The following is a 72,089-nucleotide window of genomic DNA, read 5'->3' as shown; positions in this document are numbered from 1 at the left end:
GGCTTCTGGAAAAAAAAGATCCACTTATTCCCTGTAGATGGTTAACAATTTGAGATTTATGTTTTGCTTCATTAGAGTTAGGTAAACATGACCTTGACATACTGAATATTGTACCTAATATTCACTCCTATGGAGGAGGGTGGAAATCAAAGAACTGTGGTCTATGGTGTGCTTTCTCCAGAGGTTAGTTTCATTTCCCCTCTCTAGTGAGAAGCAGTTGGGAACATGCCCCATCTCACTTTTCCCATTTGGGCCATAAACGTGCTAAAGAAAGAACCCAGTTTTTATAAATAAAGGCCTAGTTCTCTGAAGGAAAGAAGAAGACCTGCTGGATTCTTTCTAGGTGAGGAAGAGACTTGAGGTGTCCAGGTTTCTAGGTTGTTGGATTGCTTGGATGGGATAACAAGAGGACAAGTGTGTTGATGGTTTACACACGCTGGAGTATTCTAGTTGAGCAAGGATTAAAAAGAAAAAGAGCAGCCCTCATTGCAGAGTTGGTTTGAAAAAGAAAGAGTGAAACATAGCTAAACATTCTAGACCTAATGAACCCCCCATTTGTTCCTGTTTTCCTAATATTCTTTGCTTTTAGCCCTATGATCATGAAAGTTTATGCCCCCAGCAGGATGTAAAGGCTATGAGGCCATTGGGTCCTGGTCGTGGTTCTCAAAATTGGCTGCACATAGAAGCACATAGGAGCTTCTCATCCCGACGTCCAAGATGCACCAAAAACAATGAGACCCATAACTCTGAGGGCAGGATTTGCTATTTTATATGCATTTTTAATGCTCTGTGTGGTGATTGCAATTGCAACCAAGGTTGAGAACTGCTGCGGTAGAAAAACTCATATGAGGGCAAAGATGTTTGTGTTGGCATTATTACCTTGTGAAGAATTCGATTATCTGTTTAATCTTACTATTGACTTCTAGTTCAAAGAGAGAAGAAGAGATTCCATTTATTTAGATTTGGTCAAAACGACAGTGAAATTCTCTAGGACAAGGGTTCTTCAGATTTTTTTTTTCGCTCAGTCTTTAACAAAATGACTGGCATCTAGGGGTTGTCTGTATAAATAAATGCTTAGCCTGCCTGTTTAAGTTTATTTGATGGAAATTATTTCTTGTCATTCAGGGACCTTGTTAACAGACATAAATATTTAGGAAGAATACCCTTCTCACTTAGCACATCACTGCCTGCGGTGAATAAATAAACTTCTTCAGTAAAAATATATAGAAATATTTTCCCCCAAAGAACTTCAGCATTAGGTAGAATAAATCTTCTTTATGGGAAGAGGTGAGTTCCATGTCCTACTACTCTGCCATCTTGATTCCTCTTTCAGGATAAATCTTCTTTAAATGACTTGAATAGAGTTAACTTTTGCATTTGGAAGCTGATTATATTAAAAACTAATCAGTAATCTAAGCTTATAGTAGGCATTGGTCACATGTTTGAATGAGTGAAAGAATCAGTGGTTGACAGATAATACTATAGATAATTAATATTGCTTCTGGACACTGTGATTTATGGTATCCAGGCTTCACAGAGACTGACCCATTTAATGAATGATGTCAGCCTATGCTTATCAGGGAAAAATAATTTCCAGGCACCTCAAATAAACCCTTATGATAGAATAAGGCTTTTTCCTCTCTCTCTCTCCCTACCTACACATCCATCCATCCCTTCACCTATTTACCTACCTATCTAGCTGCCTACTGTTACCAGAATTTTTCCTTCCTCTTTTAAATCTACATCTCTGCTTTCATTAAAAGTAGAAAAGCATTCTACTTTTATCTTATTCATTAGACTGAGATCTTGGATCATCTAGCTACAGATATCCCTGATTTCTACCACACAGATTTCTGTGAAAACCAGACACATAAGAAATAAATACTGTGCATGTTCTGATAATTTTTATGATGCCATTGTCAGTAAATATTGGGTAACATTAGTGGAAACTATTAAATATTCTACTATATATTAATAGATTAAGCCAATAATGATTTTTTTCTCTTAAAATTTAACAGAGGGATTGAAATTACATTGTACCTTAAGTTAAAATGAAAACTTTAAGGAAGAATGTTTAAATCATAATAAAATAAGTATATATCACTGAAATTAAACATATATTAACAATTTACCCCTATTTGCCCTTTCATTCACCCTCTCCCTTCCTCTCGCTCCCTCTTCATCACCATTAATAAAAAATTTGCAACCATAACTAAAGCTTCATCCATTTTCTCCTGCTCCTTTTTTACCCCCTTGGGGTCACCATACTTCTGAAGTTGATGTGTTGTGTTCCTGTGCATGTTTTCTACTGTCTACATATGCATGTACACATGAATGAAATAGACACTATTGTTTGGGTATTTATTAAAATGCATAGAAATTTGTTTGCCGTACTGTTAACATTGGTTTTTGAAATTTATTCATGATATGCAGAGAGCTAGTTATTTGTTTTAATGGCTGTGTAATATTCCATTCTCTCTAACAATTTGCAATTTATTTTATTCGTTCTCTAATGGGGGTCTCTTAGGATTAGAGATAGACATGGAAATGTTACCTGGAGTTGATATTTGCATTAAATCCTGATCAGTTCCTTTTGTGGTTCCATACAAACTTTAGGATTCCAGTTCTGTGAAAAATGCCACTGGTATTTTGATAGGGATTGCATTGAATCTGTAGATTTCTTTGGGTAGTATAGATATTTTAACAATATTAATTCTTCCAATCTATGAACATGGTATAGCTTTCCATTTATTTCTTTCTTCTTCAATTTTTTTCATCAAAGTCTTACAGTTTTCAGAGTATACATCTTTCACCTCCTTAAATCATTCCTAGGTATTTTATTCTTTTTGATGCAATTGTAAATGAACTTCTTTCTTAATTTCCCTTTCTGATAGTTTGGTATTAGTGTATAGATATGCAACAGATTTCTATATATTGATTTTGTATCCTGCAAGTTTACTAAATTCAGTATTACTTCTAATAGTTTTTTGGTGGCATCTTTAGTGTTTTTAATATACTGTACCATGTCACCTACAAACAGTAACAGTTTTACTTTTTGGTCTCCAATTTGGATGCCTCTTATCTCTTTTTCATTTCTGATTGCTGGGGCTAAGACTTCCAATACTATGTTGAATAAAAGTGGTGATAGTAGGTATCCTTTTCTTCTTCCTGATCTTGGAGGAAAGATTTCAGCTTTTCATCATTGAATATGATGTTAGGTGTGGACTAGTCATTTTTGGCCTTTATTACATTGAGATATATTGTCTGTATACCCAGTTTGTTGAGAATTTTTATCTTGAATGTATGTTGAGTTTTGTCTAATGCTTTTTCTGCATCTATTGAGATGATCAAATAATTTTTATCCTTTGTTTTGTTAATGCAGTGTATCACATTGATTGTGGATATTGAGCCATCCTTGCATCCCTGGACTAAATCCCACTTGACCATGGTGTACGATCCTTTCAATGTATTATTGAATTCAGTCTACTACTATTTTTTTGAGAATTTTTGCATCTATGTTCATCAGAAATATTGGCCTATAATTTTCTTTTTTGGTAATGTCTTTGTCTGGTTTTGGTATCAGGTTATGGTGACTTTGTAGAGTGTGTTGAGGAAGTGTTCCCATCTCTTCAATTTTTTGAAATAGTTTGAAAAGAATAGATATTAGCTCCTCTTTAAATGTTCTGTAGAATTCACCTGTGAAGCTGTCTGGTTCTGGACTTTTGTTTACTCAAAATTTTTTGATTACTGATTCAATTTCATTACTAGTGATCTGTCTGTTCATATTTTTTATTTCTTCCTGATTCAGTCTTGGGAAATTGTACATTTCTAAAAATTTATCCATTTTTGGGGTGTCCATTTTATTGACATATCATTGTTCATTGTAATCTCTTATGATCCTTTGTATATCTGTGATATTGGTTGTAACTTCTCTTTCACTTCTGAATTTACTTATATGGGTCCTCTCTTTTTCTTGATGAATCTGGCTATAAGGGTTATCAATTTTCTTAATCTTTTCAGAGAACCAGCTCTGAGATTCACTGATCTTTTCTATTGTATTTTTAGTCTCTATCTTATTTATTTCTGTTCTGATATTTATTATTTCTTTCCTTCTACTAAATGTGGGCTTTGTTTCTTTTTTTTATAGTAAGGATAGGTTTTTTATTTAAGATTTTTCTTATTTCTAAGATAGACCTGTGTCACTATAAACTTTCCTTTTAGAAGTGCTTTTGCTGCATCCCATAGATTTTGGAACATTATGTTTCCTTTTTCATTTGTCTCAAGGTATTTTTTTCTTTCTTTCTTTGATTTCTTTGTTGACCCATTTGTTGTTTAGTAGCATGTTGTTTAGCCTCCATGTGTTTGTATTTTTTCCAGTTTTATTCTTGTAATTGATTTCTAGTTTCATATCATTGTGGTCAGAAATTTGCTTGATATAATTTCAATCTTTTTAAATTTATTGAGATGATTTATGGCCTACTGTATGATCTAACATGGAGAATGTTGCATGCTGCTGTTTTGGGATGGAATAATCTGCATATATCTATTTGATCTAATGTGTCATTTAAAGCCAAAATTTCATTATTGATTTTCTGTCTGGACGATCTGTTCATTGATGTAAGTGACGTGTATAACTTGTCCCCTACTGTTATTGTATTACTGTCAATATCTCCCTTTTATATCTGTTAATGTTTGCTTTATGTATTAAGTGCTCCTATGTTGACTGCATAGATATTTACAAGTGTTATATCCTCTAGTTGGATTGATTCCTTTATCATTATAGAACATTTTTCTTTGTCTCTAGTTACAGTCTTTATTTTAAAGTCTATTTTGTCTGAAATAAGTATTGCTACCCCCACTTTCTTTTCCTCTGTTTGCATGGAATACTTTTTCCATCCTCTCACTTTCAGTCTGTGTGTGTCTCTAGATCTGAAGTGAGTCTCTTGTAGGCAGCATACATGAAGACTTATTTTTTAATCTATTCAGCCAACTTTTGTTTTTTGATTGGAGCATTTACCCACTTACATTCAAAGCAATTATTGATACATATGTGCTTATTACCATCTTGTTAATTGTTTTTTGGTTATAGCTTTGTTCCATTATTCTTCGCTTCCTCTCTTTCCTAGTGATTTGATATCTATCTTCACTATTGTATTTGGATTCCTTTCTCTCTCTCTCTCTCTCTTTTGGTAACAAAGGTTTTTGATTTGTGGTTACTCTGAGGTTCATATATAATAACATATATGTTGATGACCTTTTAAGCTCAAGCACATTTTTACAGCCATACATTTTTAGTGATTTCCCTATGTTTTATGTTTTTGACTCATATTTTACATCTTTTTATTTTTGTGTCCCTTAACTACCTATTGTAGGTATGGATGATTTTGCTACTTTTGTCTTTAACCTTCCTACTCACTATATAAGTGGTTAATCCATTACCTTTATTTTATGTTTGCCTTTCGCAGTGACATTTTTCTTTTCATAATTTTCTTATATCAAGTTGTGGCCTTTCCTGATTAGAGATGTTCTTTTTACATTTCTTATAAGGCCAGCTTAGTGGTGATGAAATATTTTAGCTTTTGCTTGTTTTGTAAAACTCTTTATCCTTCCTTCAATTCTGAATTATAACCTTGCTGGGTAGAGTACCCTTGGTTGTAGGTTTTTTTCCTTTTATCACTTCAAATAAATTGTGCACCTTGTTTCTGGCCCACAAAACCTCTGCTGAAAAGTCAGGTGAGACTCTATGGGAGTTCCCTGATATGTAACTAGTTGTTTTTTTTCTTGCTGCTCTTAATATTCTCTCTTTATCTTTAATTTTTACCATTTTAATTATAATGTATCTTGGATATGGACCTCTTTGGGTTCATCTTGTTTGGGACTCTCTGTGTTTTCTGGATGTGGATGTCTGTTTCCTTTCCCAGATTAGGGAAGTTTCAGCTATTACATCTTCAAATATGTTCTCTGTCCCTTTCTCTCTCTCTCTTCTTTTTCTGGAACCCCTTTAGTGAGAATATTAGTAGAAATGTTGCTCCAGAGTTCCCTTAAACTATCCTCACTTTTAAGAGTTCTTTTTTCTTTTTGCTATTCTGATTGCTGTTCTGATAGGGTGATTACCACTACCCTATTTTCCTTATCACTGATCCATTTCTCTGTATTTTCCAATCTATTTATTCCCTCTAGTGTATTTTTTATTTCAATTATTATATTGTTCTGTATAATTGGTTCTTTTTTATATTTTCTATCTCTTTGTTGAAGTTCTCACTTCATCCATTCTTCAAGAGTTCATCCATTCTTTCCTGATTTTGGTGAGCATTTTTATGACTATACTTTAAGACTCTTTATGTGATAAACTGCTTATCTTCATTTTATTTAGTTCATTTTCTGAGGTTTTGTCTTGTTCTTTTACTTGGAAGGTGTTCCTTTGTATCATCATTTTGCCTTTTTGTGTGTTTGTTTTTAATGTATTAGGTATATAATCTACATGTCCTGGTCTTGAAGGAGTGGCCTATGTCAAAGGTGTCCTGTAGGACCCAGTGGTACAATCCCCTCTGGTCACCAGAGTCAGGCATTCCTGGGGTATCCTCTGTGTGGGCTGCATGTTCCCTCTGGTTGTGGTTGAGCTGTGACTGCTGTGGGCATGCTGGTGTGCAAGGCTGTTTCCCAGGATGGGAAGCACTTTGAAGGGGTGTTGATGGGGGCCATCCACTGTGTGAGATGGGGCAGAAGCCAAATTTGGAAGGCAGGAATGTTGGCTGGGGCTGGTCCTCAGGGGAATGACAGGGACCAATAGTGAGAGCTATGCTGATGGAAAGTGACAGAAATGGCACCTACCAGCTAGGTGGAAGGAGAGTTAAAACAATGGTGCCCACAAGTGCTTCCTTCCCTGGAGTAAGTTCCACCAGATCCCTGTCCCTCCGGCACAAGCCCTGACATTGGTGAATGAATCTCCTTTTTATATGACTTAGGTGCTTTTCAAGCTGCTGCCTCTGTGCTGGGACTTGGAGTGAGAAAATTTGTGTGTGAGCCCTTTAAGAGTGGAGTCTTGGTTTCCCACAACCCTCTAGTTCTCCTGGTTGTAAGACCTTCTGGTTTTCAAAGCCAGACATTATGAGGGCTCATCTTCCTGGTGCAGGTCCCCAGGCTGGGGATCCTGACGTTGGTCTCATACCCCTCTCCTCCTCATAGGGGGCTTCCACATTAGTGATATCCCTCCCACTGTAGGTTCTGACTAGATCATGTCTCTGTCCCTCCTACCATATGATGTGTGGCCTTTTTAAAATATCTTTAGTTGTAGAAAGTCTGTATTACTAGTCTTCATGTTGTTCTCAGAGATATGTTTTATATGCAGTTGTGGTTTTGATGTGTCCGTGGGAAGAGGTGAGTTCAGGATGTTCCTACTCTGCCATGTTGATCTGGATTCCTAAAATGGTGGTCAGTTTTATTATATGTTAACTATGTATATAGATTATCTGATTTTTTATCATACACATATGTAACACAGATAAATTTGAATTTGCTATAGTTGTAGCAAAATTTTAATTTATATATTCTGCAAAATTATTCCTTTTTGGATTTGGAATTTTCAAGATCTTATTCATGACTTGTTGATATACAGTAACATTATTAAATTTATTATATTTAGGTCTCTTAAATCTTAGAATATGACAATAATTTTCATATGTTCTTTCATATATTACCATTTAAAGTGAAAATTCAACTCTTTTAAAAAACAATTTATACAGGACTTCCGGGAAGATGGCGGAAGAGTAACACGCGGAGATCACCTTCCTCTCCACAGATACACCAGAAATACATCTACCCGTGGAACAACTCCTACGGAGCACCTACTGAACGCTGGCAGAAGACCTCAGACCTCCCAAAAGGCAAGGAACCCCCCACGTACCTGGTTAGGGCAAAAGAAAAAACTAAACAGAGACAAAAGGATAGGGACGGGTCCTGCACCAGCGGGAGAGAGCTGTGAAGGAGGAAAAGTGTCCACACACTAGGAAGCCCCTTCGCGGGTGGAGACTTCGGGAGGCGGAGTGGGGGAGCTTGGGAGCCGCGGAGGAGAGCACAGCAACAGGGGTGCGGAGGACAAAGCGGACAGATTCCAGCGCAGAGGATCGGGCCGACCGGCACTCACCAGCCGAGAGGCTTGTCTGCTCGCCCGCCGGGGCGGGCGGGACTGGGAGCTGAGGCTCCGGCTTTTGTCGGAGCGCCGGGAGAGGACTGAGGTTGGCGGCGTGAACACAGCCTGCAGGGCGTTGGTGCGCCGCGGCTGGCCGGGAGAGAGTCCGGGGAGGGGTCTGGACCTGCCGAAGAGGCAAGAGACTTTTACGTCCCTCTTTGTTTCCTGGTGCACGAGGAGAGGGGATTAAGAACGCTGCTTGAGAGAGCTCCAGGGACGGGCGCGAGCCGCGGCTAAGAGTGCGGAGCCCAGAGACGGACATGGGACGCTAAGGCCGCTGCTGCCGCAGCCAGGAGGCCTGTGTGCGAACACAGGTCACTAGCCACACGCCCTTCCGGGGAGCCTGTGCAGCCCGCCACTGCCAGGGTCCCGGGATCCAGGGATGGCTCCCCCCGGAGAGCGCTCGGCGCGCCTCAGGGTGCAGCATCACGCCGGCCTCTGCCGCTGCAGGCCCGCCCCGCACTCCGTGACCCTCCCTACCCCCCGGCCTGGGTGAGCCAGAGCCTCCGAATCAGCGGCTCCTTTAACCCCGTCCTGTCTGAGCAAAGAACAGACGCCCTCCGGCGTTCTACACGCACAGGCTGGGCCAAATCCAAAGCTGAGCCCCTGGGAACTGTGAGAACAAAGAAGAGAAAGGGAAATCTCTCCCAGCAGCCTCAGAAGCAGCGGATTAAAGCTCCACAATCAACTTGATATACCCTGCATCTGTGGAATACCTGAATAGACAACGAACCATCCCAAATTAAGGAGCCCTGTGGATGAAAGGCTCTTGGTGCTGCAGCCAGGAGTCAGTGCTGTGCCTCTGAGGTGGGAGAGCCAACTTCAGGACACTGGTCCACAAGAGGCCTCCCAGCTGCACATAATATCAAACAGCAAAAATCTCCGAGAGATCTCCATCTCAACGCCAGCACCCAGCTTCACTCAATGACCAGCAAGCTACAGTGCTGGACATCCTATGCCAAACAACTAGCAAGACAGGAACACAACCCCACCCATTAGCAGAGAGGCTGCCCAAAATCATAATAAGTCTACAGACACCCCAAAACACACCACCAGACGTGGACCTGCCCACCACAAAGACAAGATCCAGCCTCATCCACCAGAACACAGGCACTAGTACCCTCCACCAGGAAGCCTACACAACCCACTGAACCAACCTTAGCCACTGGGGACAGACACAAAAAACAACAGGAACTACGAACCTTCAGCCTGCAAAAAAGGAGACCACAAACACAGTAAGATAAGCAAAATGAAAAGACAGAAAAACACACAGCAGATGAAGGAGCAAGATAAAAACCCACCAGACCTAACAAATGAAGAGGAAATAGGCAGTCTACCTGAAAAAGAATTCAGAATAATGATAGTAAGGTTGATCCGAAATCTTGGAGATAGAATGGACAATAGAATGGACAAATTGCAAGAATCAGTTAACAAGGACCTAGAAGAACTAAAGATGAAACAAGCAACGATGAACAACACAATAAATGAAATTAAAAGTACTCTAGATGGGATCAATAGCAGAATAACTGAGGCAGAAGAACGGATAAGTGACCTGGAAGATAAAATAGTGGAAATAACTACTGCAGAGCAGAATAAAGAAAAAAGAATGAAAAGAACTGAGGACAGTCTCAGAGACCTCTGGGACAACATTAAACGCACCAACATTCGAATTATAGGGGTTCCAGAAGAAGAAGAGAAAAAGAAAGGGACTGAGAAAATATTTGAAGAGATTATAGTTGAAAACTTCCCTAATATGGGAAAGGAAATAGTTAATCAAGTCCAGGAAGCACAGAGAGTCCCATACAGGATAAATCCAAGGAGAAATACGCCAAGACACATATTAATCAAACTGTCAAAAATTAAATACAAAGAAAACATATTAAAAGCAGCAAGGGAAAAACAACAAATAACACACAAGGGAATCCCCATAAGGTTAACAGCTGATCTTTCAGCAGAAACTCTGCAAGCCAGAAGGGAGTGGCAGGACATATTGAAAGTGTTGAAGGAGAAAAACCTGCAACCAAGATTACTCTACCCAGCAAGGATCTCATTCAGATTTGATGGAGAAATTAAAACCTTTACAGACAAGCAAAAGCTGAGAGAGTTCAGCACCACCAAACCAGCTCTACAACAACTGCTAAAGGAACTTCTCTAGGCAAGAAACACAAAAGAAGGAAAGGACCTACAATAACGAACCCAAAACAATTAAGAAAATGAGAATAGGAACACACATATCGATAATTACCTTAAATGTAAATGGACTAAATGCTCCCACCAAAAGACACAGATTGGCTGAATGGATACAAAAACAAGACCCATGTATTTGCTGTCTACAAGAGACCCACTTCAGACCTAGAGACACATACAGACTGAAAGTAAGGGGATGGAAAAAGGTATTTCATGCAAATGGAAACCAAAAGAAAGCTGGAGTAGCAATTCTCATATCAGACAAAATAGACTTTAAAACAAAGACTATTAGAAGAGACAAAGAAGGACACTACATAATGATCAAGGGATCGATCCAAGAGGAAGATATAACAATTGTAAATATTTATGCACCCAACATAGGTGCACCTCAATACATAAGGCAAATACTAACAGCCATAAAAGGGGAAATCGACAGTAACACATTCATAGTAGGGGACTTTAACACCCCACTTTCACCAATGGACAGATCATCCAAAATGAAAATAAATAAGGAAACACAAGCTTTAAATGATACATTAAACGAGATGGAGTTAATTGATATTTATAGGACATTCCATCCAAAAACAACAGAATACACATTTTTCTCAAGTGCTCATGGAACATTCTCCAGGATAGATCATATCTTGGGTCACAAATCAAGCCTTGGCAAATTTAAGAAAATTGAAATTGTATCAAGTATCTTTTCTGACCACAATGCCATGAGACTAGATATCAATTACAGGAAAAGATCTGTAAAAAATACAAACACATGGAGGCTAAACAATACACTACTTAATAATGAAGTGATCACTGAAGAAATCAAAGAGGAAATCAAAAAATACCTAGAAACAAATGACAATGGAGACACAACGACCCAAAACCTGTGGGATGCAGCAAAAGCAGTTCTAAGGGGGAAGTTTATAGCAATACAAGCCCACCTTAAGAAGCAGGAAACATCTCGAATAAACAACCTAACCTTGCACCTCAAGCAATTAGAGAAAGAAGAACAAAAAAACCCCAAAGCTAGCAGAAGGAAAGAAATCATAAAAATCAGATCAGAAATAAATGAAAAAGAAATGAAGGAAACAATAGCAAAGATCAATAAAACTAAAAGCTGGTTCTTTGAGAAGATAAACAAAATAGATAAACCACTAGCCAGACTCATCAAGAAAAAAAGGGAGAAGACTCAAATCAATAGAATTAGAAATGAAAAAGGAGAGGTAACAACTGACACTGCAGAAATAAAAGAGATCATGAGAGATTACTACAAGCAACTCTATGCCAATAAAATGGACAATCTGGAAGAAATGGACAAATTCTTAGAAATGCACAACCTGCCAAGACTGAATCAGGAAGAAATAGAAAATATGAACAGACCAATCACAAGCACTGAAATTGAGACTGTGATTAAAAATCTTCCAACAAAGAAAAGCCCAGGACCAGATGGCTTCACAGGCGAATTCTATCAAACATTTAGAGAAGAGCTAACACCTATCCTTCTCAAACTCTTCCAAAATATAGCAGAGGGAGGAACACTCCCAAACTCCTTCTACGAGGCCACCATCACCTTGATACCAAAACCAGACAAGGATGTCACAAAGAAAGAAAACTACAGGCCAATATCACTGATGAACATAGATGCAAAAATCCTCAACAAAATACTAGCAAACAGAATCCAACAGCACATTAAAAGGATCATACACCATGATCAAGTGGGGTTTATTCCAGGAATGCAAGGATTCTTCAATATACGCAAATCTATCAATGTGATAAACCATATTAACAAACTGAAGGAGAAAAACCATATGATCATCTCAATAGATGCAGAGAAAGCTTTTGACAAAATTCAACACCCATTTATGATAAAAACCCTGCAGAAAGTAGGCATAGAGGGAACTTTCCTCAACATAATAAAGGCCATATAGGACAAGCCCACAGCAAACATCGTCCTCAATGGTGAAAAACTGAAAGCATTTCCACTAAGATCAGGAACAAGACAAGGTTGCCCACTCTCACCACTCTTATTCAACATAGTTTTGGAAGTTTTAGCCACAGCAATCAGAGAAGAAAAGGAAATAAAAGGAATCCAAATCGGAAAAGAAGAAGTAAAGCTGTCACTGTTTGCAGATGACATGATCCTATACATAGAGAACCCTAAAGATGCTACCAGAAAACTACTAGAGCTAATCAATGAATTTGGTAAAGTGGCAGGATACAAAATTAATGCACAGAAATCTCTGGCATTCCTATATACTAATGATGAAAAATCTGAAAGTGAAATCAAGAGAACACTCCCATTTACCATTGCAACAAAAAGAATAAAATATCTAGGAATAAACCTACCTAAGGAGACAAAAGATCTGTATGCAGAAAATTATAAGACACTGATGAAAGAAATTAAAGATGATACAAATAGATGGAGAGATATACCATGTTCTTGGATTGGAAGAATCAACATTGTGAAAATGACTCTACTACCCAAAGCAATCTATAGATTCAATGCAATCCCTATCAAACTACCACTGGCATTTTTCACAGAACTAGAACAAAAAATTTCACAATTTGTATGGAAACACAAAAGACCCCGAATAGCCAAAGCAATCTTGAGAACGAAAGAAGGAACTGGAGGAATCAGGCTCCCAGACTTCAGACTATACTACAAAGCTACAGTTATCAAGACGGTATGGTACTGGCACAAAAACAGAAAGATAGATCAATGGAACAGGATAGAAAGCCCAGAGATAAACCCACGCACATATGGTCACCTTATCTTTGACAAAGGAGGCAGAAATGTACAGTGGAGAAAGGACAGCCTCTTCAATAAGTGGTGCTGGGAAAACTGGACAGCTACATGTAAAAGTATGAGATTAGATCACTCCCTAACACCATACACAAAAATAAGCTCAAAATGGATTAAAGACCTAAATGTAAGACCAGAAACTATCAAACTCTTAGAGGAAAACATAGGCAGAACACTCTATGACATAAATCACAGCAAGGTCCTTTTTGACCCACCTCCTAGAGAAATGGAAATAAAAACAAAAGTAAACAAATGGGACCTAATGAAACTTAAAAGCTTTTGCGCAGCAAAGGAAACCATAAAGAAGACCAAAAGACAACCCTCAGAATGGGAGAAAATATTTGCAAATGAAGCAACGGACAAAGGATTAATCTCCAAAATTTATAAGCAGCTCATGCAGCTTAATAACAAAAAAACAAACAACCCAATCCAAAAATGGGCAGAAGACCTAAATAGACATTTCTCCAAAGAAGATATACAGAGTGCCAACAAACACATGAAAGAATGCTCAACATCACTAATCATTAGAGAAATGCAAATCAAAACTACAATGAGATATCATCTCACACCAGTCAGAATGGCCATCATCAAAAAATCTAGAAACAATAAATGCTGGAGAGGGTGCGGAGAAAAGGGAACCCTCTTACACTGTTGTTGGGAATGTAAATTGATACAGCCACTGTGGAGAACAGTATGGAGGTTCCTTAAAAAGCTACAAATAGAACTACCATATGACCCAGCAATCCCACTACTGGGCATATACCCTGAGAAAACCATAATTCAAAAAGAGTCATGTACCAAAATGTTCATTGCAGCTCTATTTACAATAGCCCAGAGATGGAAACAACCTAAGTGTCCAACATCGGATGAATGGATAAAGAAGATGTGGCACATATATACAATGGAATATTACTCAGCCATAAAAAGAGACGAAATTGAGCTATTTGTAATGAGGTGGATAGACCTAGAGTCTGTCATACAGAGTGAAGTAAGTCAGAAAGAGAGAGACAAATACCGTATGCTAACACATATACATGGAATTTAAAAAAAAATGTCATGAAAAACCTAGGGGTGAAACAGGAATAAAGACACAGACTTACTAGAGAATGGACTTGAGGCTATGGGGAGGGGGAAGGGTAAACGGTGACAAAGCGATAAAGAGGCATGGACATATATACACTACCAAAAGTAAGGTGGTTAGCTAGTGGGAAGCAGCCGCATAGCACAGGGAGATCAGCTCGGTGCTTTGTGACCGCCTGGAGGGGTGGGATAGGGAGGGTGGGAGGGAGGGAGACGCAAGCGGGAAGAGATATGGGAATGTATGTGTATATATAACTGATTCATTTTGTTGTGAAGCTGAAACTAACATACCATTGTAAAGCCATTATACTCCAATAAAGATGTTAAAAAAAAAAAAACAATTTATACAAATGCACTTTTTTTTGAGAAAAAAATTAATTGTTTTTTCTTAAGCATATTGATAATTTCCTTGTAGAGAACACAATGCCAAATATGTGTTCCATAACAGAGTGCTTGTGGAGTGACAAATCAGGGAATGAAATTGACTTCATGAAGCATGTTATATGCCATTTTTTTGTCTTTATTTTTGTCTCATAATTAGTTTTAACTTTTATAAATTATCTTACTGTAAAAAATAGAACATGGGGCTTCCCTGGTGGCGCAGTGGTTGGGAGTCCGCCTGCCGATACAGGGGACGCGGGTTCGTGCCCCGGTCTGGGAAGATCCCACATGCCGTGGAGCAGCTGGGCCCGTGAGCCATGGCCGCTGAGCCTGCGCGTCCGGAGCCTGTGCTCCGCAACGGGAGAGGCCACAACAGTGAGAGGCCCGCGTACCGCAAAAAAAAAAAAAAAAAAAAATAGAACATGCCATTTAAGAATCTTTTTTTGAAGATAGTAAAGTTATTTCCCCTGCATTCAACAGGCAAGAGAACAAACATGAAATTGAACTGATAGATAATATTTGAGCTCTGTCCTTGTGTATATTATGAACATATGTAATTATGCATTTAAAAAAGCCATTGAGCTTTTAATGGACAGTCCATAATCTTGAAATATTAGTCCACGTAATCCAAAGAACTGAGCTTAATTTATTGAAACGTTATAACAAAGGTTAATGATGTACATGTTTTTATACACTCTTAAAAAGGAATGATATTGCTCAGTTTTTTGTAATAGTCATTTCCTATTTCTAATCTTTATTTTCTTCCTTTGAAAAAAATGATTGCTGAAATCTTCCACACTAGTAATTATCAATCTCATTATGGGGTGGAATAAAATAAATCATAGAATTGATGTCCAAAGGAAAAGTTTAGCTAACCTTCCTCAAGGAAGGTTATGTGGTTATGTATACATATATATGGTCTCATTAGGTAATGCAAGATTTAATAAGGGCACAACACATGCTTAATGCATTATTAGAAATTTCTAAGAGCATGTAGGAGAGGCATACATTAGACAAAGATGAATTGCTGAATTTTTGTCCTACTATACTTGATTTAGGAATTTTCAAATTCTGAAATATTGTTCTAGATATTGACTTTCAGGGATGACATTGGAAATGAATTCAATTAGATTCAGTTTTATTCTGATACCCAATGTTTCCAGCTATATTTTTATTCTGCTTTAAATTTTTTAAATATTATTTTGAATTTTCTTATATTGTGACACTGTTATGAACCCCTCATTAGGTTTACTAAGAAATATCTGCAAATTTCTTCATTCCCTAGGGCTGATTTTTCATTTTTGGTAACATCTTTATTGGAGTATAATTGCTTAACAATGTTGTGTTAGTGTCTGCTTTATAACAAAGTGAATCAGTTATAGTTATACATATACATATATTCCCATATCTCTACCCTCTTGCATCTCCCTCCCTCCCATTCTCCCTATACCACCCCTCTAGGTGGTCACAAAGCACCGAGCTGATCTCCCTGTGCTATGTGACTGTTTCCCAATAGCTATCAATTTTACATTTAGTAGTGTATATATGTCCATTCCACTCTCTCACTTTGTCCCAGCTTACCCTTCCCCCTCCCTGTGTCCTTAAGTCCATTTTCTAGTAGGTCTGGGTCTTTATTCCCATCCTGCCCCTAAGTTCTTCACAACAATTTTTTTCCATTTTTTTAGATTCCATATATATGTGTTAGCATATGGTATTTGTCTTTCTCTTTCTGACTTACTTCACTCTGTATGACAGAATCTAGTTCCATTCGCCTCACTACAAATAACTCAATTTCTTTTCTTTTTATGGCTGAGTAATATTCCATTATATATGTGTGCCACATCTTCTTTATCCATTCATCTGTCAATGGACACTTAGGTTGGTTCCATGTCCTGGCTATTATAAATAGAGCTGCAATGAACACTGTGGTACATGACTCTTTTTGAGTTATGGTTTTCTCAGGGTATATGCCCAGTAGTGGGATTGCTGGGTTGTATGGTAGTTATATTTTTAGTTTTTTAAGGAACTTCCATACTGTTCTCCATAGTGGCTGTATCAATTTACATACCCGCCAGCAGTGCAAGAGGATTTCCCTTTCTCCACACCCTCTCCAGCATTTATTGTTTGTAGATATTTTAATGATGGCCATTCTGACTGGTGTGAGGTGATACCTCATTGTAGTTTTGATTTGCATTTCTCTAATAATTAGTGATGTTGAGCATCCTTTCATGGGTTTGCTGGCAATCTGTATATCTTCTTTGGAGAAATGTCTATTTAGGTCTTCTGCCCATTTTTGGATTGGGTTGTTTGTTTTTTTGTTATTGAGCTGCATGAGCTGCTTGTAAATTTTGGAGATTAATCCTTTGTCAGTTGTCCTATTTGTCTTCCCGGTCACTTATCCATTCTTCTGCCTCAGTTATTCTGCTATTGATTCCTTCTAGTGTATTTTTCATTTCAGTTATTGTATTCTTCATCCCTGTTTGTGCTTTAATTCTTCTAGGTGTTTGTTCTTAATTCTTCTAGGTCTTTGTTAAACATTTCTTGCATCTCTTCGATCATTGCCTCCATTCGTTTTCCAAGGTCCTGGATCATCTTCACTATCATTATTCTGAATTCTTTTTCTGGAAGGTTGCCTATGTCCACTTCATTTAGTTGATTTTTCTGGGGTTTTATCTTGTTCCTTCATCTGGTACATAGTCCTCTACGTTTTCATTCTGTCTATCTTTCTGTGAATGTGGTTTTTGTTCCACAGGCTGCAGGATTGTAGTTTTTATTGCTTCTGCTGTCTGCCCTCTGGTGGATGAGGCTATCTAAGAGGTTTGTGCAAAGCTTCCTGATGGGAGGGACTGGTGGTGGGTAGAGCTGGTTGTTGTTCTGGTGGACAGAACTCAGTAAAACTTTAATCTGCTTGTCTGCTGATGGGTGGGGCTGAGTCCCGTCCCTGTTGGTTGTTTGGCCTGAGGTGACCCAACCCTGGAGCCTACAGGCTCTTTGGTGGGGCTAATGATGGACTCTGGGAGAGGGCTCACGCCAAGGAGTACTTCCCAGAACTTCTGCTGCCAGTGTCCTTGTCCCCGTGGTGAGCCACAGCTGCCCCCCGCCTCAGCAGGAGACCCTCCAACACTAGCAGCTAGGTCTGGTTCAGTCTCCTATGGGGTCACTGCTCCTTCCCCCTGGCTCCTGATGTGCACACTACTTTGTGTGTGCCCTCCAAGAATGGAGTCTCTGTTTTCCCCAGTCCTGTCAAATTCCTGCAATCAAATCCTGCTAGCCTTCAAAGTCTGATTCTCTAGGAATTCCTCCTCCCGTTGCCAGACCCCCAGGTTGAGCTCCAGGTTCTGAGCCTGATGTGGGGCTCAGAACCTTCACTCCAGTGGGTGGACTTCTGTGGTATAATTGTTCTCCAGTTTGTGAGTCACCCACCCAGCAATTATGGGGTTTGATTTTATTGTGATTGCACCCCTCCTACCATCTCATTGTGGCTTCTCCTTTGTCTTTGTATGTGGGGTATGTTTTTTGGTGAGTTCCAGTATCTTCCTGTCGATGATTGTTCAGCAATTAGTTGTGATTCCAGTGCTCTCACAAGAGGGAGTGAGCACATGTCCTTCTACTCCGCCATCTTAAACCAATCTCCCCTTATGTTGGCTCTTGATTTTTAAATATACAAGTTAATTTTTGTAAGTAAAGTCTGTCAACCTCTTTTGTTATGCTTTCTGCTTCTGTGTCTATGCTTAAAAAGTCTTCCTTATCAGGAGATCAGAATAATAGAAATTAACACTTTCTTTTAGTACTTTTTGATTTCATGGTTGTACTTTTTAATATATTGGAAATTGATTTTAGTGTGGGTGGTAGAGTATTTTCTGAGTTCACAGTAGGGGACTGAAGAATACAATTCTGTTGACATCATATGTGAATGTCAGCAGGACTAAGTACAGACTGCCTGGGTTCAATTTTTTTCACTCAAAATTCTGTAGATGCTTCTCCATTATGTCCTACTCTTTAATGAAGATAGCTTGATTTTCCTTCTTTTTTTTTTTAACATGAAATCTATTTCCTCATTGGATACATATGAATCATCATTTATTTTTAAAGTTGAAAAATTTACCAAGATATCTTCATGTGCTGGCCTATTTTCATTATTTTTGCTTTAATTATGATAAGTTCTTTTTAATATGTAGATTCATATATATTTTCTAGATTCAGGAAAGTTTTCTTGTATTATAAATTTTTGTACTATTTTGGTTCCATTTGTTCTTTTCCCCTCCAATTATATGTAATGGTGAATCACTTTCCTACATATCTACTACTTTCTCTTATAGTTTTTATCTCTTAATTATTTTTTCTGAATTATAGGTAAAATTCTAAAGCTTTTTCCAATTAGATTTTTTGCTCTGTTTATTCTGATCTTCAGTACTTCTAGGACCTTCAATTTAAATTCAATGACTATTTTTTTATGTCTTTATAATCTTGCTTTAACTTATCCAGCTACTTTACCTCTCAGCAAGATGACCTTGCAGTTTAGACTGTTTTCTTATCAGTTCATCTTTGGTCTCCTCTCTTTTTGCACGCATTTACATTAAAAAAAATTGAGGACATAAAGACAACACATACCTCTGTTTCCAGTGACATGCTTATGCTTTTATTTTATGCTACCAAATATTTTTATTTGTTCCCCTTTTTTTCCCTTTTCTTTAAGAAGGAGCAATACTATTTACAATAGCCAGGATGTGGAAGCAACCTAAGTGTCCATCAACAGATGAATGGATAAAGAAAATGTGGCACATATATACAGTGGAATATTACTCAGCCATAAAAAGAAATGAAATTGAGTTATTTGTAATGAGGTGGATGGACATAGAGTCTGTCATACAGAGTGAAGTAAGTCAGAAAGAGAAAAACAAATACCATATGCAAACACATATATGGAATCTTAAAAAAAAAAAGGTTCTGAAGAACCTAGGGGCAAGACAGGAATAAAAACATAGAGAATGGACTTGAGGACACGGGGAGGGGCAAATGTAAGCTGGGATGAAGTGAAAGAGTGGTATGGACATATATACACTACCAAATGTAAAATAGATAGCTAGTGGGAAGAAGCTGCATAGCTCAGGGAGATCAGCTCAGTGCTTTGTGTCCACCTAGAGGGGTGGGATATGGCGGGTAGGAGGGAGGCTCAAGAAGGAGGGTTATGGGGATATATGTATATGTATAGCTGATTCACTTTGTTATATAGAAGAAACTAACACACCATTGTAAAGAAATTATACTCCAATAAAGATGTTATAAAAAAAAAGAAGCGATATATCTAGGGCCACCCTGTACTCCAAATGGTCAGTGATAACACAATATGTATACCAGAGATATCTCCAGTTCAGACTGAAGAAGAGATGCCCCTGAGCTATGTACATCTCAGAGAACATGGAGAAACTGAGGTTTGTCTCTTTCATTGACCATCCATTTTGGCATATCCTGGAATGGGACCACTAATCTCAGATTCTTCAAAGGCCAATGGTTCAGACTGTACAACCCCAAGGCTGGATTGATTAGATTATACCAGTATTGTCATAAGCCCTTGAATCTGGTATAAACCCAGCAGCATCATGCCACATATTTTAGAAAAGGGTATACAGTTTACCTGTGAACAACACAGGTTTGAACTGCATGGGTTTACTTAATATGAATTTTTTCAATAAATATGCACCATGGTACCACATGGTAGATCTGTGGGTGGTTGAATCCTATGATGCAGAAACAGGATATGGAGGGTTGACTGTAAAGTCATACTCAGATTTTTGAGACTGCATGCATGTTGGTAGACCTAATCCCTGCATTGTTCAAGGGTCAACTTTACTTGCACATTTGAGACCTAACTTCTAAGTTAGGTCTTCTAAGACCTAAAACTTCTAAGTTTTAATGAGATTACTTAGCACTTTCAGTGACTTACTATGGTCTTTCAATTTAATTATTATATTGTTATATTTTGTTATTATATAATAACATATTATATAATATTGTTATATAAATTATATTATATATTTTTGTTATATTATTGTCATATTATATGGTTATATTATACAATGAATCATTATATCATATATTATACTATTGTTATATTATACTATATATATTGTTATATATCCCCCTTTCTATTGTTTCCTCTGCTTCTCATCTTCCCCTGTCTTGAAGTACCTATCTGATTTGGGTTTGGTTTACCTCATATTATAAGGTAAGGAGGTTGTAAGATTTTTTTCCTTCATTCTTGAAAATCAGTAATTTTACCACAGTGTGCTTAAGTATGTGTCAAATATTTTTGGAATTTGGTGAGCCTTCTTAATTAGGGGACTCAAGTTTGTCTTCAGGTCAGAGATCTATTTTCTATGTCATTATTACATTTCATTTTCCCCCTCTGAGCCACCTATTTTTGTGATTTGCACTTGAAGTCCCTTGTCTTTCACTGAAGATATTTAGATATTTGTCTTTTGGGGATCTGCATTAGTGGCCCAAGAGATTAAAAAAAAAGTCCATCCTTTTCTTAAACTCATTTCCTGAATTTTTAATTTGAAAATGATGTTGTTTGTTGTTTTCATGCTGAATTTCAATCTTCTATGTCTGCTTATTGTTTTTGGTTCAATAGCCATCTCTTCCTCTGGGGTTCTGCTTGACAAGGTTACAGTGGGCCTGTTCAGTTTCTCTGGCTGCTCGCAATGGGTGGTATGGGGAGAGGAAGGAGGAGATGCTCTGCTGGGATATGCAATTAGTAGTTGCATTAGCCTCAGGAGGAGGAAAACAGCAGCTCCCACCTTCAGAGAATTTCACATAGTCCTAGCATTGGACATCTCTGTCTGTAATTGGTAACATGTCTTGTAGATTTTATGTTAGAAATCATGGGCTACTTCTTAATCATAAAAATTCTGTATTATTTTCAAGACAACAACAACAAAGTAGATCAATTTAACCTCTTGATATTTTTCTTCTCCTCTTTACTAGGGCTGTTTTGCAGGATTTTGTCACCCAAAATTTATTTGGAATAATGTCAGAATTTAATAACATTACATACTCTGACAGGTTGTATTTTTGGCAGTAAAGGTTTATAGTATAATTCTAAACAACATGCTGTTGTCCAAATTTTAATGATGTGTGAAGAAAAATACACATTTTACTTAAAATTACTTTTTATCATCTTAATTTCTACATTTTATTTTGTTCACTCTGTTCCATGGCTGAGTGTCAGAGGAGCACTGTTTGGGGGCATTTCAGAAACTTTAGGACCATGTTTCACTTCTTGTACATAAAAGTATATGTCTGTGTGAGCATTTTGACTACTTGGTGCACAATTACATATAATCTTCCAATACAGGTCCTTTTTCTCCTCTCATTCCTTCCTTTCCTGCTGCTTCCTGATATCTGTTTGATGTCAGTTCAGTGTACATTCATTGAGTAGCCTGATACATAGTAAATGAACACTGTAGGTGTTGGGATACATAAATAAGTATAGCATGGTTCCTGGGTGCACACATAATTTGTTTGTAACCACACAGCAGGTAAATCCTATTAAAATATTTAGTATGCTTATCAGGTCACAATACTTTTTAGAAAAACCAAATAAAAATCTAACATTTATTAAGACTTTAGCAAGGTAGCATGGTATTACATTTGGGCCACATGTAGGTAAATTATATAGAACTCTGGACAGGTGAGGAAATGGGAATTATTCTCTTTTATTTTATCCTTTAATCCTGACCCAGTTGTCTATTTCCTGGACAGGTTAAAAACTATCCTAAGGCCCTAAAAATAGTCATCAGCTTTGTTACATAAAATTATATCTGACTTACAAAAATTATAGACTAATGGAAAGCATATTATGGTGGGAAAGAAATGTACGAATTTAGGATCTTTGTTTATTTAACCCAGTAATAGCTCAAAATTTATTTCAATGATATGATGTAAAATACATCTCAAACTTTAAATCAATGGATGGACTTCCTGGTGGCCCAATAGTTAAGAATCTGCCTGCCAGTGCAGGGGACACAGTTTCGAACCCTGGTCAGGGAAGATCCCGCATGCCACGGAGCAACTAAGCCCATGTGCCCCAACTACTGAGCCTGTGCTCTAGAGCCTGTGAGCCAAAACTACTGAGCCCGAATGCCACAACTACTGAAGCCTGCGCGCCTAGAGCCCATGCTCTGCAGCAAGAGAAGCCACCCAATGAGAAGCCCGCGAATTGCAATGAAGAATAGCTCCTGCTCGTTGCAACTAGAGAAAAAAGCCTGCACGCAGCAACAAAGACCCAAGACAGCCAAAAATAAAAACAAAAAAATAAACTTTAATTCAATGGAATGGAAAATCTGTTTTTTGAATTAGTTTAATCACAGGAAAACTTTCAAGAAATTTATCATCTTTTGTAGAAATCATTACATAAACTATAATTTGGCTGTATCTAAAAAGATACAAATGGATGATATTTGCGTTTAATATATATGTTCATATGTTTGTAGGAAAAGCTTAGTTTCAGAATCACTAACATGTAATAGATTTTCTAGACATACACTCATTTGAAGGATTCACTTGTAATCTAAAATAATATGTAATTGAAGGAGTTAAGTAATTTTAGAAACAATAATTTGAGTAAACTTTGTTAAAAGTGATATTATTCAGCCTTGATGAAACAAAGTAGATAATGAGTCAAAGTAGAACCATATTTAGAGATAAAACATTTTTCAGGAGAATCGTTTATAAGCTAAGGTAAATATTTTCGAAGATTCTTATACTGTCAAAGTGACAAAGAGAGCTGGAGCCCCTTACACAAGAAATCTGGTTAAAGACACATGTGTCAGGGGCCTATTCTGAGGGCGTCTGTGCTGACAGAGGGCTGAGGCAGAGCCAGACCATCAGGGAGACCCTGGCTCCTTGGGGCTTGTATCTAACTAACATATCTGATTATAAAACCCAAGATTCTTCGTTCTGTGTGAAAAGCTCATAGCAGGAGAGGCAGGAAGTGTACTTGAGCCTTTTATAGGGACAGAGCCACATGAACCTCTGTGTGTGTGTGTTTGTGTGTGTCTGTGTATGTCTGTGTGTGTCCATGTGCATGTGTGTCTGTCTGTGTGTTTGTGTGTGAGTGTGTTTTTGTGTGTATTTGGATATGTCTGTATGTGTTTATGTGTGTGTGTGAGTGAGTGTGAGTCTGTATGTGTCTGTGTGTGTGTGAGTGTGTTTGTGTGCCTGTGTGTGTGTAGAGGAGGGTGTCTCAGATTGGGGGTGGTTACAACACAAAGCCCCTGTCATGGTGTGTCCTGGGTGAACGGCTGTAGCTCAGGGAACAGGAAGTGGGGAGTCTTCCCCAGTGCTCTCAGGCAGCAGCCAGTCCAGAGGCTGAAGGAGCCCTGACTCCCTGGGGAGGTAAATTGTTTGCACCCCTTGTTGAGGCCAATGATGTCACAGTTTGCTTAGGTCAAGTTAAAGGCAACTGATTGGACTGGAAATGGATAGTTGGTCATTTGCAAAACACTTTGCTTTTAGTATTTATCTTAGAAATTTATTTTAAATTTAATCAGTATGATTTTTCCAAGCTTATGTATATAAATGGCATAATCTCAGCCAAAATTACTTCAGATTTGTGAAAATAACTTTGACTTAGTTAAAGAAGGGAAAAAGAATATGCAGTAATGTATATTGTTAGAGTTCTTTAAAAGAAATCTCACAAACTATCCATAATAAAATATTTTCAGAATTTGGGCATTAAGCCATTTATCTGAAATCTTCCTTCATAAATTATGTTTTGGCCTAAAGAATGAAATGATTTATCTCAACTTAAAGCCAAATAATTGAGCCATATTTGACTTAAACCAACTATATATTGTTCCTATTACCTAGGAATTGAGAGTGATTAAAATATTTGAATCAGAAAAGTGTAGTGTTTTGCATATTAATTTGATGAATGGCAGCCAAGTACTTGTCTCTCTGTCTTTTTTTTTTCCTTTTTCTTTTTCTCCCTTCCTTGGTTCTTTGTCAATGGGCCAAGTCATGCCTTCCTCATAGATCTAGAGAGTTGTTTGCCTTTGAACAAGAACATACAGAAAAGACATCGGGCATTTCCTTTCTTAGATTTTACAATACAGAGTCCCAATATTTTCAGGGTCAATTTTAAGGTTTATGGCTCTGAAAATTGCAAGTTAAAAAGCACATTAGCCATTATTTCTGAAATGCACCAGAAATTATGAACCAGTTCAAAACAGATTGTTGATGTTCTAATGTCACTATAAGTGCAACAGAACTCTTTTGCAATGGAAATTTTTGTTTATGACTATATCCTTGCCTTATATCCCTTTTATGCAATATCATTGCTTTTTCCTTTTTAAGAACTTATTAAAAATAATCCCTAAGTATATAATGTTGTCTGTTCCTCAGACTAGGTTAACAAAAATGGAAAATTTTGTTTTCTATGTCTGAGCATTGCCCATAGCAATTTAGGAGCAAGTTCAGTATCTGGGTCTCCCCATTACAAATAATAGATATTTAATTATTATTTATCCTCAAAGATACTTATCAGTAGGAAAGATATGATGTATTTAGTGATCTTCAGAGCAAAGCAATGTGAACATAACATCACTTTAACAACATGCAGGTGTAAACACTAAGAAATTACCTTTAGTGTGAGGTTCGTCTCTCTACTCTCTCTTCTGACTTTGCTCAGCATGCATGGGTAACCTAGATACAGATGCGGAGATGCACATCCATTTGAGGGAGGGAAAATTAATTTTCCCTTTTGTTTTGTGTTCTTCATAAAAGGAATTACAGATACTTTGTAGATGAAAGGTTTTATTCATCCAAGATTCCTTTGAACTCATATCATTTTTTGGCCAAAATTATTTAGAAGGTTGTGTATGGGGGAAAAAACCCAATCACACTGTAACTGGAAAGTATCATTGTCAGTAGCACTTAAAGGACAGTAAAATGGATAACATGTAAGTCTGAAAGTGGAAATAAAGTGCTTGCTTTGAATGAATAGTTATCACTGGCTTAATTGTGTATTTCATTACATGCAGTGATGGGCTTTTTGTTCATTATCATGTCTGTGAGTTCTCTTATTTGAGTCTTCACACAAATGAAAAACTTCTAAGTAAATGAATGTGTCTTTTAAAGGAGAATTTATGTTGGACTTTGAACACCATAAGCAATTGTTTAGCTAATAAATATATGAAAATACAGGTATTGTAATAATGCTTTTTCCTCTTGTTTTTGATCTCCCACTTGCTTTCATATTTTAGCCCTTCGGAGCGAATACTCCAGTGATTACTTCTACTTTCCAAAGTCTCCTATCATTCTGTTCTATCTTCTTCTGTTATGTTATCTGGAAGGTATTTAACTCCAGTTTTCACAGTCAATTATTAATGAATGCTTCATTTTATCTGTAGTATTAGTTTGCCAACAAAACTCCTGTGAAGTTAATTACCTGGCAATTTTTTAAAGGATAAAATTGAAAGAAATGGCTTTTGAGGTTAAATTGTCCTGCAGACCCACTTTTGTCATTATAGGATAACAACAGATCCCTTTGATGACTAAGCCAAGCAGGTCAGCTGCTCCCTATTGCTCAAGTGGTTGATAAACTATTCACAAAACCGAAGTCTGGTGGGTCTGGAACTTAGGGCTTTGCAATTTGGATGGGCATTTGATTCTGTCCTTTGTAGATTGTTCGTGTTCTTTGAACCTGGTTGAAAAGAAATGTTTATATTTTGACCTGCTGAACTCCTCACATTTAAAAGAGAATAAGTGGCTTCCACAAATCAAGGCACCCCAGGTACCAGAGGGTACCTGGTAAACAATGGCTGAGAGACCCTGGCCACAGGTATATCACAGGCTGCATTGTTATTGCAGCTGAGTGGTGAAGAATGATGTTCAGGAAGGTTACTGTGCTTATAGGGTAAGGTCTCATTTAAAAATTCTCCTCCATGAAAATACTGAGGCAATAACTTTAAGGTGTTTAATTAGGAGCTTTCCATGTGATGTTGGGGAGAGTACAATGCCATCTCCATCACAGGGTGTCCAGGTTTAGTGACTAGAAATACATGATGCCCAGTTAAAAGTGAATTTCAGAACCCAAGTATGTGCCATGTGCTTTGAATCTGCTCTGGAAATCCTACATTGGGTTCTCTTTATTTAAAATCTCACATGGAAGTTACACCTGTCACAGATAGTAAGGGGATAATTCATGAACACGAATGAAAGTCAAATTGATATTATTATTATTATTTTTTAACATCTTTATTGGAGTATAATTGCTTTACAATGGTGTGTTAGTTTCTGCTTTATAACAAAGTGAATCAGTTATACATATACATATGTTCCCATATCTCTTCCCTCTTGCATCTCCCTCCCTCCCACCCTCCCTATCCCACCCCTCTAGGTGGTCACAAAGCACCGAGCTGATCTCCCTGTGCTATGCGGCTGCTTCCCACTAGCTATCTATTTTATGTTTGGTAGTGTATATATGTCCATGCCACTCTCTCACTCTGCCAGCATTCTGTTACCAAGGCTGTCAACCCAGAATCATGCCCCACCCCTCCCTCAAATGGAAACCAATTACTATTACCTACATTCCAGGAGGAAGCTGCAAAGAGAAAAACAAGAGCTGGTTAGAACCAATGAGGCCCAAGATGGTGGAAGAGTTGACTTCCAGTGGACCTTGGGCCTCATTACATGCTCATTGTAATACATTAGCTAAATAACACACTTACTAGTACCAGACAGTTGATGATTGCCATGACAATGACCAGAAAACCTCACACAAGGACTGGAAAGGAGAGTTGATTCTGTTCCTGGTCCAAACCACACTCTTATTCTCAGATAACTTATGAGTATCCCTCCCACTCTTTCCAATTCCCTCCCCTTTACATCGACCTTCCTATATATTTGGTGTCTCCACCCAAATTGGGTTGAGAAGTTGATTTGTGAACTAGGCTCCTGCTTCTCCATTCTTTGGCAATTGAATGAAGATTGTGTTGTTCCAGTCTCAGCATCCAAGCAGAAAAAGAAGCTCCCTGGCTGAGACAAAGGGTCTTGGCCTGGGTTAGGACCCTGGTGTGGGTCCAGGAAACCAGTTTGTTAATGATTCCATTTAATTTAGTTTGGGGAAGTTTTGAGAGATTTTCTAAATATTTCAAACCTGAGTGCCTACCAATTAGATTCTTACCTGGAAAACTAATAAAACTCACTGAGGTGTGATCAAGATCAACCTTTACATTTCCCTTCAGCCTGACTAAACTTCAGGAGGCTTCTTTGTGACTCCACGATTCTGATACTGACCCAAGTTTGAGGACAACTTTAGATTTAGCAATATTTTAAAAAATACGACCGCCATCTTGAAATCTATTTGTAGTTAAAGTACAATTTGTAGTGCCCTTTCTCCAACGGCATCTTTTTAAATGCAAAGAAAACAAAATTGTCATTGCTTACTTTGTTCTTTTCTCCAGCTCAATCTAGTCGTGATTCTCAGTCTTTTAACCAACTTTACCTGATTCCTGAGGAACATGGCCTGTGTCCCTCAGTGAGCAGTCACTCTGAGGAGGCAGAAATTGGGGTGGGGTTGAGGAGGGTGTTAAAGCTTCCTGCTTCCTCCAGCCCACTCCCTCACAGAGAAAATCCTGCTCACATCATTCTTGGGTGGTCCCTTGGTTTGTCTGAGTGGGTTGCTAAGCAAGGAGATAACATCCTACTGACCTTTCTTTCATTTTTAAAAAATATTTTATCTATTTATTTATTATTTTTAAAAAATTCTTTTTGGCTGCATCAGGTCTTCATTGTGACATGCAGGATCTTTTTGTTGCGGTGTGTGGGCTCTTCATTGAGGTGCATGGTCTTCTCTCTAGTAGTGGCATGCAGGCTCCAGAGTGGGTGGGCTCTGTAGCTGTGGCAGGTGGGCTCCAGAGCCCATGGGCTCTGTAGTTTGAGGCACGCTGGCTCTCGCATACAGGCACATGGGTTTAGTTGCCCAGCGGCATGTGGGATCTTAGTTCCCTGACCAGGGATCGAACCCGTTTCCAGTGCACTGGAAGGCAGATTCTTTACCAGGGAAGTCCCTCACCTTTCTTTTTTTCCCAGCACAATGTCTGGCAATAAATAAAAGCTTAATAAAATATTCTTTTCTTTCTCTAGCCTTTTGCAGGATTTTTCCCACCTTCTCAGCGTGTAACCTAACCAATCTTTCTTTTATGCCTGGCATGATATAAAATTAATTTAACTTTGCATGTGAAATTTTTCTGCAGACTTGGTTTATTGATGGGGCAAAGAGAGTATTCCAAATTAGAATAGGAAGGAGATTAGTAACTTTGTCTTTTCTTTTTCTAGCAAAATAATTGCCAATTCTAAATGACTTAATGTATTTAAAAATATCATTCATCAAATCTAATTATTTCCAGTCAAGGAAACAAACTCAGAATATCACAACTACCCCAGGTTATACAGCCAAGTGGTGCTAAAGTTATGACACATAGGCTGCCTCCTGATCATTCAGTCCTAATTTATCTGTTCATTGAACAGTTACTTAGAGCCTACTATGTGCTGTGCACAATACTAGGTACTAGAAATACAAAACCAAATATTATGTGGCTTCTATACATTATAGTTTAGATGAGGAGACATAAGAAAACAAACCAATGCAATAGTATTTGATAAATATTTTGACAAGATAAAAGCAAATGTTTCTACTCCACTTCGAATTACTGGTCTTTCTCAGAGACTTTATATTAATATTTTGCTTTTAAAAAACAAATGTTAATATTCATAATTATCAAAATTTGGAAGAAACTCAACCATGTTGTCCTTCAGTAGGTGAATGAATAAACAAATTGTGGTATATCCCCCAAATAGAATATTATTCAGTGTTCAAAAGTAATGATTATTGAGCCATTAAAAGACAAGGAGGAAACTTAAGTATATATGACTAAGTGAAAGAAGCCAATCTGGAAAGGCTACATATTATATGATTACAATTATATGACACTGGAAAAGGCAAAACTATGGAGACAGTAAAAAGATCCATGGTTGCTAGGAGTTGGATGGCAAGGGATGAATAGATATGGAGCACAGAGGACTTTTAGGCCAGAGAAAATATTCTGTATGATACTATAATGATGAACAAATGTCATTAAATTTTGTCCAAACCCATAGAATGTACAACCCTAATGTAAACTATGGACTCTAGGTAATGGTGAAGCATCCATGTAAGTTTATCAGTTGTAAAAATTGTACTATCTGGTGGGGGATGCTGATAATTGGGGGTGGTATTCATTTGTGGGGACAGAGGTTTATAGGAAATCTGTGTACCTTCCTCTCAACTTTGTTGTGAACCTAAATTTGCTCTAAAAAATAAATCTATTAAAAAAACAAATCTTAAGCAAGACTTTTGCTTTTGGTTAACTTTTACTCCAAATCACTATTTTAAAAGAGCTTCATTGTTCCTGAGTATGAGCTCCTGGCAAGTTGTGTCTGGCCTCTTGGCAGCTCAAGCTTTCTGCTGCTGCTCTTTGTACAGATCCACCTGGCCCAATGTAGGGGGCCTGAAGTTTGAAAACCAGCAGTGTCCCTTGGCGTGGTACAGTTGGACCATAAAAATGACCATGCAAGCTGAACTACTTACAAAGCAACTATGTTAGATTACATGGATTCTAACATTCTGCATAAAGACTACTGAATGGATTTGGAGTAAGATAGGAAAATGGGGAGGTAAAAGGGAAAGAATATTCACAAATTATCCTACATCCACTGTACTAGAGGAGGGTTTCTCAAAATCCATACTAATGACATTTTGGTTGGATAATTTTTAGGAGCTGTCCTGTTCATTGCAGCATCCCTGGCCTTTACCCACTACATGCTAGTAGAATTCTCCAATTTGAGAAACAAAAATGTCCCCTGGTGAGGAAAAATCACCCCATATTGACAACCACTGTGTTAGGAGAAATATTTAGATGAGACTCACAGAGCTGAAATCGTAAAGAATCATTATATTTAGAAGTATCATTTAGGTCTTATTAGAATATTCTATATATTAAGGGCTATACTTTGTACATGAGTAAGAAATAGTTGAGCTTTACATACAAGAAAAAAAAAGCAAGTGTATTGACAATTTTAAAGAATATCATCTGCTCATTGAACCATTCAGAAGGTTACATATGTGTTCATCTAGTCACTAGGAAATTTATAAATATGTTATGGGACAAAAATTTGTCTCTCAGCACCAATTTGCCATTTTACCTTCATCTGGGCCTATAATCACCTTCCAACTCCGTCCCCAAGTTTCAGGCTTCTAGAGATTGACTTGATTAAAACCGATGTGTGTGTTTGTGTATGTGTGTGTGTGTATGTGTGTATATGTACATATTTTGATTAACAAATTATTTTAAAAGCAAGGTTCTTTTTTAAATTTTTATTTATTTTTTATTTTTTTTTAACATCTTTATTGGGGTATAATTGCTTTACAATGGTGTGTTAGTTTCTGCTTTATAACAAAGTGAATCAGTTATACATATACATATGTTCCCATATCTCTTCCCTCTTGCGTCTCCCTCCCTCCCACCCTCCCTATCCCACCCCTCCAGGCTGTCACAAAGCACCGAGCCAATATCCCTGTGCCATGCGGCTGCTTCCCACTAGCTATCTACCTTACTACGTTTGTTAGTGTGTATATGTCCATGACTCTCTCTCGCCCTGTCACAGCTCACCCTTCCCCCTCCCCATAACCTCAAGTACATTCTCTAGGAGGTCTGCGTCTTTATTCCTGCCTTACCCCTAGGTTCTTCATTACATTTTTTTTTCTTAAATTCCATATATATGTGTTAGCATACGGTATTTGTCTTTCTATTTCTGACTTACTTCACTCTGTATGACAGACTCTAGGTCTATCCACCTCATTACAAATAGCTCAATTTCGTTTCTTTTTATGGCTGAGTAATATTCCATTGTATATATGTGCCACATCTTCTTTATCCATTCATCCGATGAGGGGCATTTAGGTTGTTTCCATCTCCGGGCTACTGTAAATAGAGCTGCAATGAACATTTTGGTACATGACTCTTTTTGAATTTCGGTTTTCTCAGGGTATATGCCCAGTAGTGGGATTGCTGGGTCATATGGTAGTTCTATTTGTAGCTTTTTAAGGAACCTCCATACTGTTCTCCATAGTGGCTGAACCAATTCACATTCCCACCAGCAGTGCAAGAGTATTCCCTTTTCTCCACACCCTCTCCAGCATTTATTGTTTCTAGATTTTTTGATGATGGCCATTCTGACTGGTGTGAGATGATATCTCATTGTAGTTTTGATTTGCATTTCTCTAATGATTAATGATGTTGAGCATTCTTTCATGTGTTTGTTGGCAGTCTGTATATCTTCTTTGGAGAAATGTTTATTTAGGTCTTCTGCCCATTTTTGGATTGGGTTGTTTGTTTTTTTGTTATTGAGCTGCATGAGCTGCTTGTAAATTTTGGAGATTAATCCTTTGTCAGTTGCTTATTTTGCAAATATTTTCTCCCATTCTGAGGCTTGTCTTTTGGTCTTGTTTATCGTTTACTTTGCTGTGCAAAAGCTTTTAAGTTTCATTAGGTCCCACTTGTTTATTTTTGTTTTTATTTCCATTTCTCTAGGAGGTGGGTCAAAAAGGACCTTGCTGTGATTTATGTCATAGAGTGTCCTGCCTATGTTTTCCTCTAAGAGTTTGATAGTTTCTGGCCTTACGTTTAGGTCTTTAATCCACCGTGAGCTTACCTTTGTGTATGGTGTTAGGGAGTGATACAATCTCATACTTTTACATGTAGCTGTCCAGTTTTCCCAGCACCACTTATTGAAGAGGCTGTCCTTTCTCCACTGTACATTCCTGCCTCCTTTATCAAAGATAAGGTGACCATATGTGCGTGGGTTTATCTCTGGGCTTTCTATCCTGTTCCATTGATCTATATTTCTGTTTTTGTGCCAGTACCATACTGTCTTGATTACTGTAGCTTTGTAGTATAGTCTGAAGTCAGGAAGCCTGATTCCTCCAGCTCCGTTTTTCGTTCTCAAGATTGCTTTGGCTATTCGCGGTCTTTTGTGTTTCCATACAAATTGTGAAATTTTTTGTTCTAGTTCTGTGAAAAATGCCAGTGGTAGTTTGATAGGGATTGCATTGAATCTGTAGATTGCTTTGGGTAGTAGAGTCATTTTCACAATGTTGTTCTTCCAATCCAAGAACATGGTATATCTCTTCATCTGTTTGTATCATCTTTAATTTCTTTCATCAGTGTCTTATAATTTTCTGCATACAGGTCTTTTGTCTCCTTAGGTAGGTTTATTCCTAGATATTTTATTCTTTTTGTTGCAGTGGTAAATGGGAGTGTTTTCGTGATTTCACTTTCAGATTTTTCACCCATAGTGTATAGGAATGCCAGAGATTTCTGTGCATTAATTTTGTATCCTGCTACTTTACCAAATTCATTGATTAGCTCTAGTAGTTTTCTGGTAGCATCTTTAGGATTCTCTATGTATAGGATCATGTCATCTGCAAATAGTGACAGCTTTACTTCTTCTTTTCTGATTTGGATTCCTTTTATTTCCTTTTCTTCTCTGATTGCTGTGGCTAAAAATTCCAAAACTATGTTGAATAAGAGTGGTGAGAGTGGGCAACCTTGTCTTGTTCCTGATCTTAGTGGAAATGCTTTCAGTTTTTCACCACTGAGGACGATGTTGGCTGTGGGCTTGTCATATATGGCCTTTATTATGTTGAGGAAAGTTCCCTCTATGCCTACTTTCTGCCGGGTTTTTATCATAAATGGGTGTTGAATTTTGTCAAAAGCTTTCTCTGCATCTATTGAGATGATCATATGGTTTTTCTCCTTCAATTTGTTAATATGGTTTATCACATTGATAGATTTGCGTATATTGAAGAATCCTTGCATTCCTGGAATAAACCCCACTTGATCATGGTGTATGATCCTTTTAATGTGCTGTTGGATTCTGTTTGCTAGCATTTTGTTGAGGATTTTTGCATCTATGTTCATCAGTGATATTGGTGTGTAGTTTTCTTTCTTTGTGACATCCTTGTCTGGTTTTGGTATCGAGGTGATGGTGGCCTCGTAGAAGGAATTTGGGAGTGTTCTTCCCTCTGCTATATTTTGGAAGAGTTTGAGAAGGATAGGTGTCAGCTCTTCTCTAAATGTTTGATAGAATTCGCCTGTGAAGCCATCTGGTCATGGGCTTTTGTTTGTTGGAAGATTTTTAATCACAGTTTCAAATTCAGTGCTTGTGATTGGTCTGTTCATATTTTCTATTTCTTCCTGATTCAGTCTTGGAAGGTTGTGCATTTCTAAGAATTTGTCCATTTCTTCCAGATTGTCCATTTTATTGGCATAGAGTTGCTTGTAGTAATCTCTCATGACCTTTTTTATTTCTGCAGTGTCAGTTGTTACTTCTCCTTTTTCATTTCTAATTCTATTGATTTGAGTCTTCTCCATTTTTTTCTTGATGAGTCTGGCTACTGATTTATCTATTTTGTTTATCTTCTCAGAGAACCACCTTTTAGTTTTATTGATGTTTGCTATTGTTTCCTTCATTTCTTTTTCATTTATTTCTGATCTTATTTTTATGATTTCTTTCCTTCTGCTAGCTTTGGTTTTTTTTTAATTTTCTTTCTCTAATTGCTTGAGGTGCAAGGTTAGGTTGTTTATTCTAGATGTTTCCTGCTTCTTAAGGTGGGCTTGTATTGCTATAAACTTCCCCCTTAGAACTGCTTTTGCTGCATCCCATAGGTTTTGGGTCGTTGTGTCTCCATTGTCATTTGTTTCTAGGTATTTCTTTATTTCCTCTTTGATTTCTTCAGGGATCACTTCATTATTAAATAGTGTATTGTTTATCCTCCATGTGTTTGTATTTTTTACAGATCTTTTCCTGTAATTGATATCTAGTCTCATGGCGTTGTGGTCAGAAAAGATACTTGATACAATTTCAATTTTCTTAAATTTACCAAGGCTTGATTTGTGACCCAAGATATGATCTATCCTGGAGAATATTCCATGAGCACTTGAGAAAAATGTGTATTCTCTTGTTTTTGGATGAAGTGTCCTATAAATATCAATTAAGTCCATCTTGTTTAATGTATCATTTAAAGCCTGTCTTTCCTTATTGATTTTCATTTTGGATGATCTGTCCATGGGTGAAAGTGTGGTGTTAAAGTCCCCTACTATGAATGTGTTACTGTCGATTTCCCCTTTTATGGCTGTTAGTATTTGCCTTATGTATTGAGGTGCTCCTATGTTGGGTGCATAAATATTTACAATTGTTATATCTTCTTCTTGGATCGATCCCTTGATCATTATATAGTGTCCTTCTTTGTCTCTTCTAATAGTCCTTATTTTAAAGTCTATTTTGTGTGATATGAGAATTGCTACTCCAGCTTTCTCTTGGTTTCCATTTGCATGGAATATCTTTTTCCATCCCCTTACTTTCAGTCTGTATGTGTCTCTAGGTCTGAAGTGGGTCTCTTGTAGACAGCACATATAAGGGTCTTGTTTTTGTATCCATTCAGCCAATCTGTGTCTTTTGGTGGGAGCATTTAGTCCATTTACATTTAAGGTAATTATTGATATGTATGTTCCTATTCCAATTTTCTAAATTTTTTTGGGTTCGTTATTATAGGTCTTTTCCTTCTCTTGTGTTTCTTGTTTAGAGAAGTTCCTTTAGCATTTGTTGTAAAGCTGGTTTGGTGGTGCTGAACTCTCTCAGCTTTTGCTTGTCTGTAAAGGTTTTAATTTCTCCATCAAATCTGAATGAGATCCTTGCTGGGTAGAGTCATCTTGGTTGCAGGTTTTTCTCCTTCATCACTTTCAGTATGTCCTGCCACCCCCTTTTAGCTTGCATGGTTTCTGCTGAGAGATCAGCTCTTAACCTTATGGGGATTCCCTTGTGTGTTATTTGTTGTTTTTCCCTTGCTGCTTTTAGTATGCTTTCTTTGTATTTAATATTTGACACTTTGATTAATATGTGTCTTGGCGTATTTCTCCTTGGATTTATCCTGTATGGGACTCTCTGTGCTTCCTGGACTTCATTAACTATTTCTTTTCCCATATTAGGGAAGTTTTCAACTATAATCTCTCCAATATTTTCTCAGTCTCTTTCTTTTTCTCTTCTTCTTCTGGAACCCCTATAATTCGAATGTTGGTGTGTTTAATGTTGTCCCAGAGGTCTCTGAGACTGTCCTCAGTTCTTTTCATTCTTTTTTCTTTATTCTGCTCTGCATTAGTTATTTCCAGTATTTTATCTTCCAGGTCACTTTTCCGTTCTTCTGCCTCAGTTATTCTGCTATTGATCCCATCTAGAGTACTTTTAATTTCATTTATTGTGTTGTTCATCATTGCTTGTTTCATCTTTATTTCTTCTTGGTCCTTTTTAACTGTTTCTTGCATTTTGTCCATTCTATTTCCAAGGTTTTGAATCATCCTTACTATCATTATTCTGAATTATTTTTCAGGTAGACTGCCTATTTCCTCTTCATTTGTTAGGTCTGGTGCATTTTTATCTTGCTCCTTTATCTGCTGTGTGTTTTTCTGTCTTCTCATTTTGCTTATCTTACTGTGTTTGGGGTCTCCTTTTTGCAGGCTTCAGGTTCGTAGTTCCCGCTTTATTTGATGTCTGTCTCTGGTGGCTAAGGTTGGTTCAGTGGGTTGTGTAGGCTTCCTGGTGGAGGGGACTAGTGCCTGTGTTGTGGTGGATGAGGCTGGATCTTGTCTCTCTAGTGGGCAGGTTCATGGCTGGTGGTGTTTTGGGGAGTCTGTGGCCTTATTATGATTTTAGGCAGCCTCTCTGCTAATGGGTGGGGTTGTGTTCCTGTTTTGCTAGTTGTTTGGCATAGGTTGTCCAGCACTGTAGCTTGCTTGTCGTTGAGTGAAGCTGGGTGCTGGTGTTAAGATGGAGGTCTCTGGGAGATTTTTGCCGTTTGATATGTGGAGCTGAGAGGTCTCTTGTTGACCAGTGTCCTGAAGTTGGCTCTCCTACCTCAGAGTCAGAGCCCTGACTCCTGGCTGGAGCACCAAGAGCTTTCATCCACACGGCTCAGAATAAAAGGGAGAAAAAGTAGAGAGAATTAGTAGAAGTATGAAGAAAGAAAGGAAGGAAGGAAGGAAGAAAGAAAGAAAGAAAGAAAGAAAGAAAGAAAGAAAGAAAGAAAGAAAGAAGCAAAGAAGGAAAGAAGGCAAGAAAGAAAGAAAGGAGACAGAGAGGGAGGGAGGAAGGAAGGAAGGAGGGAAAGAAGGAAAAAAGACAGAAAGAAAGAAGATACAGTAAAATAAAATAAAGTATAATAAAGTTAGTGAATTAAAAAATACTTATTTAGGAAAGAAAAAGGGATGGATAGAATCTTAGGACAAATTTTGGAAGCAAAGCTATACAGACAAAATCTTACAGAGAAATATACACCCTCACAAAAAGAGGTGAAGGGGAAAAAATCATAAATCTTGCTCTCAGAGACCACCTCCTCAATTTGGGATGATTCGTTGTCTAAAGGAGGGAAGGAAGGAAGGAAGGAAGGAAGGAAAGAAAGAAAGAAAGAAAGAAAGAAAGAAAGAAAGAAAGAAAGAAAGAAAGAAAGAAAGAAAGAAAGAAAGTAAAGTATAATAAAGTTATTAAAATTAATTATTAAGAAAAAAATTTAAAAAAACACCATGGACCGATAGAACCCTAGGACAATGGTGGAAGCAAAACTATACAGACAAGATCTCACACAGAAGCATACACATACACATTCACAAAAAGAGGAAAAGGGGAAAATATAGATCTTGCTCTCGAAGCCCACCTCCTCAATTTGGGATGACTCGTTGTCTATTCATGTATTCCACAGATGCAGGGTACATCAAGTTGATTGTGGAGCTTTAATCTGCTGTTTCTGAGGCTGCTGGGAGAGATTTCCCTTTCTCTTCTTTGTTCTCACAGCTCACAGGGCCTCAGCTTTGGATTTGGCCCTGCCTCTGCGTGTAGGTCGCTGAAGGGCGTCTGTTTTTTGCTCAGACAGGACAGGGTTAAAGGAGCCGCTGATTCGGGGGCTCTGGTGCACTCAGGCCGGTGGGGAGGGAGGGTCACTGCATGCGGGGTGGGCCTGCGGCAGCAGAGGACGGCGTGACATTACACCAACCTGAGGCCCGCCGTGCGTTCTCCCGGGGAAGTTGTCCCTGGATCCCGGGAACCTGGCAGTGGCGGGCTGCACAGGCTCCACGGAAGAGGGGTGTGGAGAGTGACCTGTGCTCGCACACAGGCCCCTTGGTGGCGGCAGCAGCAGCCTTAGCGTCTCCCGCCCGTCCCTGGGGTCCGCGCTTTTAGCCGCGGCTCACGGCCGTCTCTGGAGTTCCTTTAAGCAGCTCTCTTAAACCCCTCTCCTCGCGCACCAGGAAACAAAGAGGGAAGAAAAAGTCTCTTGCCTCTTCGGCAGGTGCAGACTTTTCTCCGGACTCCCTCCCGGGTAGCTGTGGTGCACTAACCCCTTCAGGCTATGTTCAAGCCGCCAACCCCAGTCCTCTCCCTGCGCTCCGACTGAAACCGAAACCCAAGCCTCAGCTCGCAGCCCCGCCCGCCCTGGAGGGTGAGCAGACAAGCCTCTCGGGCTGGGTGAGTGCCGGTCGGCACCGATCCTCTGTGCGGGAATCTCCCCGCTTTGCTCTCCGCACCCCTGTTGCTGTGCACTCCTCCGCGGCTCCGAAGCTCCCCCCTCTGCCTCCCGCAGTCTCCGCCCGCGAAGGGGCTTCCTAGTGTGTGGAAACTTTTCCTCATTCACAGTTCCCTCCCACTGGTGCAGGTGCCGTCCCTATTCTTTTGTCTCTGTTTTTTCTTTTTTTCTTTTGCCCTACCCAGGTACGTGGGGAGTTTCTTGCCTTTTGGGAGGTCTGAGGTCTTCTGCCAGCCTTCAGTAGGTGTTCTGTAGGAGTTGTTCCACGTGTAGATGTATTTCTGGTGTATCTGTGGGGAGGAAGGTGATCTCCACGTCTGACTCTTCCGCCATCTTCAAGGTCCCCCCAAAGCAAGGTTCTTTAGAGCAAAGTCTATGTTTAAAAATAGCAACAACAAATCTTCATAAATCTTTCAAATAGAGTTATAGGCATCTTGACACATCTTTTTCTCTAGAGAGATTCCAGGTAACAAGCAGTTTTTTTAGATAGTGTTATGAATCCTGCAAAGACTGTTTCCTATTCTCCATTAATCCATTTCCTCAATCACATCCTGATTTAATAGAGACTTTTCTTCCTTTTAGGTGTGTAACACATTAGGCTTCCTTGTGGCATACTTTCCCCTACACCCCATTCTATACCAGTAGGTAAGATTCTCATACCTGTCAGAGATGTTAGTTTCCTGCCAGACTTTGAGTCAATTTCAGTAAACCAAGCACATGCACATTCATTTTAATTATCAAAAGAAAGACCTCTCCCTGCACCCTGATTTTAGACATCATCAAGCTATCTGGAGATGGAGGAGAGATGGGTTCCCTGCAACCAAATGTTGGTGGTTTCTTCTGAGCACTTGTTTTACAATTCAGTACAGAAGTCTGATTCTAAGATGAGAAATTTAAGCCACATGAATTCTTCATGACACTTTTTCACAAGGAAGGGGTAGTCAAAGGAAGAGAACAACTCTACATCCTGGTTTCTCTGTGCTTCCCTCCATGGGCAGCAAGGGGTGGTAACATGGTGTGTGTGGGGGGATATGTCCAGCTTTCTCTGGTAGTTTTGGGCCAGTGTGTTCCAAGGTAAATCCCTGTGGTCATGTCCGGGAACTAGATGGGCTGTGAGGATGGAGGGCATGCAGTGGTGAGTGTTGAGGTGATAAGAGAGCCTTTTGGAAGGTTTTGGGGAAATGGAGGGTTGGAAGTGAAGCTAAATCCGGCATCTGTACCCCAACACTGAATTAAATCTCGGAGACAGAGTTTTGGGTGAAGTAGAAAAGAATAGCTTTATTGCTTTTTCAGGCAAAGGGGGCCACAGCACACTAATGCCCTCAAAAACTGTGTGTCCTGACCTGGAGGGGGTAGTGAGGAGTTTTATAGAAATGGTTCAAAGAGGAGGGTGGGCGTGGTCAGCTCGTGGACACTCTTCTGATTGGTTGGTGGTGAGGTAATGGGAGTCAGCACCATCAACCTCTAGTTCCAATCAGTTTGCGGTCTATGAGCTTGCGGGCAGCATACAGTTAACGTCTCCCACCTGGTGGGGGCTTCAGTATCTGCAAAACAGCTCAAAGATATTGTTATCTGTATCCCTTGAGGGGGAACCAGGACCCTGCTCCAGGGCTGCACTATTGTTTCTTGACTACTCCTCCCTTATCTCTTCATCCCCTCCCTTCCCTGATTAGCATCTGTTTGAACCTGCTCTTTAGACCTCAGGAAAGGTCAAGGAGGCTGAATGAAGTCTATCTCCCATAATCAAGAAATGGGGGACACAGAAAGGCTTTTGTGCCCAGGAGTCCCACAGGGTCCTGCTCCGTATCAGATGCTCAGAGTGGGAAAAAGGAGAGTTTAGGAAACAAATCCTGTTCATTGAAAGAGTGTGGATGGGGCCAGTGATGGTGCAGTTGTTAAAGATTATTGGATGTACATTAGGAAAGTAAGTCAGCCTCTGGCCTTCTTTTCAGGAGACTGAGTAGAGACTGGTGTACTTTCAATTAATTTTCGTTTGTTGGTCATACCTTAACAGGTTTTTCCACATGGAATGGGAATAATTATTTGTGTTCTAGAAGTTATTGGCGATAGAGGAGGCTTTGCCTACTTATCACTCTGCCCCGGGGCAGCCCCACAATTGTCCTCTCTCTTTCTGTTGCAGGAAGGGGGACCCCTTCCAGGGCCCGAGAGTGGGCTCCTGTTTAATGCTTGGAAATGAATTGTCCGAGGAGACATACATTCTGACAAAGCAAAAGACTTTATAGGGAAGGGGCGCCTGGGCGGAGAGCAGCGGGTTAAGGGAAACCAGGAGGACTGCTCTGCCATGTGGCTCGCAGTCTCGATTTTTGTGGTAATGGGGATAGTTTCCGGGTGTCTCTGGCCAATTATTCTGACTCGGGGTCCTTCCTGGTGACACACACATCACTCAGCCAAGATGGATTCCAGCGAGAAGGATTCTGGGAGGTTGGTTAGACATATGGACTGGCGTTTCCTTTCTCCTTTTGACCTTTCCGGATTTCTTCCAGTTGGTAGTAGCTTGTTAGTTCCACATTCCTTCCCAGGACTTCCTGTTTAAGATAACTCATGCAAGTGGTTACTATGGTGTCTGGCCAGGGCGGGCAGTTTCAGTCAGCAGTTTCCCTAACATTTCCTGGGATGGGATAGGTGGGACATTTCTGTCACTTTCTCCAAACATTTTCTCCAAACATTTTCTCTTTTTCTTTTGGCTCAGGATTTTCAGGAGAATCTGTATTTTTAAAGCACATTTAAAATTTCTTTAATTTTTCATTTTTTTCTTAACCATAAACTTCATTATCTTATCTGATGTCTATTCCAGTGCCTTAAAGAGTGTATCAGCTTCTACCTCTAATAACTCCCTAATAAACTGTCATTGAAATTCTTTTTATTTTTAGATACAGCATTTTAGTCAGTTTTGATGAGTGCATGACTGCAAGCTCCATTTCCCTTTGGTTCTAGAATTTTAGACTTGAGGGGTCCTATCATTTTTTTCCAGTTCCTTGAAACTCATCTCAAATGAAATAGGCCCTGCTTTTGTTATATAATGAATACCTTGAATCTTATTAATATTTCTTTAAAAATAACCTCTATTTTTTCCTAGAATAATATTTTGTTAATTTATAGATGCTTTCTTTTCTAACGATTTGCATTTGGAAGATAATTATTAAACTTTTGTAGCAAACATATATTTAGGTTTTTGAATGGACCCAGTTAGTGAATTGGGCCCATATTTAAATTTATTGAAATTGAGTCCATTAATCCAAATGAGAAAACTGACTACCTTTAATTTTAGAATTGTATGTAAATTTAGAATTGTGTGTTGAAGAACACATACTCAAGAGAAACTTTTCTTACTCCTGGTAAATTTAAATATATAAATACATATGTACATGGACATACGTACCTATGCATATATATGCCTATAAAAAGAAAGCTACCAAAATTTTTTGAGTTTGTATTTGAGGCTTTTATTTGATTGTTTCTATACATGCATATATGTGTAATTACACTGCAACTTACTTCAATAATTTTGTAATTTGCCTCATAGTAAAATACCTCTTTCTATTTTAAATAAATTACCTTCGCCTTTTAAAAAAGCATGCAAGGAAAATATTGTCTTTTTGTATTTTATCCCCAAAGCACATCTAAAAGACGATTCACACACAAAGGAGCAAGCATTTACTCAGAAAGCAGATCCAAAGAAAAGAGGATTTATATGAGACCAACTAATCAAGCAGAAGGTGAATTCCAAATTCAGGGAATTTTTTAAAAAAGTTATTAAAATATGGCAGCTCATCATTTGCAGACCATGTTTTTGAAATAACCAGTGGCCTTCCTTCAGGTGACTTCAGACAGGGGTTCATTTTCTTTAAGTTAATAGGATTGGATAAATAGAGAAAGAGACATTTCTGGCTAATATTTAATCCCTTGATGCTGGCATGCACCAGTGTGTTATGTAATATGTTTCTACTTATGGTTCGAGTATTTGTTTTGTTACATTTAAATTATGAAAATAATTTCAGTCCATGACCATTTAAAGTGGATTTTAGCTGAGCTCCAATTGGAAATAAGCATCTTTCTGTTTGCTGAGCCCGTGTGCTGTGACCCATAAGGACATCTATTAGCATACATTGATATGCTTAACAGATTTTGCTTTATGCTAAAGCAGAAAGAATTTTTTAAATTGCAGGAACCCCTGGGGGTGGGGTAGGGAAATAGGACTAATGGTGGGAACGGGATGGCTACAACCCGCTTGGACTTTTGAGCCCTGATAGACCTGATGGAACTGCTTTCTGGAGAAGTGTGAAGGGAGCTAGGATGCTCCAAGGACATTGATGACACTGCAAAGAGGGCTTCTTTCAGCCTCAGACAGCAATGGGCATGGCTCTGTCTCCTTGGAGACTGGCTACTTTGGGGACACAGGGAGGTGGCACCTTGACCTGGGCACAGATATTTCCCAGGTCACATGAAGCAATGACTAGAGGTTTCCATGCAGGAAGGAGACCCCCAGAAAGAACAGTCCAGAGCAGATAACACAGCAGAATTAGTTTTTCCCTTTCAGGGATCCCGGAAATACCTGGCCAGGGGACCCTCCTGGAGACTGGAGTCCTTCTTCCATGGACCAGTAGGGACAGTGACCCAGTGAGTTTTGCATGTCTACTGCTCATGCAGCTTCTTCTTTCTTCACAGACTGGTGAGGTCTGGAAACATCCACATCATCTTTATCTATGGAGGTTTGAAATCACCATTATTACCCTCTTTGAAAGAACGGTGCATCTAATTACAAACAAACAAATTTAAAAAAATACCCAACTGATATTCACAAATATAATTTTGTTTCCACAGTCTGGGTTCATTATAAAACTTCTGAATTGTCTTTGTGCATACTAATGAGTTTAATAATTAGATGAGGAATGAGGGAGAATGTGTAGTTTAGAAGCAATTAGTCAACATGATTAAAACACAATCTGTTTCTACATTTATTGAGAAACATTGCATTTTTGTACACTGTTTCTATGTTTATTGAGAAACATTGCATTTCAGTTTCAGAATTTAAGATTCAATTTAAGAATCTTCAGAATTTAAGATTCAATTATCAGATAACTTATTTTGATAGTAAAATTAGGAATACAATTCTATTTTTATTTACTCGGTGTTAGAACACAGCATTGAATTAGAACACGTTTTACTTCGGTGCACTATGCTGAGGATTGGAGGTGGGTTAGTGGGACAATGACTAGGTTTCAGCATGCCCTGTGCTATATTATTTCACTTTAGACCTAAAAAAACCCTCAGACTGGGGAACACTATGACTGTTCTATGAGATCTCGTGATTCAATATTAATATATTCAATTTAGAGGTCATTCTTTTGTTCTATTTTGTAGTAATTTGGGGTTTTGTAGCTGAGAAAAATTTCCATTCTTGTCCAAAAATGTATTTTGAAGAGCTATTTATTTCATTTGCATCCTATCATTACTAACAGAGCAACAGCATGTTTTCCACTCATTGGCTGAAAGATAATGAACAAGTCATTTATTTTCTTTAGTCTCAGTTTTGTCATCTGTAAAGACTGGATGAAAGAAGCCCTGAAGTTGGTTGTTAAGAACTTAGAGGCCATGGCCCCCCGCATCTGCTGCTGCGCATTTCCCTTCCTTCTTGTGACACAGTTCTTATGAACAGCAAAGTCTTGGCTTTAAATTCTGATCTATGGACTCTTTTCTACCCAGTGTCACAGGCTTATAATTATATTGTTTTCATATCTTAATTATTAAAAAAAATTTATTTTATTGAAGTATAGTTGATTTACAATGTTGTGTTCACTTCCGCTGTACAGCAAAGTGATTCAGTTGTACGTATATGTATATACATTCTTTTTTATATTCTCTTCCATTTATCACAGGTTACTGAATATAGTTCCCTGTGCTATACAGTAAAACCTTGTTGTTTATCCATCCTATATATAATAGTTTGTATCTGCTAATCCCAAACTCCCAATCCATCTTACCTCCTCCCACCTCCCCCTTGGCAACCACAAATCTGTTCTCTATGTCTGTGAGTCTGTTTCTGTTTCATAGGTAAGTTCATTTGTGCCATATTTTAGATTCCACATATAAGTGATATCGTATGATATTTGTTTTTCTCTTTCTGACTTACTTCACTTAGTCTGATAATCTCTAGGTGCATCCATGGTGCTGCAAATGACATTGTTTCATTCTTTTTTATGGCTGAATAGTATTCCATTGTATATACGTACCACATCTTCTTTATCCATTCATCTGGTGATGGACATTTATGTTGTTTCCATGTCTTGGCTATTCTAAATAATGCTGCAATGAACATTGGGGTGCATGTACCTTTTTGAATTATAGTTTTCTTTGGATATATGCCCAAGAGTGGGATTGCTGAATCATATGGTAACTCTATTTTTAGTGTTTTGAGGAACCTCCATACTGTTTTCCATGGTGGTTACATCAATTTACATTCCCATCAACAGTGTAGGAGCTTTCCTGTTCTCCACACCCTCTCTGGCATTTGTTATTTGTAGACTTTTTAATGTTGGCCATTCTGACTGGTGTGAGGTGATAACCTCATTGTAGCTGTGATTTGCATTTCTCTAATAATTAGCAATGTTGAACATCTTTTCATGTGCTTGTTGGCCATCTGTATGTCTTCTTTGAAGAAATGTCTATTTAGGTCTTCTGACCATTTTTTTTTTTTTTTATGAAAGAAAAAGAATATTCATTTATTTTTAATGACTTATTAGAACAAATACCTATAGATATCATTATATATATGATATATAAATTAATTATACAATATATCATGTATTAATTATTAAAACATACTCTGGTAAATATTATATATTCAATATGAAACAGGAGGAAAGGGGGCAGGGCACAACCTTTAAAAGAATTACATAGCCCGAGGACACAACATAAACTGATTAGAACAAAATAGGTCCAAGATGGCGGACGAGTCTACTTCCACTAGACCTTGAGCCTCAGTATACACTCATTGTAACACATCAGCAAGCTAAGCGACACACCCACAGGTGCCACGACAGTTCCAAGGATGACCATAAAGGTCAAAAAGTGGGCGGTGGCTCAATTCCTAGAAATCCCCACCCCTTCCCCAAAATAGCTGGAATACTCCTCCCACTCATCAGCGTATGAAATTACTCACCCCTATAAAACTAACAACCCCATACCCTGGTGCTGCCCTCGCCTTCTTTTTTTTTTTTTTTTTTTTATAGGTATACCTGGATTTAATTCTCACTTCTACCGCTTGGTAGCTGGATAGCCTTAGGCAAGTTTCATACCTCCCTGAAATTCACTTAATTCAGTCTGTAAAATGGCATAATAACTTATTATAGCATCCTTTTAGGAATTTTAAATCAGTTCTTGAAATAAAAGTACACAATATATAGACAAGTATGGATTCCTCAATAGATGTTTGACCTTTCATTTCTCCAGTATCCCACCCGCATCAAATAAAGAAAAATACTTTTTAAAATTTACGAATATTTCATTGTTGTAAAGTTAAAGCCATAAAAATAATCAAATGGCCTACTATCATACCGTTAGAAGAAAAAAAAAAGGTGTTCATGAGAGTTCCATATTAGAATACAAGTTTTCCTTAGGCACCTGTTTATGTATGCTATTCTGCTCTTTGCAATAAATAATTAAATTTAAAAGACTTAATTCCTCACTTTTAAGACCTTATTAGTTTACAAATTACATATTGACCTATGCTAAATTTTATACCGACCCATGCTAATGAATTCAGTACAGAAAACAAAAAACACTGCACTCAAGCAAACTACATATATATATATATATATATATATATATATATATATATATATATATAACTTATATGAGAATTGCTACTCCAGCTTTCTTTTGGTTTCCATTTGCATGAAATACCTTTTTCCATCCCCTTACTTGCAGTCTGTATGTGTCTCTAGGTCTGAAGTGGGTCTCTTGTAGACAGCAAATATATGGGTCTTGTTTTTGTATCCATTCAGCCAATCTGTGTCTTTTGGTGGGAGCATTTAGTCCATTTACATTTAAGGTAATTATCGATATGTGTGTTCCCATTCCCATTTTCTTAATTGTTTGGGGTTTGTTATTGTAGGTCTTTTCCTTCTTTTGTGTTTCTTGCCTAGAGAAGTTCCTTTAGCAGTTGTTGTAGAGCTGGTTTGGTGGTGCTGAACTCTCTCAGCTTTTGCTTGTCTGTAAAGGTTTTAATTTCTCCATCAAATCTGAATGAGATCCTTGCTGGGTAGAGTATTCTTGGTTGCAGGTTTTTCTCCTTCAACACTTTCAATATGTCCTGCCACTCCCTTCTGGCTTGCAGAGTTTCTGCTGAAAGATCAGCTGTTAACCTTATGGGGATTCCCTTGTGTGTTATTTGTTGTTTTTCCCTTGCTGCTTTTAATATGTTTTCTTTGTATTTAATTTTTGACAGTTTGATTAATATGTGTCTTGGCGTATTTCTCCTTGGATTTATCCTGTATGGGACTCTCTGTGCTTCCTGGACTTGATTAACTATTTCCTTTCCCATATTAGGGAAGTTTTCAACTATAATCTCTTCAAATATTTTCTCAGTCCCTTTCTTTTTCTCTTCTTCTTCTGGAACCCCTATAATTCGAATGTTGGTGCGTTTAATGTTGTCCCAGAGGTCTCTGAGACTGTCCTCAGTTCTTTTCATTCTTTTTTCTTTATTCTGCTCTGCAGTAGTTATTTCCACTATTTTATCTTCCAGGTCACTTATCCGTTCTTCTGCCTCAGTTATTCTGCTATTGATCCCATCTAGAGTACTTTTAATTTCATTTATTGTGTTGTTCATCCTTGCCTGTTTCATCTTTAGTTCTTCTAGGTCCTTGTTAACTGATTCTTGCATTTTGTCCATTCTATTGTCCATTCTATCTCCAAGATTTCGGATCAACCTTACTATCATTATTCTGAATTCTTTTTCAGGTAGACTGCCTATTTCCTCTTCATTTGTTAGGTCTGGTGGGTTTTTATCTTGCTCCTTCATCTGCTGTGTGTTTTTCTGTCTTTTCATTTTGCTTATCTTACTGTGTTTGTGGTCTCCTTTTTTGCAGGCTGAAGGTTCGTAGTTCCTGTTGTTTTTTGTGTCTGTCCCCAGTGGCTAAGGTTGGTTCAGTGGGTTGTGTAGGCTTCCTGGTGGAGGGTACTAGTGCCTGTGTTCTGGTGGATGAGGCTGGATCTTGTCTTTGTGGTGGGCAGGTCCACGTCTGGTGGTGTGTTTTGGGGTGTCTGTAGACTTATTATGATTTTGGGCAGCCTCTCTGCTAATGGGTGGGGTTGTGTTCCTGTCTTGCTAGTTGTTTGGCATAGGATGTCCAGCACTGTAGCTTGCTGGTCGTTGAGTGAAGCTGGGTGCTGGCGTTGAGATGGAGATCTCTCGGAGATTTTTGCTGTTTGATATTATGTGCAGCTGGGAGGCCTCTTGTGGACCAGTGTCCTGAAGTTGGCTCTCCCACCTCAGAGGCACAGCACTGACTCCTGGCTGCAGCACCAAGAGCCTTTCATCCACAGGGCTCCTTAATTTGGGATGATTCGTTGACTATTCAGGTATTCCACAGATGCAGGGTATATCAAGTTGATTGTGGAGCTTTAATCCGCTGCTTCTGAGGCTGCTGGGAGAGATTTCCCTTTCTCTTCTTTGTTCTCACAGTTCCCAGGGGCTCAGCTTTGGATTTGGCCCCGCCTGTGCGTGTAGGTCGCCGGAGGGCGTCTGTTCTTTGCTCAGACAGGACGGGGTTAAAGGAGCCGCTGATTCGGAGGCTCTGGCTCACTCAGGCCGGGGGGGTAGGGAGGGTCACGGAGTGTGGGGCGGGCCTGCAGCGGCAGAGGCCGGCGTGACGTTGCAGCCTGAGGCGCGCCGTGCGATCTCCCGGGCGAGTTGTCCCTGGATCCCGGGACCCTGGCAGTGGCGGGCTGCACAGGCTCCCCGGAAGGGCGTGTGGCTAGTGACCTGTGTTCGCACACAGGCCTCCTGGTGGCGGCAGCAGCGGCCTTAGCGTCTCATGTCTGTCTCTGGGCTCCGCACTTTTAGCCGCGGCTCGCGCCTGTCCCTGGAGCTCTCTCAAGCAGCGTTCTTAATCCCCTCTCCTCGTGTACCAGGAAACAAAGAGGGACGTAAAAGTCTCTTGCCTCTTCGGCAGGTCCAGACTTTTCCCCGGACTCTCTCCCGGCTAGCTGCGGTGCACTAACGCCCTGCAGGCTGTGTTCACGCCGCCAACCTTAGTCCTCTCCCGGCGCTCCGACAAAAGCCGGAGCCTCAGCTCCCAGTCCCGCCCGCCCTGGCGGGCGAGCAGAAAAGCCTCTCGGCTGGTGAGTTCCGGTCGGCCCGATCCTCTGCGCTGGAATCTGTCCGCTTTGCCCTCCGCACCCCTGTTGCTGTGCTCTCCTCCGCGGCTCCCAAGCTCCCCCACTCCGCCTCCCGAAGTCTCCACCCGCGAAGGGGCTTCCTAGTGTGTGGACACTTTTCCTCCTTCACAGCTCTCTCCCGCTGGTGCAGGACCCGTCCCTATCCTTTTGTCTCTGTTTAGTTTTTTCTTTTGCCCTAACCAGGTATGTGGGGGGTTCCTTGCCTTTTGGGAGGTCTGAGGTCTTCTGCCAGCGTTCAGTAGGTGCTCCGTAGGAGTTGTTCCACGCGTAGATGTATTTCTGGTGTATCTGTGGGGAGGAAGGTGATCTCCGCGTCTTACTCTTCCGCCATCTTCCCGGAAGTCTTCTGACCATTTTTTGATTGGGTTGTTTGTTTTTTGATATTGAGTTGTATGAGCTGTTTGTATATTTTGGAAATTAATCCCTTGTTGGTCACATTATTTGCAAATATTTTCTCCCAGTTTGTAGGTTGTCCTTTCATTTTGTTTAGGTTTAGGATTATTTTCTTAAAAATTACATAATTCCCCTCATCAACAAAAGAAGTTTTTAGCAGGTTGATAAACATTAAATTATATCATGTCCTAATTTCTTTCCTAACTTTGATGGCTCTTTATAACAAGAGCACTTTCCCCATCCCACAGTGGCCCTCTTGTGTATATTCTTGTCACTCCAGGAAGGAGGATTTCTGTTGTGGTTTGCTCCAGCCTCTCTGCCTTTGTGTGCACTGTTTCCCTCATCAGGCATGCTTCTTCCCCACCCAGGCTTCAGGGACAAGCCAAGATTTTCTTTACCCTTGAAGCTTCCCATCCAAGTTACATGAAAACTTGCCCCAAAATTATGCCTCTAGTACTCCTGTACCAGTGACTTTTTATGCATACAAAAATTAATTGACCCTGACTTTTTTATATTATGGTAAACTACTCATAACAAAATTTACCATTTACCATTTTGAGTGTAAAATTCAGTGGCATTAAGTGCATTCACATTGTTAGGCAACTGTTACCACTATCCATCTCCAGAAGGTTTTCATCATCCACAACTGAAACTCTGTACACATTTAACAATAACTTGCTATTCCTCCTTTCCTCAGCCCCTGGTGATCATTTTACTTTCTTTCTCTGTGAATTTGGCTAAGTTAGTTACCTCTTATAAGTGGATTCATGCAATCCTTGTACTTTTGTGACTGGCTTCTCTTAACATCATGTCCTCAAGGCTCATCCATGTTGTAGCATGTATCAGAATTTCACTCCTTTTTGAGGTTGAATAATATTCCATTGTGTGCATAGACCACATTTTGTTTGTCCATTCATCTGTTGATAGACTATTGGGTTGTTTACACATTTTGACTATTGTGAACAATGCAGTTATAAACATTTGGGTTCAAATAACCGTTTGAGTCTCTGCTTTCAATTCTTTTGTGCATCTACCCAGAAATGGAATTGTGGATCATTCTATGCTTAATTTGTTGAGGAACTGTCATTCTGTCTCCCACAGCAGTTGCCTTACTTTATATCCCCACCAGCAATATACACGGGTTCCAACTTCTTCATGTCACTTCTTCATAACACTTGTCATTCTCTGATTTTGGGGTAATAGCCATCCTAATGGGTATGAAGTGGTACCACATTGTGGTTTTGACTTGCATTTCCCTAATGAGAGTGATGGTGAGTATCTTTTACAGTGCTTATTGGACATTTTTATATCTTCTGTGGAGAAATGGCTATTCAAGTCTTTTGCCTGTTTTTGAATTGGATATATTTGCTGTTGTTGTTGGAGAGGACCCTTTAAACAGTATATACTCAAAAAGTTTTTGAAGCCTTAAGTCATCACAGGAAACATGAACTGTGTGTAAAATGCACTGGGAACCACTGAGGAGGATGGGACTTTCCGGTGGTCTCATATGCCTTGCTTATTGAGTATGTTGTTTATACATTTTCCATCAATTTGTTTGTGTATAACAGCTCTTCCTTCAGTGTCAGCATACTTGTGGATAAGAATTTTTCTTTGTAACTTGACGTCTTAAGAGGATTTTTTTTCTTGAAAACCAGAAGATCCAATTTGTTAGAGTTATACATAAATGTAGACTCCATAAACTCTTGTGAAGAGCTAAGGGACTCACCTACGGGTAAAGAGAAGATTTATTGAATGGAGTTCACAGTGCCAAACATATTGCTTGCTTTTTTTCTTACTAATGGAGCTCGGTAAGATTTCTTGGTGGTCTTTTTCTGTAGAAGTGAGGTGTAGCAGCCATATTTGGTTGTTTACCAACCCTCTATTTATTACTATACTTATCATGCTATGTATTATTTGGGTGTCTAATGAATATAGAATATATTTTAGTTGCTTTGTGATGGATTCATTCAAGCTGTATCATAGGGCAGTCTTTATGGCTATTTTAATCAATTTTTCATTGATTAATTCATTCTAAAATTATGGCCATTATCAAGGAGATATCTTGAAATTTATTTTGATGCTTTAAAATATATCAACTATATCAATAGGTTTTGCTGTGTTACAAATAACCCCAAATCTTGGTTTAAAAAATAACCAGCTCATCCATTCGCAATTCTGGGGGTTAACAGTTTGGGCTGGGGTCAACTGGCTAGTTCTTTGGATGGTCTGGCCTGAGTTTACTCCTGTGGTTAACCGGCAGGTCAGCTGAGATCTGATTGGTTCCAGATGGTGTTCCTCACAAGGCTGGGTGGCCAAAGTGACTGGGCCATAGACCTCTGTGTGCTAGCAGGCCAGCCCAGACTTTTCACAGGGCTCCAAAAGCAGAAGGAAAGGACACACTCCCATGTGCACGTATTCTTGATGTTTCAGCTTGTCCAATGTTTGCTAAGGTTCTTTGACCAACGAAGTCACATGGCAAAGCCCAGATTCAGGAGAAAGAGGAATAGATTATATCTCTATATGGAGGAAGCTGCAAATTACTGTGATTATATTTTTTTTGTTTGCTTTAAATCTACCATAACATCAGTATCAACTCATGGCCTTGATTTTGTTGATGTAGTATAAGTCCCATGTGAAAACAGTGTTTCCAGAATATAACATTAACCTATTCTATATAGATTGAAGCAATAAATATAGGATTCTGAAATGGTCTGAGGCTTGGATATTTTCTTGGTTTGAATTTATAGTTTAAAATATTTTTCAACAGGTGTTTAAAAAAATCAATTGTTTGCTTTTTTTTAATCAGAGTTTCCAAGGTAAGAAAATTACTAAAATACCAAAAATCTCTGTGCATTAATCATATAAGACAAATGAATGCCAAAAATTTTAATATCATATCACTCCCCAAAGGAGCTTTGTCTTTTTAAATTTTAACTTCTATAGAAGAGCAAAAAGGGGAAAAAGGGAGTTTTAAAAAAACAAACAGAGTAAAATTGTAGTCATAAATCTACTGAAGTTACCTAAGTTATTTGGAAGCTAATTATGAGTGTGTGCAAAGCAAATGATGTGAGAACTGAATTAATGAAGACTAGATACCTCCCACAAGCTAATGAGGCATGCTTTATACCAATAGTGGCACAAATTGAAAAATTAAACTCCTGTGGAGAGAAAAAAGGAGCAGCCCAAGTTAAGGATAGCATGCAAGGCCAAAGGAGTTCCCAAAGGCATTCTCTGGAATTAACAGTCCTTGCTGACTTTTCTATGATACAGAATATAGAGTCCTTGGAATTCCCTCATCTTTTCTTTTTACTCCCCCTTCCCGCAAAAAGAATTCATAGACGTGGTAGCTTGTTTAGCCCCACAGAGTCAATAAATGGTAAACGTCTTCATGTTCAAATGTATTTCTATTTCTCAGGTGTTGGCACTTAACTACAGTGCAATGGTGGTCTTTCTTCTGCCTCTTCGTGGCATGAGCACATAGGTGATTTTCAACCAGATTCTTTTTATGTGTCTTTCCTTCATTAAACTCATATATATATGAGGTTTTACTTTTAATTTTTAGAATTATAACACTGTTGATGTCTGTTGTACAGTTATTAATTCTTCAGAAGTTCTCTGAGATGTCAATTATAATTTTTTATCACAGGGTTAAAATATTTAATTAGACTTTGCTGTAACACCTGCTCTATGATTCACTATTACTGTAAACTCTAATTAAATATTTTAACTCTGTGATGAAAAAAATTATATATTTTTATATTACATATAATTTGAGTTATATACAGATTCCAAAGGACTTTATATGTCATATATGTATGTATATACATTTTGGAATGTTTTACATCCATGTTTCAAGATCCCCAATCTTACTGTCTTGCAGGTACTACATTCAATATATTTCCCTTTCACCGTACATCTCAAATCATAATTTTTTAAGGAATTCACTAAGGTACACAAAATAAATATTATTTTTCTTCATTAAAAATACTTTTACTGAGAATGTACATAGGCATGCACTATTTTGAAAATACTTTAATTTTAACCTTAAAAATATCATTAATATATGTAATTCAAGTAGTAACACACACATACATATGATATTTCTTAAGTGTTGACAATTATGAACTTAGAGAAATGAGAGTAAAGCGATTTGATCAAGTCTTAGAAAACTTTGGAAGCTGGTAAAAAATGGTATGGGAGGAGTTGAAATGTCTTATTTGCTTAGGTTTTGCCCTCTTAATAGCAAACAAGATCAACTATTGATGATTTAAAGCAACAAAGCTTATTGTATGAGGAATGAACAGAATTAATAAGAATAACATGTGAAAGGTTAGTTATTAACTATTCAAAAATCTCATTCCTTTTCAAGGAAAGTAGAATTTAAAATTAATTTTTTCCTTTACCTATGGAGGAAAATGTTTTAATCATTTAGATTGTTTCTTTTCCATGCTTTAAAAAGTACTAATGAGGGCTTCCCTGGTGGTGCAGTGGTTGAGAGTCCGCCTGCCGATGCAGGGGACACGGGTTCGTGCCCCGGTCTGGGAAGATCCCACATGCCGCGGAGCGGTTGGGCCCGTGAGCCATGGCCGCTAAGCCTGCGCGTCCGGAGCCTGTGCTCCGCAACGGGAGAGGCCACAACAGTGAGAGGCCCGCGTACCGCAAAAAAAAAAAAAAAAAAAAAAAAAAAAAAGAAGTACTAATGATTCAAAACTTTTCTGATTATCAAAGTAAGACATGTTAATATAGAAAATCATAAGTAGCAAATAAACATGATCTATAATATCATCACCTAAGAAATACCAGTTCATTTTTTGGCATATTTACTTCTTACTTTTCCTATGTGTATGTATGATATTTAAATATAATTTTATACTTTATACTGGGTTGGCCAAAAGGTTCATTCACTTTTTTTTGCAAGATGGCTCTAGTAACACTTAGCTGTCTTTAACTTCATTCAAAACAATTTTGTTAGATTGTATGTGACAGCTGTCACATAGGTGTGCATTTAAAAAAAAAGACATCAAAATTGGTGAATTTTTGTGAAGCCATTTTAATATTGAAGATGGAAGAAAAAAAGCAACATTTTCAGCGTATTATGCTTTATTATTTCAAGAAACGTAAAAACGGGACCGAAACGCAAAAAAAATGTGTACAGTGTATGAAGAAGGTGCTGTGACTGATCGAATGTGTTAAAAGTGGTTTGCAAAGTTTTATGCTGGAGATTTCTCACTGGACAATGTTCCATGGTCGGGTAGAACAGTTGAAGTTGATAGCAATCAAATCGAGACATTAATTGAGAAAAATCAACGATATACCATGTGGAAGATAGCCAACATACTCAAAATATCCAAATCAAGTGTTGAAAAACATTTGCACCAGCCTTGTTATGTTAGTCACTTTGATGTTTGGGTTCCAAACATTTCGCTTAACATTGGGTTAAGTGAAAAAAACCTCCTTAACTGTATTTCTGCATGAGATTCTCTACTTAAAAGTAAAAAAAAAAAGTTCCGTTTTTAAAACAGATTGTGATGGGCAATGAAAAGTGGATACTGTACAATAATGTGGAAAGGAAGAGATTGTGGGGCAAGCGAAATAAACCACCACCAACCACACCAAAGGCCGGTCTTCATCCAAAGAAGGTGACGTTGTGTATATGGTGGGATTGGAAGGGAGTCCTCTAATATGAGCTCCTTGGGGAACACCAAACAATTAGTTCCAACAAGTACTGCTCCCAATTATACCAACTGAAAGCAGCACTTAACGAAAAACGTCCAGAATTAGTCAACAGAAAATGCTTACTCTTCCATCAGGATAATGCAAGACCACATGTTTATTTGATGACCAGGCAAAAACAGTTACAGCTTGGTTGGGAAGTTCTGATTCATCCGCCGTATTCCCCAGATATTGCACCTTCAGATTTCCATTTATTTAGGTCTTTACAAAATTCTCTTAATGGAAAAAATTTCAATTCTCTGGGATTCTGTAAAAGGCACCTGGAACTGGAACAGTTCTTTGTTCAAAAAGATAAAAAGTTTTGGGAAGATGGAATTATGAAGTTGCCTGAAAAATGGCAGCAGGTAGTGGAACAAAAGGGTGAACATGTTGTTCAATAAAATTCTTAGTGAAAATGAAAAATGTTCCTCTTATTTTTACTTAAAAACCGAGGTCACTTTTTGGCCAACCCAATACAACATATCCTCCATATACATATATATATATATATATATATATATATATATATTCTGCTTTTGCACTTAAAGTCATCATGAAGAGTTTTCTATGACATGAAATATTTTTCAGATATGCATTAAGTATACTCCAAAACCATTATATTAATGGTGTCTAATATTCCGTTCTCTGGATTTACTATAGTTTATTTAAATCACTGTTCTACTGTCTATATTTCAAATGAGTAGATAAGTAATAGCTAAATATTAATTGTACCAGTATTAGACAATAAAATTAGGGATCTGATATTTTCTCCTTCCTCCCTCCCTCCTTCACTCTCTCGCTCTCTCTCTCTCTCTCTCTCTCTCTCTCTCTCTTTCTTCTACAACAAGTTCCATTCCAATAGAAATACTCTGGCCGTATTTTTCTATCTGTGTTTTTCATGCCTTCCAAGTACTTATCATCCCTTTTACCATTTAATTCTGTACATCCTGTTCTGATACAACCTGGTAGTTATGTTTTTAGGAAAATTATGAATTACAGTTTCTGATTTCCAGTAACAAATGTATAGCTATAACTATGCCTATTTACCACCTAAACACCACTCAGTCAAGTGAGTATTTGATTCCATCCACCTCTTGCTATCATAAACAAAGCACTTCTTAATCATTCTTATCTCCTTATCCCCTGTGTTTAAGAGAAACAAAGCACCAAGCCACTCAAATGGAGGGTTTAGGCTTTTAGTGTTTGACACCAGTTCTGAATCTTGCTTATCTATAACACCTGGCAGAAAACAGGTTATTTCCCCTAACCAGTGGTTCACCAAAATCTTTACAGTTAGCTGTGGACACTCCTGACTCAGGAGAAATGTGGATGCATTGTGCTTCTAAATCATCTACATCCTCCTAGTTACCATGAACATAGTTTATCTCTGGGGAGTTTTGGGACTCTTCTGTCAAAGCTGAACTGTTCATGATTTCATTAAATAGCAAGAAAGGAAGATGTGACCTGCTTCTTGAAGGCAAGCCCACAGGTGGGTAATGTGTGGTAAGTTATGGTTATACATGATGTGTAGTTATTACCTTCTAGTGTTCATCCACAGACAACTGGCATGATTGTGACTGATTCATCAAGAACTTTATATGAACCAGAAACTCCTCTAAGCAATTTATTTGTACTAACAACACTAAATGAGGAAACTGAGGTACAAGTAACTTAAATGTTTAAACCAGGGACACAAGGCTAGTAAATGATGTCATCTGATTCCAGAGCTCACATGTTAACTACTAACCGTACTCCATCTCTACATGTAAAATAGTCTGACTCATTCGAGAGAGACGGTTTTATTAAATACAGAAGATAAACATTAATAATTCAACCATGGAAATAAAATACTTTCTGGAATAATTAAACATTATTTTTGAAATGAGAAGATAAAAGGTTAGATCTTATCTCATCTACCCAATAGTTGTGTGGACTTGTTTAAGACTCTTCAAATAAACATTTCAACTAATGCTTTAAGAGTTGTATATGGTTAATTGCATGATAATCCATAGAGAAATATTAAGATTATATTACCATTTGTAAAACAGGGCATTGCACTATAAATTGGAAGCCAAGTCTAATTCTTATCTTGCACTAGTTGGTTATGATTGGATAAATCACTTAAAATTCTGTCTTACTTTCCTATTTATAAAATAACAATTTTAACCATATCCTTTGAAATTATCACAGAAATTTGGGAAAGAAAAATGAGAAAGTAAATGAAAGTACTTTGAAAAGTGCTATAAATTCAAACTGGTGGCATTGCTGCAAATAGAACTCCAAAATATTAAGTTCTATGTCATATTTAGGTCCTTTTAAAGGTGTCTTTTGTGTTCAATGGGTGTTAGTGTTGAGAAAAGTCAGTGGTTATTGAAATCATACAATTCCTCTTTTGGGTGGGAGCCTTTATGTGATGTCCTTGGTGTTTCCTTCCTTTATGATTTTTTAATTAAATTTTCTAAGGCTTCCAAGTATGAGGGAGACAACCATAACAATGTTTTAAGATATTTCACATAATATATAATGTAGATTACATGTACACATACACACACATATATATTTTTTTGCCTTTAGAATCATAGTGATTATTAGAACTGGAGGCATTTTGGGAAGCTGATTTCTTTCAGGCCCCATGTTTGTGACTGACAATAATACAACTCCTTGTCTTTTAACCACTGTTTCCAAGTTGGGAGCAGAACCACGTCTCCCGAGACAGAATCCAGGGCATTTCCCACCACTCCTATCAACGTTCCCACACATCAATTTTCTTTATTTAATCTTATCTTTCCTTTTCATGTCTTCCCATTTAGTTCATTCCTTCTTTTTTTCACTTTCAAATTTCCCCTCTGCCTTATTCTCATCACTTCCAGGTCAGAAATTTAAAAATTAGAATCCAAATTGATCAAATAAAATGAAGTAATTCCCATCCCATTCATATTTTGGGTAAAAAGATACTTTAAGTTTTACTGTATTCACTTAAATATGTAGCACCTGTGAGGAGCTCAGACTGAGTTTAAGTACTTAGGATTATCTATGACCCTGGGCTTTCCCCACATGACTGCACATGAATGCAGATTTTATTAAGAAGTGTGTATAGCATGTGGACTCCACATATATTTTTGGCTGCATTGGGTCTTCTTTGCTGCACGCGGGCTTTCTCTACTTGTGGTGAGTGGGGCTACTCTTCATTGCGGTGCACAGGCTTCTCATTGCGGTGGCTTCTCTTTTTGCGGAGCATGGGCTCTAGGCACGTGGGCTTCAGTAGATGTGGCACGCAGGCTCAGTAGTTGTAGCACACGGGCTTAGGTGCTCTGTGGCATGTGGGATCTTCCTGGACCAGGGCTCGAACCCATGTCCCCTGCATTGACAGGCGGATTCTTAATCACTGCTCCACTAGGGAAGTCCCTCTCACTAGTTTTCTGTGTATTTTTCCCGTTTTTAATCCACCCCTTTCCCCACCTACCCACACCCCAGTGCTCTCATGTTGCCCGTTCTCTCCTGTAATGGGACAGATAGAGACTAAAGCAAACCCAAGGAGTTAGTGACTCAGTAACATCCCTTTCTGCTCACCCATCCCAGGGAACTGACCTTAAAATAAGAGCAGACAATATTTCCCTCAAAAGAGACAAACCGTAATTATAGTATTATACCCATTTTGCATTTTAAGGAATTGAGATTGAGGGAGAATAAACCACGAATTCAAGATGACACAGTAGAGAAGTTGAAGGACCAGAATTTGGTCAGACCTGGTTGACTCCAGGCTGTTGAGTGCTGCGCTCTGTCTCCCCATCCCTGGCAGACGGTTGCAGGGACTTCCTTATGTGGGAAGAAGAGGCAGAGCTCCTAGTGTCCCACAAGCCCAAGTTTTGTATCCCCTCCTCTGCCTGCACAGGAGGGCTGTCCATCTGGCCCAGGTCTCCTGAAGGAGCTGTCCGTGGTGCTGATTTGTGGCTATTCACGCGGCTTTTTTTTTTTTTTTTACATCTTTATTGGAGTATAATTGCTTTACAATGGTGTGTTAGTTTCTGCTTTATAACAAAGTGAATCAGTTATACATATACATATGTTCCCATATCTCTTCCCTCTTGCGTCTCTCTCCCTCCCACCCTCCCTATCCTACCCCTCTATGTGGTCACAAACCACCGAGCTGATCTCCCTGTGCTATGCAGCTGCTTCCCACTAGCTATTTTACGTTTGGCAGTGTATATATGTCCATGCACACAGCTTTTACTTCAGCTTGGGTCTTCTTTTAAATTCACAGCAAGATTTTGCTGCTATGATTTTGACACCTAAATATCCTTCATTTCTTCTCATTACTTCAGGTTTCTGCTCTCCTGAGGTGACCAGGCCTCCAATCTGCCCTGATGGTTCAATCCCTATCATGACTTCATGAAACGTGTGAAATTCTGAGGGTGCAGCAGGGGCAGAAACATAGGGCCTAGGAGGTGATTTTGAAGTGGTTCATTCTTATTGATGAAGTTATACACTTCAATATCCATGTAGATGGGGCTTCCCTGGTGACACAGTGGTTAAGACTCCACCTGCCAATGCAGGGGACAGTGGTTCAAACCCTGGTCCAGGAAGATCTCACATGACGTGGAGCAACTAAGCCCATGTACCACAACAACTGAGCCTGTGCTCTAGAGCCGTGAGCCACAACTACTGAAGTCCATGCACCTACAGCCCATGTTCTGCAACAAGAGAAGCCATCACAATGAGCAGCCTGTGCACCGCAACAAAAAGTAGTCCCTACTCGCTGCAACTAGAGAAAGCCCACACACAGCTATGAAGACCCAATGCAGCCAAAATACATAAATAAAATAAATAAATTAAAAAAATAGAGATCCTATTACCAAGAAAAGAATCTAAAAAAATAAAAATACCCATGTAGAAAGTATGATACATAAGAATTTAATTATTTGGGGATTTGTCTTTATCTGTTTTTCTCTATCCCATGTTCAGCTAAGTCCAAGGCTTTATTATCTTGGATAAGTCACAGTAACTTTTGGGGAAGGTTTCTTCCACTTCAGAAGGGAAGAAAAAGTCCTCTACAGAAGGAATAACCTTATAGAAATGACTTAAGACATTGTTTGCTTCTCTTATATTTATTCCTTTATGAGTAATTATAAGTAATGCATCAGTCAGGGTTCTCCAGAGAAACAGAAGCAATAGGGTGTATATATATATATATATATGTCTTTATACATACAATTTCTATTTATGAAGAGATTGATTGTAAGGAATTGGCTCACATTTTTATGGAGGCTGACAAGCCGCAGATCTGCAGGAGTTGGCAACCTGGGAACCCAGGAGAGCTGATGGCTTAGTTCCAGTGTAAGTTGCAAGTCCTGTCAACCAGGACCTAGAGATGGATGTTCCAGTCCAAAGGTTGACAGGGTTGGGACCCAGGAAGGGCTGAGCCTCAGTCTGAGTCTGAAGACAGGAGAAGAGTGATGGCCCAAGGCAGCCAGGCAGGAAGACCTCCCTTTTACTCATCAATGGGTCAGCCTTTTTGTTCTAGTCAGGCCTTCAACTGATTGAATGAGGCCCACCCACATGAGGGAGGGCAATCTGCTTTACACAGTCTGCTGATTTAAATGCTAATCTCATTTTAAAACGCCTTCAAAGAAACAGAATAATGTTTGACCAAATATCTGGGCACCTGGTGGCCTTGTCAAGTATACACATAAAATTAACCATCACAAGTCATGTTTCTAAGTATGAGTGATGTTTCTTCACTTCTGTGCTCAGCCGTTTCTTGTGGCTATATGTCAGACAGGCACTCATCCTAGTTACCCAGGGTCATAGACTTGGTAATGCTTGTTTCCTGACTATTAATAGTGTCTCCTTTTTCTTGCAAAGTCTAGATGATATGGAGATCCTGCCTATATAGGAGTTTTGCAGGTTTAAGCTATTTTACAAATAAACAGCTTAAAATAATTTTTCACTTTCTTCTCCAAGTGAATCTACAATACAGCTCCTGTCACGCTTGCAGTTTTCTCTCCATTGTTCTCTGAGTTTGTTGTCCCAGCTGCCTCTCTGTGATTGTGGAATTTCTTTCCTTTTCCTTTCTCATTCTGCAGGAATCTATTTAATCAACATCTGTCATTGAGAGGACATGACCACAGAGTGACCCTTGGCTGGACCTGGGCAATCAAGACTCCCCCTGCACCCCTGTCCTTGCAGTGTATGTTCTGCCCACTGTTCCCACATGAGAAGCTGCCCAAGGACACAGCCTTGAGAGAGCTCTGCATTGCTGAGACCATCTAAACTGTGTAAGTGACTGAACCCAGTTAAGGCCTCTCTATAAATTCTCAAGATTCTGGTGGTTGTGTGCAGAGACCTCATCTTGCCACAGCCCATGACAAGCCTCATATGTAAGTCCCCTGCTTATTAAGCCTGTCACCTACCAGTCTGGAGTGGTTGTCTCTCCTTGCCCTCCACGTACAGGGAACAGTTTCGAATGTCATTCTGAGAACTCCTGAGGTCGTGAACCAACATCTGTGAACTCCAGTCACTGCCAAGAGATTGGTTCTCTCCATGTCTGTTAATGACACTTATAATTTCCCATATTCAGTCAATGCTAGAAAAGTTTGAGGATGTAAGATTAACAGACACATGATGACAATTAACCAGATTTTAAAATGTATGATGCTAGTTTTATAGATGTTACAGAAAAACATCTACACTTGTCTCTTGAGTTAATAGCTGATTAGTCCATGGAGCTAATGAAGCTGACAGCATTGTGTCCCTTCCTAAGGCTGCCCATTACTGTGGCCTTATCTCTAGCCAGGCTTGCATCTGTGGTCCTCTCTCTCAACAACCAACTATGATGCTATTGGTGGTCTCAGGGAGCTGTGGTGAGACATAGAGGACCAGCTTCCCCCCTGCTAGCAGCAAAACAAAGCAGGGCACACACTGGAGTAGGTGGGTGGGGCTGCAGGACAGTCATTTTATGTGAAGGTCAGCAAGTGATTAAATATTCTCTGTAAGGAGGTGATTGCATTAAATAATTAGTGAACGTAAAGTGCTGTAAACTGCTCTTTATTATGCCTTGTGGGTCTACTTTGCAGATGACCAGGGGATTTATGTTAGGGGATTTATCATGAGGCATGGAGCCGGGGATGATGCTCCCAGTCACTTATCTCCACTCCCCACGAGTGTCGATAATTGTATCACGGATGAATTCTGGTATTTACAACATTTACAAATGTAATCTACCATAGTGACTTCTCAAACTTTGGTACCTAGGAAAACAGGGCAAGATGGCTAAGGAAACCTTTTCAGAAGAAAAGGAAGATTAAGGACAGGAGATTAGCAAACCACTCACACTATTAATCATGTATCACCACACCAACATGAGTACTCTAAGCTTGTGCCCTGTAGGAAAAAAATAGAAATAGAGCTCAACTACTGATAAGTCTCTTCTGGGCTACTTGTTCCAAAAGTTCAATTTAATCTGTTATAGTGTGGGGTTTCTAAAGGTAGAGAAGCAATTACTTCTGTCCCTGGGAGACCACGTGTTTCCTCATTAAGGAATTATAGCAGCTCTTGAAAAGATTTAAGAAGCTATCTGACATATACAGTGTAAAATTGAATAACCCATAGTCAATCATGTCAGTATGGTTTTCAGTAGATTTAAAATAATGTATCTTTGTTAATGAGCTTGCTGTGTTTAGTATCCCCACCTTTCCTATGCAGACCACAAGAGAACTTAATAAAATTTAAATATGTGGCACTCACTCCAAAATTGGTAGGGAATTAATTGAATGCATTTGGCTCTATCGCTTTTAAGTAAAGATCTTTTGAATATTGGTAAGAGAGAGGAGGATAAAGTTAAAAGCAAGTGTGATGTACAGCATGGTATTGCCTTATATATATGAGGGCAGGATGAAGTGAATTATTAGAAGTTAACTATGTTAAGATAAATGAGAATGAAATATTTCAAAATATTTGTTTAAGGTACATAACTAATCACTTGAAGAGAAGAGGATTTCTGGAAACAACCTTCACTTACTCCCTTAGCCCTTCATTGTTCTATCTCTTTACCATGTCTGATTTGAAAGGGAAAAAACAGATGGATAAGCCATTTGATGGGTCAGCCTGTCCACAAATGACTGTCCATTTGTGCTGGCCTGAGCCTGAGGAGAGCCCTGGTTCTGTGTGCAGCAACTGAAGAAATGGAATCTCTGGAGGCTTCCTGTAGAGAGAGAGAAGGAAAAAAAAGCCTAACTTTTTGCAACTTAGCCAGAGAAAAGGGAGCAACATCACAACCTTAGAGACAGTGGAAGGGCTGGATGGGAGCTGGGAGGTAGTGTCTGCAATGTTGGCAGCAAAGAGTCTGAATCCAGACCACCACAGGTCCTGAGCCCAACTCTCTCAGGTACTGCCTGTGTGTCCTTAAGAAGATTACTTAATCTTCCCCAGCTTCAGTTTATTGGTCTGTAAAATGGGGTTATTAGATTGCTATGAAAGTTAAAATACCTAGAACAAGTTAAAGTTCCCAAGACATTACAAGCACTACCTAAATGTTTGTTATTATAGAAAGTGATGCTAAAATTACTGTTGTTAATAAAATGAAATTACTGTTGTTCACTAAAAATATAAGAATTACTATTATTAAAGACCATGAAAGATATGCAAGATCTAGTTTCTAATCCATAGTTGAGAACAAATTAATAGTGGTTAACTATTAGGCAGTTTATTATTTCTTAATTAACTCTTAGGAAAGACAGTGTCATTCAGGGAAAAGAGAACTGAACTTTAGAGACCAAACATCTGAGCTCACTTAGGGCTCAGCCATCAGTGCCTTCCAGGTCGGAGGCTTCCACTGCTCCCACAGACTCTCTTCCTCCCCCCAGCCCTCCTTCAATCAACCTTGACTTCCCCTCTCCCCCTGAGTTCAGTGCTTGCCAGGGGCACTAAGGTGCCACCTGAGGACCCTCATCCTGTGCTATTGTTCCACTTGACTCTCCAAACCATTCCTTATTCTGCTGCTGGACTCATTTTCTTAAAGCACCATTCCTTGTGCTTCTATTTCTCCCCTGCTTGGCAACCTTCCATGGGTCCTCATTTTTTTTTTTTTTTTTTTGCGTTACGAGGGCCTCTCACTGTTGTGGCCTCTCCCGTTGCGGAGCACAGGCTCCGGTCGCACAGGCTCAGTGGCCATGGCTCACGGGCCTAGCCGTTCCGTGGCATGTGGGATCTTCCCGGACCGGGGCACGAACCCGTGTCCCCTGCATCAGCAGGCGGACTCTCAACAACTGTGCCACCAGGGAAGCCCTCATTCTTTTTCATGGATAATATTCCAATGTATATATGTACCACATCTTCTTTATCCATTCATCTGTCAATGGACATTTAGATTGCTACCATGTCTTGGCTATTTTAAATAGTGCTACAAGGACCTACTGTGTAGAACACGGAACTCTATTCAATGTTCCATAATAACCTATATGGGAAAAGAATCTGAAAAAGAATAGATGACTATATATGTACAACTGAATCACTTTGCTGTACATCTGAAACTAATACAACATTGTAAATCAAATATACTCCAATATAAAATTTTAAAAAAATAAATAAAAAAAGAATGTTATGATAGGGATGCCATTTTGAGTGATCATTCAGTTAAATAGATGGATGCATGAGTTGGAATTCTTGACTTAATATGAAATTTCTATTTCACTTGACACTTCACTGAATATTTGAATTTTAAAAGTTTTATTACCTAATACACAAGCAAAATAATTCCAGTACTTATCTTGCTTCCTACTTGACAGAGACAGTAAGAATTTCTGCCATGTATCTACAGAAAGACTGGTGTTTTGAGGTCATTTTATCACATGATTTGTTCTTTCTGCCCCTGTGACCCTCCATGTATAAGAAATGTTTGTGGCCTTATCACAGAAGGGTTGCCATTGACGATTCCAATTCCTCTGGAGGTTGGAAGAATTCAGCATTCAGCTTATAATTGCTTCCTTGCTTTGCATTACAAGAATGATTCTCTTATAGTTATAACTGTAGTGCTATTTTGCTATTCTTGCAATTTTTGAACCCTCTTAAGCATCGGGTATTTTGTAATATATAGCAGAGAGAACAAATATTTAACCAACTATTTAAACTTTAGTTCTGAGAACATTGTTTATCATGTATAAATTATTTTAAAAACTTCTTTATATAGTCAAGATCCTTTCGACCCTTAAGCTTACTGAACCATCTAATATAGTGAATAACATGGGTAAGTTTGACCTTGCTGACATTTATCATTTTTCAAAATACTCAAGCAAGTTCTAGCTGGTGGGGAAATAACTATTTTCCCCATCATTGTCTTCAGATCCACATCCTTGGGGCTCCCTTTCAAGGCCCAAAATGAGGTCTCTGGCAAAGTTCTTCACTTTTTACCTACTTTGAAATACAGAACAGTCTCTTTTATAGGTATTAAGTAGTCCTGTCTAATCCAAATAAAAACTTTCATTCTGAGACCTTCAAGATGGTGGAGGAGTAAGACGTGGAGATCACCTTCCTCCCCACAAATACATCAGAAATACATCTACATGTGGAACAACTCCTACAGAACATCTACTGAACACTGGAAGAAGACCTCAGACTTCCCAAAAGGCAAGAAAATCCCCACGTACCTGGGTAGGGCAAAAGAAAAAAGAAAAAACAGAGACAAAAGAATAGGGACAGGACCTGCACCAGTGGGAGGAAGCTGTGAAGGAGGAAAGGTTTCCACACACTAGGAAGCCCCTTCACTGGTGGAGACCAGAGGTGGCAGGAAGGAAGCTTCAGAGCCATGGAGGAGAGTGCAGCAACAGGGGTGCAGAGGGCAAAGTGAAGAGGTTCCCCTACAGAGGATCGGTGCTGACCAGCCCTCACCAGCCTGAGAGGATTGTCTGCTCGCCCTCCAGGGTGGGTGGGGGCTGGGAGCTGACCTCTGGCTTCAGAGGTCAGACCTCAGGGAGAGGACTGGGGTTGGCTGCGTGAACACAGCCTGAAGGGGCTAGTGCACCACAGCTAGCCAGGAGGGAGTCCGGGAAAAAGTCAGGACCTGCCTAAGAGGCAAGAGACCATTGTTTCAGGATGGCAAGGAGAGGGGATTCAGAGCACCGACTAAAGCTTCAGAGATGAGCACGAGCTGCGGCTATCAGCCCAGACACCAGAGATGGACATGAAATGCTAAGGCTGCTGCTGCCGCCACCAAGAAGCCTGTGTGCAAGCACAGGTCACTATCCACACCTCCCCTCCTGGGAGCCTGTGCAGCCTGCCACTGCCAGGGTCCCATGATCCAGGGACAACTTCTTCAAGATAACACAGCATGCCTCAGGCTATTGCAACGTCACTCCAGCCTCTGCCGCTGCAGGCTAGCCCCACATTCCGTACCCCAGCCTCCCACTGGTCTGAGTGAGCCAGAGCCCCCTAATCAGTTGCTCATTTAATCCCATCCTGTCTGGGTGGGAACAGACAACCTCAGGAAACCCACACACAGAAGTGGGGCCAATCCAAAGCTGAACCCCAGGAGCTGTGTGAACAAGGAAGAGAAAGGGAAATTTCTCCCAGCAGCCTCAGGAGCATTGGATTAAATCACAATCAACTTGATGTACCCTGCATCTGTGGAATACCTGAATAGACAACAAATCATCCCAAGATTGAGGCTGTGGACTTTGTGAGCAAATGTAGACTTGGGGTTTGCTGTATGCAACTGGCTGGTTTCTGGTTTTATGTTTATCTTAGTTTAGTATTTAGAGTTTATTATCATTGGTAGATTTGCTTACTGATTTGGTTGCTCTCTTCTTCTTTATATATATATATATATATATATATATATATTTTCTTTTTCTCTTTTTGTGAGTGTGTATGTGAATGCTTTCTTGTATGATTTTGTCCATACAGCTTTCCACTTACCATTTGTCCTAGGGTTCTGCCTGTCCGTTTTCGTTTTTTTGTTTGTTTGTTTTCAATATAGTTTTTAGTGCTTGTTATCATGGATGGATTTGTTTTTTGGTTTGGTTGCTCTCTTCTTTCTTTATTTACTTCTTTTTTAAAATTATTTTAAATTTTATTTTAAAATTATTTATTTTAACAACTTTATTTCTTTTTATTTTATTTTTTTCTTTCTTTTTTTCTCCCTTTCCTTCTGAGCTCTGAGGCTGACAGGGTATTGGTGCTACAGATGGGTGTCAGGCCTGTCCCTCTAGGTGGGAGAGCTGAGTTCAGGAAATTGGTCCACCAGAGAACTCCTAGGTCCACATAATATCAAACGGTGAAAGCTCTCCCAGAGATCTCTATCTCAACGCTAAGGACCAGCTCCACTCAACAACCAGCAAGCTACAGTGCTGAACACCCTATGCCAAACAACTAGCAAGACTGGAACTCAACCACACCCATTAGCAGAGAGGCTGCCTAAAATCATAATAAGGTCACAGACACCTCAAAACACACTACTGGACATGGTCCTGCCCATCAGAAAGACAAGATCCAGCCTCATTCATCAGAAAAGGCACTAGTTGCCTTCACCAGGAAGCCTACACAACCCACTGAACCAAACTTAGCCACTGGGGGCAGACACCAAAAACAATGGGAACTACGAACATGCAGCTTGCAAAAAGGAGACCCAAACACAGTAAGTTAAGCAAAATGAGAAGACAGAGAAACACACAGCAGATGAAGGAGCAAGGTAAAAACCTACCAGACCAAACAGATGAAGAGGAAAGAGGCAGTCTACTTGAAAGAGAACTCAGAGTAATGATAGTAAAGATGATCCAAAATCTTGGAAATGGAATGGAGAAAATACAAGAAACTTTTAATAAGAACCTAGAAGAACTAAAGAGGAAACAAACAATGATGAACAACACAATAAATGAAATAAAAAATTCTCTAGAAGGAATCAACAGCAGAATAACTGAGCATGAGGACAGAGAAGTGATCTGGAAGATAAAATAGTGGCAATAACTCCTGCAGATCATAAAAAAGAAAAAAGAATGAAAAGAATTGAGGACATTCTTAGACTTCTGGGACAACATTAAACACACCAACATTCGAATTATAGGGGTCCCAGAAGAAGAAGAGGAAAAAAAAAAGGGACTGAGAAAATATTTGAAGAGATTATAGTTAAAAACTTCCCTAATATGGGAAAGGAAATAGTTAATCAAGTCCAGGAAGCTCAGAGAATCCCATACAGGATAAATCCAAGGAGAAACACAACAAGACACATATTAATCAAACTAACAAAAATTAAATACAAAGAAAAAATATAAAATGCAGCAAGGGAACAGCAACAAATAACATAAAAGGGACTTGCCATAAGGTTAACAGCTGATCTTTCAGCAGAAACTGAGGCCAAAAAGGAGTGGCAAGACATATTTAAAGTGATGAAAGGGAAAAACCTATAACAAAGACTACTCTACCCAGCAAGGATCTCATTCATATTTGTCAGAGATATTAAAACCTTTACAGACAGGAAAAAGCTAAGAGAATTCAGCAGCACCAAACCAGCTTTACAACAAATGCAAAAGGAACTTCTCTAGGCAGGAAACAAAAGAGAAGGAAAAGACCTAAAAAACAACCCAAAACACTTAAGAAAATGGTAATAGGAACATACATACGATAATTATCTTAAATGTAAATGGAATAAATGCTCCCACCAAAAGACATAGACTGGCTGAATGGATATAAAAACCAGACCTGTATACATGCTGTCTACACGAGACCCACTTCAGACCTAGGGACACATACACACTGAAAGTGAGGGAATGGAGAAAGATATTCCATGCAAATGGAAATCAAAAGAAAGTTGGAGTAGCAATTCTCATATCAGAGAAAATAGACTTTCAAATAAAGACTATTCCAAGAGACAAACAAAGACACTACATAGTGATCAAAGGATCAATCCAGGAAGAAATAACAATTGTAAATATTTCTGCACCCAACATAGGAGCACCTCAATACATAAGGCAAATGCTAACAGCCATAAAAGGGGAAATTGAAAGTAACACATGTAATAGTAGGGGAATTTAACACCCCACTTTCACCATTGAACAGATCATCCAAACTGAAAATAAATAAGGAAACACAAGCTTTAAATGATACACTAAACAAGATGGACTTAATTGATATTTATAGGACGTTCCATCCTAAAACAACAGAATATACTTTCTTCTCACGAGCAAATGGAACATTCTCCAGAAGAGATCATATCTTGGGTCACAAATCAAGCCTTGGTAAATTTAAGAAATTTAAAATCTTATCAAGTAACTTTTCTGACCACAATGCTATGAGACTAGATATCAATTACAGGAAAAAATGTGTAAAAAATACAAACACATGGAGGCTAGACAATACACTACTTAATAACCAAGAAATCACTGAAGAAATCAAAGAGGAAATAAAAACATACCTAGAAAGAAATGACAATGAAAACACGACGACCCAAAACCTATGGGATGTAGCAAAAGCAGGTCTAAGATGGAATTTTATAGCAATACAACCCTACCTCAAGAAACAAGAAAGATCTCAAATAAACAAGGCAACCTTACACCTAAAGCAATTAGAGAAAGAAGAACAAAAAAAAGTCCCAAAGTTAGCAGGAGGAAAGAAACCATAAAAATCAGATCAGAAATAAATGAAAAAGGAATGAAGGAAATGATAGCAAAGGTCAATAAAACTAAAAGCTGGTTCTTTGAGAAGATGAACAAAATTGATAAACCATTAGCCAGACTCATCAGGAAAAAAAGGAAGAAGACTCAAATCAATAGAATTAGAAATGAAAAAGGAGAAGAAACAACTGACACTGCAGAAATACAAAGGAACATGAGAGATGACTACAAGCAACTTTATGATAATTAAATGGACAACCTGGAAGAAATGGACAAATTCTTAGAAAAGCACAACCTGCCAAGACTGAATCAGGAAAAAATAGAAAATATAAACAGGCCAATCACAAGCCCTGATATTGAGACTGTGATTAAAATCTTCCAAGAAACAAAAGCTCAGGACCAGAGAGCTTCACAGGCGAATTCTCTCAAACATTTAGAGAAGAGCTAACACCTATCCTTCTCAAACTCTTCCAAAATATAGCAGAGGGAGGAACACTCCCAAACTCATTCTACGAGGCCACCATCAGCCTGATACCAAAACCAGACAAAGATGTCACAAAAAAAGGAAACTACAGGCCAATATCACTGATGAACATAGACGCAAAAATCCTCAACAAAATACTAGCAAACAGAATCCAACAGCGCATTGAAAGGATCATACACCATGATCAAGTGGGGTTTATCCAAGGAATGAAAGGTTTCTTCAATATATGCAAATCAATCAATGTGATAAACCATAGTAACAAACTGAAGGATAAAAGCCATATGATCATCTCAATAGATGCAGAAAAAACTTTCAACAAAATTCAACACCCATTTATGATAAAAACTCTCCAGAAAGTAGACATGGAGGGAACTTACCTCAATAGAATAAAGGCCTTATATGACAAACCCACAGCCAACATTGTTCTCAGTGGTGAAAACTTGAAACCACTTCCTTTAAGATCAGGAAGAAGACAATGTTGTCCACTCTCACCACTATTATTTAACATAGTTTTGGAAGTTTTAGTCACAGCAATTAGAGAAGATAAAGAAATAAAGGAATCCAAATAGGAAAAGAAGAAGTAAATCTGTCAGTGTTTGCAGATGACATACTATACATAGAGAATCCTAAAGATGCTACCAGAAAACTACTAGAGCTAATCAATGAATTTGGTAAAGTAGCAGGATACAAAATTAATGTACAGAAATCTCTTGCATTCCTCTTCAGTAATGATGAATAATATGAAAGAGAAATTAAGGAAACATTCCCATCTACCATTCCATCAAAAAGAATAAAATACCTAGGAATAAACCTACCTAAGGAGACAAAACACCTGTATGCAGAAAACTGTAAGACACCGATGAAAGAAATTAAAGATGATACAAACAGATGGAGTGATACACCATATTCTTGGATTGGAAGAATCAACAGTGTGAAAATGACTATCCTACCCAAAGCAATCTACAGATTCAATGCAATCCCTATCAAACTACCAATGGCATTTTTCACATAACTAGATCAAAAAATTTTACAGTTTGTATGGAAACACAAAAGACCTCGAATAGTTAAAGCAATGTTAAGAAAGAAAAACGGAGCTGGAGGAATCAGGCTCCTTGACTTCAGACTATACTACAAAGCTATGGTAATCAAGGGAGTATGGTACTGGCACAAAAACAGAAATATAGATCAATAGAACAGGATAGAAAGCCCAGAGATAAACCCACACACATATGGTCAACTTATTTTTGATAAAGGAGGCAACAATATACAATGGAGAAAAGACAGCCTCTTCAAAAAATGGTGTTGTGAAAATTGGACAGCTACATGTTAAAGAATGAAATTAGAACACTTCCTACCACCATACACAAAAATAAACTCAAAATGGATTAAAGACCTAAATGTAAGGCCAGACACTATCAAACTATTAGAGGAAAACATAGGCAGAACACTCTATGACATTAATCTCTGCAATATCCTTTTTGACCCACCTCCTAGAGAAATGGAAATAAAAACAAAAATAAACAAATGGAACCTAATGAAACTTAAAAGCTTTTGCACAGCAAAGTAAACCATAAACAAGATGAAAAGACAAGCCTCAGAATGGGAGAAAATATTTGCAAAATAAGCAACTGACAAAGGATTAATCTCCAAAATTAACAAGCAGCTCATGTAGCTCAATATCAAGAAAACAAAAACCCAATCCAAAAATGGGCAGAAGACCTAAATAGACATTTCTCCAAAGAAGGTTTACAGATTGCCAACAAACACATGAAAGGATGCTCAGCATCACTAATCATTAGAGAAATGCAAATCAAAACTACAATGAGGTATCACCTCACACCGGTCAGAATGCCATCATCAAAAATTCTACAAACAACACATGCTGGAGAGGGTGGGGAGAAAAGCAACCCTCTTACACTCTTGGTGGGAATGTAAATTGATACAGCCACTATGGAGAACAGTATGGAGGTTCCTTAAAAACTAAAAATAGAGCTATTAAAAATAGAGCTACCACCAATCCCACTACTGGGCGTATACCCTGAGAAAACCATAATTCAAAAAGAGTCATGTACCACAATATTCATTGCAGCACTATTTACTATAGCTAAGATATGGAAGCAGCCTAAGAGTCCATTGACAGATGAATGGATAAAATATGGTGCATATATACAATG

The sequence above is a fragment of the Orcinus orca genome, chromosome 10 (assembly GCF_937001465.1).
Source record: "Orcinus orca chromosome 10, mOrcOrc1.1, whole genome shotgun sequence".
NCBI classification, from domain to species: domain Eukaryota; kingdom Metazoa; phylum Chordata; class Mammalia; order Artiodactyla; family Delphinidae; genus Orcinus; species Orcinus orca.
This window is presented reverse-complemented; position numbering follows the sequence as displayed.